Source organism: Hyaena hyaena, unplaced genomic scaffold (genome assembly GCF_003009895.1).
Source record: "Hyaena hyaena isolate Hyena2069 unplaced genomic scaffold, ASM300989v1 scaffold_988, whole genome shotgun sequence".
In the NCBI taxonomy this organism is placed as follows: domain Eukaryota; kingdom Metazoa; phylum Chordata; class Mammalia; order Carnivora; family Hyaenidae; genus Hyaena; species Hyaena hyaena.
Genome location: NW_024081611.1, coordinates 351,456 through 416,899, shown reverse-complemented (window position 1 = coordinate 416,899; position 65,444 = coordinate 351,456). Strand labels below are relative to the sequence as shown.

The 65,444-nt window shown below is 51.0% G+C and overlaps 4 protein-coding genes across 5 annotated transcripts; 2 read left to right on the top strand and 2 right to left on the bottom strand.

Annotated features, from left to right (window-relative positions):
* Window positions 1-6,440: 6,440 nt before the first annotated feature.
* GTF2F1 (general transcription factor IIF subunit 1) lies at window positions 6,441-17,572 on the top strand. Of its 2 annotated transcripts, none has more exons than XM_039221357.1 (12): window positions 6,441-6,845; window positions 6,927-6,973; window positions 7,536-7,608; window positions 12,723-12,916; window positions 13,670-13,840; window positions 15,352-15,536; window positions 16,079-16,232; window positions 16,331-16,509; window positions 16,622-16,695; window positions 16,777-16,915; window positions 17,114-17,231; window positions 17,324-17,572. In XM_039221357.1, exons 1-12 carry the CDS (start codon window positions 6,834-6,836, stop codon window positions 17,526-17,528), a joined length of 1,551 nt encoding a protein of 516 aa, XP_039077288.1. In that variant the 5' UTR covers window positions 6,441-6,833; the 3' UTR covers window positions 17,529-17,572. The 2 variants fall into 2 exon arrangements, with proteins under 2 accessions (XP_039077288.1, XP_039077287.1); XM_039221356.1 differs by having other exon boundaries at window positions 6,443-6,845; window positions 16,328-16,509.
* Window positions 17,573-20,430: 2,858 nt separating this feature from the next.
* PSPN (persephin) lies at window positions 20,431-20,958 on the top strand. Its single transcript, XM_039221333.1, has 2 exons — window positions 20,431-20,563; window positions 20,651-20,958. Exons 1-2 carry the CDS (start codon window positions 20,431-20,433, stop codon window positions 20,956-20,958), a joined length of 441 nt encoding a protein of 146 aa, XP_039077264.1.
* Window positions 20,959-21,227: 269 nt separating this feature from the next.
* ALKBH7 (alkB homolog 7) lies at window positions 21,228-22,889 on the bottom strand. Its single transcript, XM_039221362.1, has 4 exons — window positions 22,686-22,889; window positions 21,872-22,045; window positions 21,659-21,783; window positions 21,228-21,452 (listed from the first exon to the last, which is right to left on the bottom strand). Exons 1-4 carry the CDS (start codon window positions 22,887-22,889, stop codon window positions 21,290-21,292), a joined length of 666 nt encoding a protein of 221 aa, XP_039077293.1. The 3' UTR covers window positions 21,228-21,289.
* Window positions 22,890-25,519: 2,630 nt separating this feature from the next.
* On the bottom strand, window positions 25,520-30,909 carry LOC120223282 (caseinolytic mitochondrial matrix peptidase proteolytic subunit). The gene is made up of 6 exons (XM_039221321.1): window positions 30,680-30,909; window positions 30,520-30,591; window positions 29,904-30,000; window positions 28,935-29,122; window positions 27,964-28,069; window positions 25,520-25,894 (listed from the first exon to the last, which is right to left on the bottom strand). Exons 1-6 carry the CDS (start codon window positions 30,863-30,865, stop codon window positions 25,722-25,724), a joined length of 822 nt encoding a protein of 273 aa, XP_039077252.1. The 5' UTR covers window positions 30,866-30,909; the 3' UTR covers window positions 25,520-25,721.
* Between the last annotated feature and the right edge of the window lie 34,535 nt (window positions 30,910-65,444).

The following is a 65,444-nucleotide window of genomic DNA, read 5'->3' as shown; positions in this document are numbered from 1 at the left end:
CTTCAAAAATTTTTCTTAACGTTTACTTATTTTTGAGAGAGAGTGCACGCAAGCAGGGGAGGGGCAGAGACAGAGCAGAGCACGAGACACAGAATCTGAAGTAGCTCCAGGTTCCAATCTGTCAGCACAGGGAGCCTGACTCCGTGGCTCAAACCCATAAGCTGTGAGATCATGACCCAAGCCGAAGTCAGACGCTTAACCACTGAGCCACCCAGGCGCCCCTTGGAATCCACCTCAACGTGCACAGTTGGCAATCGCAACATTCTGGCATAGACAGAGCAAGCGTGGCGGGCCCTGCATGATGGTTCCATCTGGGGACGTGGAGATCCCTGAGACGGTCAACTGTGTACATGTTTGAAATCTGGCACCACAAAAATACCAAAGATTTCCTTGCTGGCTTTTTCACTGGGGGGCACGCGCACCCACAAATGTCACAAAGACCTCTCCTTCCTGTTGAGGACGGAGCACGAGGCTTCATGGGGTCAACTTTCCCAGACTGACTGGCCTGGGCTTCACTGTCAGCATTGTTATTTGACACTGCATCTCACCAGCTGCCTTTTTCTACTTTCTTTTGGTGTGGGGCAGGGGTGCGGGGGAAGGGCTTTTGTGTGGGGGGTGCAGGGAGAGGTGATGGGTACTTTGGGAAATAGAATATGAGCATCACTTGTCATGGAGGGAACCGTACAATGAAATACATAGCGATGCAAACAGCCCAGCTGTGATACTGGACCCCATCGAATAAGATGTCACCACTTAGGGGGACCTGGGTGAAGGGTACAGGGCAATTTCCCGTGAGCCTATAGTTCATCAACATATTTTTTTAAATGCATAATTATTTTATTTTTTTAAAAATTTTTTAAATGTTTTATTTATTTCCGAGAGAGAAGGAGAGACAGAATGAGCAGGGGAGGGTCAGAGAGAGAGGCAGACACAGAATCTGAAACAGGCTCCAGGCTCCGAGCTGTCCATACAGGGCCCAACGTGGGGCTCGAACTCACAAACCGCGAGATCATGACCTGAGCCAAAGTCGGACGCTCAACTGACTGAGCCACCCAGGCGCCCCCCAAAAAAATGCATAATTATTTTAAAAAGTCTCCTGTGGGGGCGCCTGGGTGGCTTAGTCGGTTAAGCGTCCGACTGTCGCTTAGGTCATGATCTTGCGGTTCGTGGGTTCGAGCCCCACATCGGGCTCTGTGCTGACTGCCAGCTCAGAGCCTGGAGCCTGTTTCAGAGTCTGTGATTCCCTCTCTCTCTGACCCTCCCCTGCTCATGCTGTCTCTCTCTCTTTCTCCTAGAAATAAATAAAACATTAAAAAAATAAAAAATAAATAAAAAAGTCTCCTGTAAACAGGGAACTTCCCTGCAGGTAACACCTTGGGGGGGACATTGACTCAGAGAAATGGACCTCCCGTGCCTGGGTGTTTCAGGGAGATGGTTCACGGGGGCCCCAAGAAAATCCAACCTCAGTATAGCCCGAGCTGCACGTGTGTCAGCTGGGCCTCCTCACCGTCCCTTGTGCAGAGCGTGGCCTTGCAGCAAGTCCCCGTGTGTTCATGCAACACGGGCCACCCGCCACGGGCCTTGGCTCCCTGCAGCTTGGTTCTCAGACGGTGCACAGGTGACTGAAGCAACTTTGGAAACAGACGGGAAACTGTCCCGGGAGGAAGCCTCCCCCACCTGCCCCACATCGAGGAGGTGCTTGTAGCATTTCTGTCCACATTCACAGACGATGGACCCGAGGCCTGGGAAGCTAGGTCTTGTGCGGATTACAGACAGGTGGAGAAAGTGACCAAGTGTGACCATGGCACCAGTCTCCTTGGTCCAAAGCCGGTGTCTGAACTGGGCTGGCCAACCTCCCAAGGGCCGGGAGCCAGCCTCAAACAACCTTCCCTCCATGGGCCTCAATTTCCCTGTGTGTAAAATAGAGGCTTTGATCTCCCTAGAGAATGTCATTCTGCCTTGGCTTCCTGTCACTTTGAGCACCTGGGCCTTGAAAACCCCTTCCAGCGGTGTTTTGAATGTCCACAGAGAGAACAGCAATGGCAAAGAGAAGCATCCTCAGACTTCTGGAGCACTGGCTTCAAGCCAGACCCGCTGCACGGACTTGCACCTGAGATGGCCCTAAAACAGGCACTCAAGCCTGACAGGGTCCGGGTTGAAGGGCCAAGCCAGTTGCCTCCAGGGACGCCTGGACAGACCCAAGGCAGAGGCCTACAGGGTCCTCAAAGGCTAACAGGGGCCCTGCAGCTCACAGAGATCTAGAAAGTTCTCCACAATGAAAATCCACTCTCATACTCCAGCCCTGTTTATTGTATTTCTTCACTTTTGGCAGCTATGTGGGTACAAAAGGAAGGCAGATACTCTGTTCCTCTTAGCACAAAGCCACAACGCAAGCACGGTCCCTAAATTGCAGGTGGCACTTGGCCTCCATGATGGAGAGGCAACCCTCCGTGGGAGTAGGGGCACCACGGGGTGGGGGGAGGGAAGCAGAGAGGGGACCCCTGCTGACACGGTTAAAATCTTGACCTTGAGACCAACTGCTTCCACCACCTCAACTGTGTGACCCCAGGCAAGTTGCCCGATACCTCTGGGAAAAGCAGGATGCTTATGGTGCAAAAAACATTTTTCTGGAATGTTCTGAAAGCTCAGAGCTCATCCATGTAGTGTCAAGAACAGCACTGGGCTCAGTAAAAAGCTCGAGCTGCATTCATGCTGCTGTTGCCATGGGGACGCGCAGGCCCCGCGTTGCCAAGTCAGGTGATTTTCAAGGGAAGCTGAGAGTTTTGATGTGGCATCTCTCGATATTTGAAGGTTGGCCACCACTTTGGAAAAAAGTCTTCAAGATGCTGTAGGGACAGGGCGCCGCGGTGGCTCAGTCGGCTCCGCGCCCAACTCGTAATTTCGGCTCAGGTCATGGCGTCATGGTTCGCGGGTTTGAGCTCCGAGTCAGGCTGTGTGCTTGGCAGTGCAGAGCCTGCTTGAGAGCCTCTCTCCTTCTCTCTCTGGCCCTCCCTGCTTGCTCGCTCTGTCAAAAAAAAACAAACAAACTTAAAACAAAAATTTTTTTAATGCCATAGGGCCCAAACCGCTGGCCCAGGGCTGCTGAGGACGGAGAAGTTCATTAGCTCGGCCTCTACCCCCCGAGGTCACTGCAAGGGGCCCGAGAGAGCTGCTCCCGTGCAGGTGCTAACAAAGGGCAGGCCCCACCTGCCCGCGAGGACAGCTGCCCAGACCCCGGTGGCGACCTCTGATTCCCACCTGCACTTCTCTGAAGGCATTTCAACTGAATGTGGCCTTTTCAGGAGGTCAGCGCTGCCAGCATGCAGAAGTAACCTGAAGACGGAGTCTCACCTGCCAGCACCGGCCGGCCCCTCCTTTCACAGCTCAGTTGTCCCACATCCTCACTTCGAGGAGGCCACCAGGCCACCCAACTCAAACAGCCCACTTGGCGTCCCTCCGGGATGTCATTCTGTCTTCCTCTCTTTGCGGCCTTTACTGCTGCCAGAAACGTCTCTGTTCCGTTCGGCAAGTCACGTACTGGTCACTGCCTGCTGGCAGGGGCTGAGTCTGTCTCACGAACGCCTGAGGACAGGGACTGTGCTCGAACCATTTGGGGACAGGTGGCTGAATAAATAGATGAGCGAATAGCTACACTCCATCTTTATGGCCCAGGGATGATGCTAAACCCACGTGCTGCTCAGAGGACAAATGATCCATGTGCAGGAAGAGATTAGTATGACTTTGTCCCTGCCCTCAGAGACCTCAACAGCTAGCCACCCAGGTTCTAGAAGCTTCCAGCAGTCTCCTGACTGTGCCTCGAACATCTAAAACTCCATTTCCCCCTGGCCATCTCCTCTCCCCAGAGTCTCATCCCTTCTGATCTCTGCCCACACTGGGGAGGGAGGGGTAGGTCCACATCTTACCACGTTCTCACCCCCTGGGGTCACTCACAAGGTGCTCAAACTCCTTGGCCCGCTTCAGCTTCCGAGGGAAGTCGTCAGTGAGAAGCCTGGCTAGGAGAAGGTCCTAGCGCGATAGCATGAGGTCACTGATCATGTCTGTGATGGTGCCCTGGGCAGGAAAGGGGTGGTGGGTTTGGTGCCCCAGGGCCCCCCCCACCTATGTGGCCACTTTGTCAAGTTTTCTCTCTTGGCCTGGACTTCTGGAAAATTCAGAAGAGCACTTGCCCTGGCCAATGCCTGCCCTGGTGCTCCAGGGCCAGTCTCATGCACTGAGTCTGTTTACCAGGGCAGGTGGCTATGGTGTGCCAGGCTTGCGAGGTCTCACTCACTTATTACTACCTTCTTACAGGTAGATACAGGGGTGACCTTCATTCTTCAGGTGAGGGGACAGGTACAGGAGGGGCCAGTGATATCCATGCCCAAGGTCACAAAAGGAATAAATACGAGCTAACTTTACTGAGTGTTAAGTGCCAGGCACTCCGCCAAGCACTTTATAGGAATGACGTCAGCCAACCATCACTACAGACTCCAGCTGGTCTCCCATTTTACAGGTGAGGACACAGAGGCTCAGTGAGCAAAGCAGTGGCCAGGCCGGGAGCCAGAACCTTCTGGGCCTATCTGCTTCCATGGGGTTTCCAGAGAAGCTCACCCCGACGTACCTCCTTCTTCCCTCTGCCCCTGTGCCTGTGAGCTCTCACCGTGGGCACCAGGGGCCCCTGCAACATGACGCCATGGATCTTCCGGCCCCGCTGGGTACTGCGTTGGGCCTCTTGCCGCAGCAACTGGCCCAGTCCAACGTGGCAGAAGCCATGTTTGGTCGCCATGTTCTTACACTGTGTCCCTTTGCACAAGCTGGGCCACTCATCATGAAGATGAGCAGAGGGGACTTGAGGATGTCCGGGGGGCCCAGGGAAGAGGTGGAGAGAGGCTTTGGTGTCTGCAGGGGCCAGCACGCACGGATGTTGACTGTGTCCACAGCTTAGTGTGTGTCCTTGGGTGACACTGGACACAGGTCTCCTTTGCTATGCCCCAGGGTGGCATCTGGGGGTGCACATCCATGCCCAAAGGCATTTTCAGGCCTGGCATCATTAGTGCTGTTACAGGTAGCTGGGAAGATGTGAACTTGAGCAGGCCAGGCCTTCTGCACAGAGCATCTCCTTGAAGAATCTCAATGACTCTACCATCCCATTTTGCATTTGAGGAAACAAGCTCAGAGGGGGACAGGGACTCACCCATCTCCCAGACTCATCCCACACCACCCTCCTCTTCCTTCGCTCGGGTCCAGCCCCAGTGGCCTTTTCTGTCCCTTGAACTTGCCAAACTCATCCTTCCGCTGTCCTCCCCCGCCCCCTCCCCACTGCTACAGTAAGTCCCTGCTCCGCTACCTTCAGGTCACAGCCTGTCAGACTCTAAGAGCCTCCCACCCCATCATTCCATCTCAGAGCCCCATTTCTTCCACAGCAACAGCCATGGTCAGTAACGATTTTGCCTGTTTACTTGTCTCCCCAGCCGGACTCTACTCCATGAGGGCAAGCACTGTTTTTGTCTTGCTGGCCCCAATATTTCTAATAATTGGCACCGTTCCTGATATACAGTGGTGGGCGATGAGTAAATACACGTGCATGGCTACCAGGACGTGCTACTCACTATGGAGTGAGGTAGTTTATAGGCAATTTTGGTGTCCTGCTTCCTTCCCCCTTTGCTTAGTGAATTTCTAGGCATCCCGCGGGGCGGGGCATAAACCTCCCCACTTCCGGGAGCCCTCAGAGCCGGTGCCTCCTTTCCGGTGGCAGCCGTTCCCTCCTGCTTGTAGATCCCATTTTCTGAGACTGCCTCCTTCACTACACTGTAATCTCCAGGAGGCCAGGGAGCTAGTTTGACGCATTCACCGCGGAGTGCGCAGAACCTGGCCGGTGCTCAAGTGGAGAAAAGAATGGCTGCTGATCCGCGAGCATGTGCAGTTGTGTTACTACCACGGGTGGGTGCGGGGCGTGAGCACGCCTGGACTTGGGGTGTGGGGCACCTGTACCTCCCTCATGCCCTTCACAGCCTCCTTACTTCCCCCCAGTGAGCCAGCCACCCGCGCCATGCTACCCTTCTCCTGGGGTCTCAAGGGCCTGGCCTTGTGGGCCAGCTTGGACATGCACAGACCCATCCCGCCAGCGGCCCGTGGAGTGGTCGCGCCCCATCCCCACCCACGCCCTGACTCCTCCCGGCTCGGCTCAGCGTCACAGGGGCCAGATCATTCGGAGAGATGATGAAGTCTCCCAGGGGCAGAAGGAGGAAATGAGCCCAAAGAGGCTCAGGTGGAGCCCTGGCAGCTTGCAGCAAACGAAACCTCGGTCGCTATGGTGACGCGGCCTCCTCGGACTCACTTCCGGAGCGGAGTGGCGCATGCGCGAAGCGCCCGAGAGCTCGCGAGGAAGGCCGGGTTCTCCCTCCCTTCCCAGGATGCCCCGCGGAGTGTGTCGTCACGGGGAGGCGTGGCCACGGCTGATTAAGTCATCTGCGCTGTATAGAGCCGCGAGCGCGGGTGCGAGCGGCAGACGGTGTTTCTTCCAGTCGCGAGTCGGTCGTGGCTCTTCCCTCTGGAGAGAGACGAAAGGGAATACGTGACGCGAAGGAGGTTACCATCGCGACGCGCCCTGAGTTGCTCTTCCAGGTTAGGCGCAGGCGCAGACGCGACCGGAGTGGTCGCTGAGCCGGCCGAGCGAGCCCAGCTTCCCGGGAGTTGCTCCCAGGATCGGTGGCACCTCGGTCTTGGGGTCCTCGATCGGGGGCCAGAGACCCGGCACCTAGAGAGCGGCGTCCCCGCGACTGAGGGACGCGGACCGAACGGGACCGGACCCGAACCACCGAACGTCGTCGCCCATGGCGGCCCTCGTGAGTATGCGTTGGGGTTGGGGGGTCCCGGCGGCGGCCTCCGCAGCCCCGCACTCACCGTCCCGCCTTCTCTGCCCGCAGGGCCCCGGCAGCCAGAACGTCACCGAATATGTCGTTCGCGTTCCCAAGTAAGTCCCTGGCCCCTCTTCCCACTTCCTCGAAAGGGGATCAAAACCTTCCTGGGCTTGTGGATCTGGCCGGCACCGCCTGCGCTTCTCCCTCCTAACGAGCAGCGACCCGATGACGGGGCAGGGGTTCAGCCGAGGCCTCTCGGGGGCATCGCTGTGTTTTGAGCAGAGTGAATGAATGAGTGCATTACTAGGCAGCAGGATGCAGCCTTCTGGCCTAGCTGTCTCTCTGGCTGGAATGCCTTTTCCCTACTTGTGACTGTGGGGTGGATACTTGTGGATTCCTAAAGCCCAGTTCCAGTATCTTCCTACTCCTGGGAAGCGTTCCCTGCCTGCCCTCCCCCATCCCCAGGGCAGAGTTCCTCATTATTCCCGTATCTTGGGTTCCCCCAGATCTTTGTGCCCCATTCTGCTCTTCTGTACGGGGTTGGGAGAGCATGGACCTGTTCCCTGGCCGACTGGGAGCCTCTGGGGTCTTTGGTGGGTCCCCAGCACTGCGGAACCGGAGAGGGTTTGCTAAATGAATGAGTGACTGAGCACAGCCGCCTCTTGCCCGTTCCAGAAACACAACTAAAAAATACAACATCATGGCCTTCAATGCAGCAGATAAAGTCAACTTCGCGACCTGGAATCAGGTAAGTCCCTGTTGGGGAGTGTGAGAACTGGATCCTGCACTTGGTGGTTGTAGCAGTTCACTTAGTGGTAGTAGTAACTAAGGCTTGGTTTCCTCCTGGAGTGGAGATCCAGTGACATACTAAGGGCCAGGCTGAGCTGCTGGGTGTATCCAGGTGAGGAAGATTCCCCCGCCCCAGCCTTGGGAAAGGAGAGGGTTTAGAAGTTGTGCCCACTAACAGGCATTTTTGGCCTCAAGTTATCCGGGCAAGGGAGGGGCTGCATCCTACACATGGAGTTTGGAAGCCGTCTCTGCCCTTGGCGCTGCTTTCACACAACACCATAGCCTGGATGGTGTATAAACCACACAGGTTTATTTCTCACAGTTGCGAAGGCTGGAGAGCCCCAAAGTCAAGGTGCCAGCAGATTTTTGGTCTGGTGAGGGCCTGCCTCCTGGTTCATAGATGGCTGTCTTTTCACTGTGTCCTCACATGGCAGAAGGGATGAGGGAGCTCTCTGGGGCCTCTCTTGTAAGGGCACTGATCTCATTCACAAGGGCTTCACCCTCGTGACCTAACCCCCTCCCTGAGGCCCCACCTCCCCCTGCCATCCCATTGGGAGTTGAGTTTCAACATGTGCCTTTTGGGGTGAAACACAAACATTCAATTGATAGAGAAGCCATTAAAGACTTTTAAAGGGGGGTTCCCCAGGGGCTCAGTTGGTTAAGTGTCTGACTTCGGCTCAGGTCACGATCTCACCCTTCATGGGTTTGAGTCCCGCGTTGGGCTCTGTGCTGACAGCTCAGAGCCTGGAGCCTCTTTCGGATTCTGTGTCTCCCTCTCTGTCTCTCTCTTCCCCTCCCCCGCTCATGCTCTGTCTCTCTCTCAAAACATTAAAAAAAAAAAAGTTTTTTTTTTTTTAAATTTTTTTTAATGTTTTATTTATTTCTAGGAGAGAGAGAGAGAGAGACAGTGTGAGCGAGCAGGGGAGGGTCAGAGAGAGAGGGAGTCACAGACTGAAACAGGCTCCAGGCTCTGAGCTGGCAGTCAGCACAGAGCCCGACGCGGGGCTCGAACCCACGAACTGCGAGACCATGACCTAAGCAAAAGTCGGACACCTAACCGACTAAGCCACCCAGGTGCCCCTAAAAAAAAAAAAGTTTTAAACAGGGGGATTCTAAAGTGATCTGGGCACTGTCAAGACAGACTGTGGGGTCAAGGGCAGACGGAGGGCGTGCAGGTTGGAGGCGTCTGCTGTGGTCCAGGTGCATGGTGGTTGCATGGAGCAAATAGTGGTTATGACAAGTGGGTGGATTCTCGTGTCTTTGGAAGTGGAGCCAGTAGGATTTGAGGGGTGTCAGGGCCAGATGGATGGAGTGTTCAGGAATTCAGTTCTCATCTTACATTAGACGTCCCGGAGGAGACAGTAGGTAGGCGGTTGGACGTCTGAGTTTGGAGACCGGGAGGGCACACCTGGGCATTTGGAGGAGCGTTCAAAGCCCCGGAGACTGGAACAGCCCAGCACAGGACTTGTCCCCACGTCTGACGTTGGCAGGTCAGGCCCTCTTGCAGTGGGCGACTCCCACTGCTCCTCTTGTCAAGCACAAGTCTGTCTTTGGACTATTTTTCTATTAATTTTTTTTTAATGTTTTATTTATTTTTGAGAGAGAGAGAGACAGTGTGAGCAGAAGGACAGAAAGAGAGGGAGACACAGAATCCAAAGACAGGCCCACAAACCACGAGATCATGACCTGAGCCAAAGCCGGACGCTCAACCGACTGAGCCACCTAGGCGCCCCTATTTTTTTTTTATTAATTTTTTAAAAATTTTAAATATTTTAGAGAGGGAGAGAAAGAGAGCCAGCTGGGGAGATGGACAGAGAGAATATATTTTTTTTAATGTTTATTTATTTATTTATTTTTATTATTGTTTTTTAACATTTATTTATTGCTGAGAGATAGAGCATGAGCAGGGGAGGGGCAGAGAGAGAGGGGGAGACACAGACTCTGAAGCAGGCTCCAGGCTCCGAGCTGTCAGCACAGAGCCCGACACGGGGCTCAAACCCACAAAGTGCTAGATCATGACTTGAGCCGAAGTCAGACACTTAACCTACTGAGCTGAGCCCCTCAGGCGCCCCTAGTGTTTATTTATGTTGAGAGAGAGCACAAGCAGAGAGGGGCAGGGAGAGACAGAGACAGAGGATCTGAAGTGGGCTCTGCTCTGACAGTAGCCAGCCCGATGCAGGGATTTTGACTGTTTTTAAACATCACTTCACCTAGTTGAGCAAATGAGACTATGATAGTTGAGAGAGAGATGATAGCAGCCTGCCCCTCTGGACATTCGACGGGTAGATACCTGCTCAGGGCACCCTCTTCCCTCGTAGGGAGCCTGCCTCCCAGCATGGCCAGCTGCACATGTGTTTGTATATAGACTCATGTGTTCCCCCTGCTTCTGGCCTCACCTGAGTTATCCAGAGAGGGTGCCGGGTTTCCAAATCCCTGATCACTCAGTGGGGGGACATTCTTCATCAGTTACCATCCAAGAGAGAGAAGGAACCCATCCTTGGGTACCCTGGCCCCAAACACTGCTTGCAAAGAGGAATAACCTGGTAAATACCTCGGGAACACACCACTCTTGATCCAGCATTAATAAGAGAGCCCCTCTCCCTGCATCCATGAGAACCGAGAGGAGTCTGCCCCTCAGCCACTCGTACCTTTTGAGGGTCCGTGCCCCTCATCACCCACTGCACCTGTGTAGTCAGTCACCTCTTGAGACATGTGATCTCCCAGCCGCTGGTAACTTGGGGTTACATATACCCTATTCCCTGATCGTCATGGGGGGTGCCACTCATCTCACCTTGCTTTTACCACGCGGAGGTCAGATTCCCTAAAACCCTAGTCACAGGGAAATACAGCCCCTTGAATTTTCTTTTAAAAAGATTATTTATTTATTTATTTTTTTAAATTTTTTTAATGTTTTATTTATTTCTAGGAGAGAGAGAGAGACAGCGTGAGCAGGGGAGGGTCATAGAGAGAGGGAGTCACAGACTGAAACAGGCTTCAGGCTCTGAGCTGGCAGTCAGCACAGAGCCCGACGCGGGGCTCGAACCCACGAACCGTGAGATCACGACCTAAGCGAAAGTCGGACGCTTAACCGACTAAGCCACCCAGGCGCCCCTAAAAAGATTATTTTTTTAAATGTTTTATTTATTTCTGAGAGAGAAGCAGCATGAGCAGGGGAGGGTCAGACAGAGAGGGAGACACAGAATCCGAAACAGGCTCCAGGCTCTGAGCTAGCTGTCAGCACAGAGCCCGACACGGGGCTTGAACCCACGAACTGTGAGATCATAACCTGAGCCGAAGTCGGAAGCTTAACCGACTGAGCCGCACAGGCGCCTCAGCCCCATGAATACTCATTGCCTAAGCGGCACACTCCTTAAAAAACTAAGAGGGGGAGGGGCGCCTGGGTGGCTTAGTCGGTTGAGCGTCCGACTTTCGCTTAGGTCATGATCTCGCAGTTTGTGGGTTCGAGCCCCGCGTCGGGCTCTGTGCTGACTGCCAGCTCGGAGCCTGGAGCCTGTTGCAGTCTGTGACTCCCTCTCTCTCTGACCCTCCCCTGCTCACGCTGTCTCTCTCTCTCTCTCTCCTAGAAATAAATAAAACATTAAAAAAAAAAAACTAAGAGGGGGATTACATTTCCCTGGAGAAAACTAATCTGCTGGGTTGACACCCCTCTGTCACTAATCACCCAAGGGAAGGGGCAGGTAGAGCCATCCAAGCACTTAAAACCACAGGGGACATCCCCCTCCTCCGTTTCTCACCCAGGGGCAATGTGTGGGCAGAAACCCCATCCAAGTGCATTCTTTCCGCAGCTTTCCCAGGAGACCCTCCCCTGGGCTAACGGTGAACATGCCAGGCAGGGGCCCCGCCCTCTGCGGTGACCCATGTTCACAGAGTCAGACCTGTGTACCTTCCTTTTGGAGTGAGGCACACCGGGGCTGGCTCTGTGACATGGTGTGGGGCGCACACCGATTCCCTCGCACCCCTGGGAGTGTCCAGATTCCTCCAGCCTCAGGCTGGGTAGTGTGACTGGGTATCCAAAGCTAGCCTGGTGAACAAAACCCTCGAGGGGTTTGTTCCCTTGTTCTCTGGCTTCTGGTGTCGGCTGTGGAGAGCTTCTGCCACTCTCTCTTGTGCTTTATATCAGGGGTCAGCAGGCTTTTTCTTAAAGGACCAGCTAATTATGTCGTACTTAGTCGGTGGGTGTCTGTGCAGCAGCCCCTAACTCTGCGCGTGCGCAGTAAAGGCACACATTACATCGAGTGGGCGAGGGCGCAATGCCAGTAAGACTTTGATTCTACAAACGTGGCTGGCTGGGGACTTTCCCCTCTTTCTGGGAGCTGGTAGGATCTTTCTGTTCCCAGCCGTCTCAAATCTCTTGTCAGTAGGAAGCAGTGTGGACCGTCTTGTCTCTTTCAGTCACTGCGCCTGGAGACTTATTCCCTACAGTCACCTCCCTTTTCTTTTCCCGCCGCTCTGCCTCCCATTGTGTGGGGGAGGCCGGGTGTGTTACGCGGCGCCCCGCTGACTGCCTGCCAGCCTTCCACCGCAGTGGCCGAGGCGTGTGTCCTTTCCCCTCCGATGTCTGGAGGAGGCACCTCTAGGGTGAGCGGTGCGTGCATTTTAAAGTTTATCTGCTGCTCAACTGCCTGGAGATCAAAATTTGGAAAACAGCCTTTAATGGCGCCTGAATGCAGAGAGCCAGCCGGTTCCACGCAGCCTGTTTTCCTTGTTTGTTGTTTTTGTCCTATCACCAACATGATTTCACTGTTTGTTTATTTAACTGTTGACTTAGAAGTAATATCAAACTCTCAAAAGCTGCCAAGTAGAGCTGATATGAGGTTGGCCCACATCCCTTCACCCCGATGCACCACTGAAGGCCAGCATTCTGTCCCTTTTTTGTTTTGCTAAGCGGAAGGTCGGCTTTGCAAGTCTGCAGCTCAGCCTGGGAGGTGGGGTGAAGAGGGCGTTGGGGTGTTCGCGCCGGGTAGTGAGGTGGCGGGCCCAGCTGGAGCAGAGGCGGGCAGCCTGATGAAAGGTTTGTTTCTTGTCCGCCCCCTCCATGCTCTGTCGCCTCAGGCCCGGCTGGAGCGAGACCTGAGCAACAAGAAGATTTACCAAGAGGAAGAGATGCCCGAGTCGGGTGCGGGCAGCGAGTTCAACCGCAAGCTTCGGGAAGAGGCGCGGAGGAAGAAGTACGGCATCGTCCTCAAGGAGTTCCGGCCCGAGGACCAGCCCTGGCTGCTTCGCGTCAATGGCAAATCGGGCAGAAAGTAAGTGGCGGCGGCGAGTGCCTCCCGCGACCCCCTCACAGCCTCCTAACCTGTCTGGGCTCCTCCCTGAACTCCTGTGTCCTCATGGAGTTTTCTTTCTGAAGATAAACCAGGCTGGTGCTGGTTCCGGAGCTCCAAGGGCCAGGGAGCCGGAGAGCCCACCCTGATCACGTGCAGCAGGTGGCTGCCTGGAGACTGGGGGGCGTGAGGACTGGGAGGTCAGGTGGGTGGAGGGCGCTCCAGGAAGGATGGCACGCACAAAAGCAGGGCATGGCCTACAGAGCCCTAGGGCGTGACAGTGACAGAGGACGGGTGCATAGCGCAGGACAGTGGATGCCAGGATGCAGCTGGAGCAGCGGTGGGCTGGGGCCCAGGGGATCCTTGAAGGTTGTGGGCAGGGAAAGGCACTTGGTAAGATTTCCTGGACTTTTGGGGCAGAGAAGGGTGAGGGCAGAGGCCAGGAGGAGGAGCAACCTGGAGGCAAATCCAGGGGTGTGACTGCAGGGCCCCTGCTTCACAGCTAATCTAACACGGTCCTTCCAGAAAGGACCATGATGTGTACAGCGAGGAGCGCCCTGAGCTCGCTCCAGAGGTGGGGAGTGCCGCCTGGTTTTCCAGGCGCAGAAATCGAGGCTCGCACAGTTGAAGGGTGGGCTCAGGATCTCTCAGTCTTGGGTTTTGCTCAGTGAACCCAGGTGGTTCTGGAGAAGCACCTGGTTGTGAGGGCCAGGCTGTGACCTTGACTCCCTGCAGGTTCAAGGGCATCAAGAAGGGAGGTGTGACCGAGAACACGTCCTACTACATCTTTACCCAGTGTCCCGACGGGGCCTTTGAGGCCTTCCCCGTGCACAACTGGTATAACTTCACGCCGCTGGCCCGGCATCGCACGCTCACTGCTGAGGAGGCTGAGGAGGAGTGGGAAAGGTGAGTGAGCCAGCTGGGACTGGAGGGAGGCAGGATGCAGGCATTGCCCTGTCCCCAGCTTCCCCAGGAGGGGCTAAAACACTTGGAAATGGAGCGTGTCACTGTAACTTTCTGCCTGGCCGGGGACTGACCAGGTCAGACTCCACCAAGCCCTTGGAGCTCCCAGTTCAGTAGGGGAGACGGACATGAAAGCTTCAGGGATGCACAGGGCCCAAGAAGGCTGGGGAGGTAGTAGCTGCTGAGCTAAGTCCTGGAGCAGGAATCGGCAGTGCAGGGGGAGGTCTCCGGGGTCCACCTGGCCTCCCCCCCAGACAGGAGGGCTATGGCTGGATCAACTGCAGCTGAATCCACATAATGTAAAGTTTATCCTTTAACTGTTTCTAAGTATCCAGGTTAGTGGCAGTAAGCACATTCACATTATTATTCAACTGTCACTGCCATCCATCTCCAGAACTTTCTTGTCTTCCCTAACTGAAAAACTCGTCTCCATTAAACAATAACTCTTTCTTCCTCTCCCCCAGCCCCTGGCTCCCACCATTCCACTTTCTGTCTCTTGAGTTTGACCCCTCTAGGAATCTCCTAGGAGTGGAATCATGCAGTATTTGTCCTTTTGTGTCTGGCTTATTTCAGTCACAGCGTAATGTTCTCCAGGTTCATTCATGTTGTAGCATCTACCAGTGCTTTGTTCCTTTTTTAGTTTTTTAGATTAATATTTATTTTTTAATGTTTATTTTTTTGAGAGAGAGAGAGCATGTGCACACAAGGCAGGGAGGGGCAGAGGATCTGAAGTGGGTTCTGTGCTGACATCAGCACAGAGCCCAACATGGGGCTCGAACTCAGGAATGGCAAGATCATGACCTGAACCAAAGTTGGATGCTTAACCGACTGAGCCTCCCAGGCGTCCCCCCATCATTAATTTCAGTTAGAAATGCTTTTACTTGTAAAAAACTTGAAATTTACATCTTAACCATTTTTAAGTGTACCTTTCAGTAGTGTTAAGTACACTCACATTCTTGTGCAGGAGCTTCACTCCTTTTCACAGCACTGATGAACTTTGCTTGTGCTGTTAGATATAATCCTAAGGGCTCTCCTTAGATGCAGTCATATTTTTTAAAACTTTTGTCACCAAAGTGAATGAAAACAACAATATTGCTTTTAATAAACACAAAGGCATCCATAAACTGCCGTAAAAACAGATGGACGTGAATATGTTGTGTCCAGATTCTGTTGCCTGAGAAAGGCCCTGAGCTGGAGAGAGATGCTAGGACACCCAACCCCACACTGAAACCTTCTCCTTGAGGGACATGGGGCAGACAAGGGATCAAAGCAGGGCCAGCTCTCCCCATGTGATTTCAGGGTGTTCCATACCATGGGTGTGGGTCCTCTCATTTCGCCAAAGTCATGTCTGTCTTTCCCCTTTGGGAAGTGCCTGGTGGAGACTCAGGGAAAAGGCCCAATTTCTGGAGCCAGGCCCCTTGTCAGCCCCCACTGCACCCTTCCCCTGCCCGCAGGAGAAACAAAGTCCTGAACCACTTCAGCATCATGCAGCAGCGGCGGCTTAAGGATCAGGACCAGGATGAGGAAGACGAGGAGAAGGAGAAACGCAGCCGCAAGAAGGCCAGTGAGCTGCGCATCCACGACCTGGAGGATGACCTGGAGATGTCGTCTGACGACAGCGAGGCCAGCGGCGAGGAGGGTGAGGCTGGTGGAGCCTCCCTGGGTGGCTGTGCGGACCAGCCTGGGTTGTGCTCTGTCAAGGTGCTTGAGTGATGACTCAGGAAGGTTGATGCCACTGAGGGAAAGCTGAGTCAATCACAGCCCCTTGAGAATGGGGACAGGGCACGGCGGGCTGCACACACCCCTGGGGAAGCACGGGAGTTGGTAGGAGGCAGAGAGAGTGACCGGAAGGTCCCAGCCACAGCATTTACAGGGGTGTCTGTGGGATGGGCAGCGCAGGACAGGGTGAAGGCTTTGGACCAGCCAGTTTGAATGATGCTGGAGGCCCCTAGGCTACAGGGGTGGATTCTAGTGGTCCGATACACAGTCCTGGGGGGTGCAGGGATGGAGACGGTGGCCCTGAGTGTGAGTCAGAGAAAGGAAGTTGAGTGTAGACTTAGACCGGTCAGTTTGCGTGTGAGAGGCGAGTCCGGGGCGTCTCTCCCTGCTCAGTGAGGCCCCCAAGACGTACAGACGTCCTCAGAATGAGTGCCCAGCCTGAGTCCTGCTCTGCTTCCCTAGGTGGCAGAGCCCCCAAGGCCAAGAAGAAGGCACCGCCCGCCAAGGGAGGCAGGAAGAAGAAGAAGAAGAAGGGGTCCGACGATGAGGCCTTCGAAGACAGCGACGACGGGGACTTCGAGGGCCAGGAAGTGGACTACATGTCCGACGGCTCAAGGTGAGGCAGGCGGGAGGCGGGAGTGCGGCGGGTGCGAGGCCTGCGCCAGCCTGGCCCGGGCGCTCCCTCACCCCTGGCTGGTTCTGGTCTTCCAGCAGCTCCCAGGATGAGCTGGAGGGCAAGCCCAAGGTCACCCAGCAGGAGGAGGGCCCCAAGGGCGTAGATGAGCAGAGTGAGAGCAGCGAGGAGAGTGAGGAGGAGAAGCCGCCCGAGGAGGAGAAGGAGGAGGAGGAAGAGAAGAAGGCGCCCACGCCTCAGGAGAAGAAGCGCAGGAAAGGTGGGTCCCCTCCCCGTGGCCCGGGCGCCCCGTTCCCCCCCCCCCCAGCCCCTCATCTGGGGTGGAGCCAGGGTGGGCGTCCTGGTGCTGACACTCCTCTGGCCCCACACAGACAGCAGCGACGAGTCGGACAGCTCAGAGGAGAGCGACATCGACAGCGAGGCGTCCTCGGCCCTCTTCATGGCGGTAAGGCCTGGCCCCCGGGCGGCGGCGGGCAGGTGGGCGGGTGTCTGTCTCTAGACTCACGTCCCAACCCCATCTCCGCAGAAGAAGAAGACGCCCCCCAAGAGGGAGCGGAGGCCGTCGGGGGGCAGCTCCCGGGGCAACAGCCGGCCGGGCACGCCCAGCACGGAGAGCGGCAGCACCTCTTCGACCCTGCGGGCCGCCGCCAGCAAGCTGGAGCAGGGTGAGCAGGGCCCGCCCCCACCCCTCGCCGCCACCTCTTGCCCGCCACCCTCAGCCTCTCCTTCTGCCTCAGGATCAGAGGCCAGAGTTGGGGCAGAGGCCCGGGCCCCCTGGGCACGGGATCCCGGCACCACTCTACCTGGGCTCCTGGGGGTCCAGTCTCCAGGCCTGGGACTCAGGCCCTCCCCTGCTCCCCCAGGCAAGCGGACGAATGAGACGCCGGTGGCCAAGCGCTTGCGGCTGGACGCCGGGCCGCAGAGCCTGTCAGGGAAGTCGACCCCTCAGCCCCAGTCCGGGAAGTCGACCCCCAGCAGTGGGTAAGTTGGTGAGGGTGCTGGGGGGCAGGCAGGGGGCGTGGGGAGGCCTCCTGCTGATGCCCGCCCGCCCTGCCCCCTGCTCTGCTCCTCAGCGATGTGCAGGTGACGGAGGACGCCGTGCGCCGCTATCTGACTCGGAAGCCCATGACCACCAAGGACCTGCTGAAGAAATTCCAGACCAAGAAGACGGGGCTGAGCAGCGAGCAGACGGTGAACGTGCTCGCCCAGATTCTCAAGCGGCTCAACCCGGAGCGCAAGATGATCAGCGACAAGATGCACTTCTCCCTCAAGGAGTGACAGCTGGCGCCGCCCTGCCCCCCAATAAACAAGCTGTCTCAGAACGTCTGTGCTCCTTGCGTTGTCTGTCGCCTGCTCCCTGGACCCTGGGCCCCGTGTTGCCGATTCCAGAACAGCCCTGGCCGTTTTCTTAGCTTAGGTCTCTCCCCCTCTCTGTCCCTCCTTCTGGAACGTTCTGCTGCCCCTTAGAGCTTGCTCCTCTTTGCCCTCGGCTTGTTGTGCCCGTTGAGCATGTGCTGCCGCAGGCTGGCCATCTCTCCATCTCTGGCTTCTGGTTCTTTCTTCAGCAATAGTTCATCCCCCCGTTAGCCCGTGAAGTGCTTGGCTTCTGTGACTCACTTTTCCAGTCCTCGAATTATCTTTGCTTCCTTTTCAGATCAGCTGGTCTGTTTTGGCCCCAATGGCTTTGATCCCTTCATCCCACGTTTGTGTTTTAAGCTTCCGGTCTTACTGTGGCCTCTGTCAGGGAGCCGGTACCTGCAGCTGATGGCCATCCTGTTATCCCCTGACTCCTCTCCACAATGGATTCTTGTGTTTTTTAACTGTGGTTGGGGACTCAGGGCCAGCCCAGGCGCTCTGCCTGGGCCTCCTGGGCAGCTGGTTTTGCAGGCAAATCCCACAGGTGCTTTTAGCCTTTGCTCGCCCACGAGGTGTCCTGGGAGCCCTGGACTGAGCCCGTGTTAAGTGCCTCTGGGCTGGCGGGCTCTGTCCCAACGTGGCCACAAAACCCCAAACTCTTGCTGACATTGGCACTTGGGCCCTGTTTTCCAGCTTCCCAGCGATGTGTCTAGAGCTTCCCTTATTTCCTAACGAGTTAGTTCTGCATTTATTTTATCTAGCATTGCTAATGTTGTGCCGTGGGAGGGCTTTTTGGCTTTGTGGACAGTTTCATTGCTGGAAACGGAATTTGGCAGCTGGCGCTACCTTAGAACCCCGTCCCGAGTCCCGCTGGGGGCAGGATGTGGGGCTTCCGTCTTGCCCCAGTCTGGAGACTAGGTGGAACGCTTCCCCGCCCAGTTCCATGGGCCCTTGGCCGCCGAGCAGGGATGCCGGAGATGTCAGGCTAATTCCTAGGAATGTCCCAGGTCTGTCCAAGGAGGCCCCTCCCCATCCTTCCGCCAGGCCTTTTGGGGCAGCAGGAAAGCAGTGTTGACCCCTGGCCCCTGCGTTCCCAACTCCTGCTCTCCCTGGCCCAGGACTGAGGCCAAGGCCTCTCCCCACCAGGCCAGCCCACGCTCCCTAGTGGTTAGGAGCAAGGGCCTGGTGTTCTGCAGGGTCTGGCTTCAGATCCTGGCTGTGTTGAATTCTGGGTGACTTTGGAGCAGTGACTCTTCTTGTCCAAAGGTGGTCTCAACAAGCACTGAGGGAACCAGCACCCACCACAGCAGAGCGAGGGAAGGAGTGTGAAGCAGGTGGGAGTTCGGGTTGGTTCAGTCCTCGCTTACGCGAAAAGCCAGCGGCCACTCCTGAGCTCATGCTTGCGCCCAATGCAGGCTTTCTTTTTTTTTTTTTAATTTTTTTTTAAATGTTTTATTTACTTCTAGGAGAGAGAGAGACAGCGCGAGCAGGGGAAGGTCAGAGAGAGAGGGAGACACAGACTCTGAAACAGGCTCCAGGCTCTGAGCTGGCTGTCAGCACAGAGCCCGACGCGGGGCTCGAACCCACGAACCATGAGATCATGACCTAAGCGAAAGTCGGATGCTTAACCGACTAAGCCACCCAGGCGCCCCCAATGCAGGCTTTCTGGGGCTCGGGAACGTGACTTGCAGTTTCAGTAGCGAACACTCGATGGCCCCCCGGTTTGCGCCCCTCCCCACAGCCTGGGCACCCCTGTGTCGCACACCCCTGCCTACAGCCATGTGTGCTCATGGCACGCTTTCTGGGTTTTGCCCACTTGGGCTGCAGGGTCTCGTCCGAGGTTTTGCATGGCCTTAACCTGTGTGTGACCCAGCACCTCTTTAAACCTCCCTAAGCTGTTTGTGCTTCTTTGCCTCGAAAGCTCTTGCAAGCTCCTGTCAGATGGCATATTACACTACATGCTCCATCTCTCTGTCCTCAGAACCTCATGTGGGAAAGACGGATTAGCCCCCTTTCATAGGTAAGGGATGGCCTCACATCCCTGATGTTACAGGGGCCAAGCATGGAAGTCACTGGAAACTGCTGCTGGGCTTCTCTGACCCAGCGGGCTGAACCTCCCCTCCCGCCCCGATGCCAGGGCAGGGCTGACGTTCCAGGGCCCGGGGGCCTCCGGGTGGCCTTCCAGAGACAGGAGTCGCTGAAGGGTGAGCTTCTGACCCCTGTGATCCAGTTCTTGGCCGTCCCCCGGCCTCTCCCTTTTCCGGTTTTGGCGCTGGCCCAGCCAGGCCCGGAGATGGGCATGATGTCTTAATCTTCCAGGTGGCAGCCATGATGGATTCCCCATGGGCTTGGCCACCTGCTGACCTGTCTCTTCCCGAACACCTATCTGCCCCACCCGGTGCACGACATGGGTACTCCTGAGCCCTGGCACCCTGCCTGAGTGCGGAGGGGCCACACTGGTGGGCCCACAATGTCCCCCAACTCTTTCCAGAAAGCAGGTGGGGTGGGGAACCCGGCTGCCCGCCCTGGGCTCGGCTCTGGCGGCCACAAGGGTAGTAAATCAGGGGCGGAGGGGGTGTCGGAAATGGGTCTGCGGAATGTCTGGATGGGGCGGGGAGGGGGTGAGAGCTTAACTCTTAGAAGCAGTGGGTGTGAGGCAGAGGGATCGGCTTGCCGGGCCCTGAGGATGCGGGAGAGCCGCTGGTATGGGACGTAGGGTCTTCATGCCGTTAGCAGCGGCAGCGAAGAGGTTATTTCTCCAGCCCAGGCAGGGAGATAAATTGAAGGTGCGAGGCGTCCCCGCCCTCAGGATCTGCCCATCACAATGGCCCCAGGAAAGGTCCTACTCTGCTCTCTGCTGCTCCTGTTGCCGGAGCAGGGCCTCAGCAGGGGCTCTCGCGCTTGGGGGGCTCCGGTGGTGGAGGAAGAGCCACAAGGGACCCTGAGGCCACAGCTGGGTAAGGACACTCTTGGACCCTGCATGACTCCCCAACTCCTTCCTGCTCAGACCCCACTGGCTGTCAGCCGCCCCTTGTCCCCGGCAGGTGCCCGCCTGCGCCGAGCTCTGGCCGGTCCCTGCCAGCTGTGGAGCCTGCCCCTACCTGTGGCCGAGCTGGGACTGGGCTACGCTTCCGAGGAGACGGTCATCTTCCGCTACTGCGCAGGCAGCTGCCCCCGCGGCGCCCGCACCCAGCACGGCCTGACGCTGGCCCGGCTGCGGGGCCAGGGCAGAGCCCATGGCGGGCCCTGTTGCCGGCCCACTCGCTACGCCGACGTGGCCTTCCTCGATGACCGCCACCGCTGGCAGCGGGTGCCCCAGCTCTCGGCAGCTGCCTGCAGCTGTGGCAGCTAAGGACGCCTGGCCTGGGGCCCTGCAGCCGCTCGAGAAGCTCTGCTGACCTATTTATTGGAGACTTGGATGCCGATGAGATCAGAGAGGCGGTGGGCTGGGGGCCACCTGCAAGGTGCATAATAAAGGAAACTGCTGCCGCATGACTGTGTTCAGCCAGGGTACGCCTTGACCCTGTCACCTGCATTCCCAGCGCGTGGACAGGGAGGGTCCTAGGCTTCCCCTGCACCTCTCGGCGCCTGCAAGCAGCCAGCGCAAGGAAGGCCAGTCTGTCCATTTTCCAACTTTATTCACAAACATGGTGTCTCTGGGGGCGGGGGGAAGGGCCTGGGGTTCAGCAGGCTGGGGGGGACTGCCCAGGCTCACCTGGTCCCATCCCCTCAGGGAGGGAGCGGCAGATCACAGAGATGCGTCGGCCCCGGGGAACCCGACGCCCCCCAAAAAAGGACTCTTCATCCCGAAGAATCTCATGGGAGAAGTCATAACGGGCCGCGCCCCTGCAAGAGAAAAGAGGCTTGGGCTGGGTGGGGTGAGGGCAGCCCCTGCGCGGGGCAAGCTGCCTGGTAGTGGTGGTGGGGGGGGTTGGTGCGGGGGTAATGACAGTGTCTGCTGGGAGGGCTCAGTAAGACAAGGCACTCAACGAGCAGATGGGTGAGCATCTGATGAGTTATGGGGGGAAGGGGGCTCCCCGGCTGCGCAGTACCTAAGGATGTAGAGGGAGCCCGGCTCCAGCAAGAGTTCCAGCCATTCCCCGGGCTCCTGGGTGTGCACCAGCCGCATGACGCTGGGAGATAGCAGGGATAGGCCAGCGATGGTGGCTCCACAGAACTGGAAGACAGCGCATGGGGGCCACTCAGTCTCTGGCCTGGCCGGTCCACCCCTAGCTGGGAGCTCCAGGGCTCTGGCTGCTGCCCACCTTGATGCTGTCCACATGTGGCTTGATGTAGCCCCGAGGTTCCAGGTCCAGCACATGCACCGAGGACAGCAGGGTCTGGCCGGGGCTAAAGGCGGCCGCTTGCACGCGCTGCAGGATGGCCCGGCTTGCCTCTGACCAGCGTGACTTCTCTGTCTCTCGGAAGCCGTGGATGGCCTGCACAGAGAATTTGGGTCAGGCCAGGAAGCTCTCAGAGGGAACAGGGAAACTGAGGCACAGTGGTGGTGGGGGCAGAGTGCAGACCAAAGGACTGGTTTTCCCAGCATGACCCTTGACCCCACCCTCAACTCACCACCTTGGTCCTATCGACCCCATGATCCTGAGCGTCAAACCCCAACCCAACCCCTACCCCACCTAGGTCTAGCCCTACTCCTCTGTACCCGCCCTTAGGCTCCAATTCAGTCCCAGATCCTGTCCCCAACGCTGGCCCCACCGCAATATCCAATTCTGTCTCCGCCCACAACTTGATCCCACTCCAGTCCTCTGTCTCCGCACCCAACTGGTGACCCTCCTCATCTCGCTCCACACCTGTCTCCGCCCCTAACCTGGGTCCTGTCCCGCAAACACCCCACAGTTTCAGACTGGCCTCCAGTTACGGCCCTGCCCTCATCGCCGAAGTGCTTTCCCTTCCAGCAAAACACCCCGGCATCAAACTCCGCCCCATGCCGCCGGCCCCGCCCCCGGCCGTCGCTCCCAGCGACCCGGCGCTCCACCCCTATCTCCACCTCTAACGTCACTGGCCGCGCCTCCGCCGTAGCCCCGCCCGAGGCCCCGCCCCCATCGCCGCCGGCCTCACCGCGTCCCAGTGATCGTACTCGTAGCGGCGGCGGCGCAGCTCGGGTTCCAGCTCGCGGCTCAGCGTCTCCTCCTCGGCCGCGCTCAAGAAGCCGGGCCGCACCACGGCCGCCTCCCGAAGGCGGCTTAGTATGGCTGGGCCCGAACCCCGCACCCAGCTGGACCGGGGAACGGCCCCCAGCGCCAGCCGGCCACCCGCGGCCATAGCCCCGGGAGCCGGGGTTTGGAAGCTGCCGGAGTCCGGGCAGCGCCCCCGCCCCGGAGCCATTGGCTGGGGCTTCACCGAGCCCTTTCAGTGATTGGCCTTCTTCGGGGTCCCGCCTCCCCCTGCCCCGCCAAGACTACTGGTTGCTGCTCAGCTCGCGCTCTCAAGCTATTGGCTCCCCGTAGAGCCCGCCTCCTTTCGTGCGCTATTGGACGCCGTCCACGGTGGAGGCCGGGGGTCGGGGCTCGACGGCAAGATAGGGCCTCGGTTTCGAGTTCAGGAGTTACGGGAGGATTTAGGGCAACGCCCAGGTTGTAGAGCAGGCCAGGACTAGAGATTAAAGACAAGGTACAGTCAGGCTGAGATGAAGGGGTCAAGGGCACAGAGGTCAGGGGGTGGGGCCAACTTAGAGGTTGGGGTCAAAGGTTAAAACCAAGCGTCACCCATTTCCCGTCTGGACTGGGTCATTCCCACCCGTGTACAAACAGGCTGGCTCCCACCTTATAAATAAAAAAATAGGGACGCCTGGGTGGCTCAGTCCGCTGATGTCGGCTCAGGTCATGATCCTAGAATGGTGGGATCGTGTCTTTATACCTCAAGTCACCGGAAATATCAGGGACAGATGTCACAACCTGTCCTGACCAATCATCAAAATTCAGAGGAAAGTCCACAGGACAAAGGACCTTGTTTCTCCAACAAGGGAATTTCAAAGGATGACAAGAAAAAGAGGGAGAGATTGAGACAGAGATTAAGGGGAAAACCCACAGTTAAAAGACTGCGATATCTCCACCAGTTGCAAGGTATGCACCTGACTTGAACAAATTAAAAAAATAGAGACAACTGGAGATATTTGGACACTGGTTGACTATTTGACCATAGTAAGTACTGTTACTTTTTTAGGTTTCAAAATGGCATTGTGGTTGTCTTTTAAAAGATGTATCTTTTTAGAAATACCTGTGGAAATAGAGACTCCCTGGCGCCTCCAGTGACAGCCCCGTGTTCTCTGCTCTCCTTATACAACAAAGTTCTTTGAAAACCTTGTCCAGCTCCCCTGTCTCGGTGCACTCCAGTCTGGCTCTGGCCCCCACAACACCGGAAGTGCTCCTACTTGAGGCTGTCAGTGACTTCCACTGTGCCAGATCTAGCAGCCAGTTCTTAGCTTGACTGCTTGACAAACATTTTGATTTTATTTTACGTTTTTATCCCCAACACTGACCCCAGATTCATCATCCTCTGAGGCACATCAAACACCAGAAGTAACATGGCCAAAGTCAACTCCTGATTCCCGGCCTCCCAACCTGTTCCTCCCCACAGCCTTTCTGCCCGTTAGTCCTGCCTTTAAAGCCTGGCTGGAGGGGCGCCTGGGTGGATCAGTCGGTTATGTGCCCGGCCTCGGCTCAGGTCATGATCCCACGTTTGTGAGTTTGAGCCCCGCGTTGGGCCCTGTACGGACAGCTCGGAGCTTGGAACCTGGAACCTGCTTCAAATTCTGTGTGTCTCTCTCTGCCCCTCCCCTGCTCGTGTGCACTCGCTCTCTCAAAAATAAACACTAGGGGCAGCTGAGTGGCTCAGCTGGTTAAGCATCTGACTTCAGCTCAGGTCATTACCTCACAGTTGGTGGGTTTGAGCCCTGTGTTGGGCTCTGTGCTGACAGCTGGGAGCCTGGAGCCAGATTCGGATTCAATGTCTCCTTCTCTGCCCCTCCCCCATTCATGCTCTGTCTCTCAAAACTGAATAAATGTTGAAAAAAAATTTTTTTAAATAAACAGCAACAACAAAAAACCTGGCTGGAAAATCTGACCCCTCTGACCACCCAGCTGGGACTGCCAGCCTTCTTCTGATTATTCTGAGTCTCCTAACGGGTCTCCAGGCTTCCATGCTGGCTGCGCTTTGCCCACCACTGCCTGGAAGCCACAGTCTTGCTTTTCGTTCTTCTCAGAACCTCCATGTCTCATATCCCTCCCTGCCCAGATCTACCTCCATGTCTCGTCTCCCTCCCTGCCCAGCTCTACCTCCATGTCTCGTCTCCCTCCCTGCCCAGATCTACCTCCATGTCTCGTCTCCCTCCCTGCCCAGATCTACCTCCATGTCTTGTCTCCCTCCCTGCCCAGATCCACCAGGCCTTAAGATCTGTCCTTCCTTTCTGCTCTCAAATCTCCACTGCCCCCTGCCACTCCACTTCAGCCACCGGAGCCTCCTTGTGGCCCCTCCCACAGTGGTAGCCACAGTCCTGCCACAGGGCCTTTGCACTTGCTGTGCCCACTGCCTGGACTGCTCTATCCCTCCCTCACCTCACATCTCTTGGTTCAAGCCTCACCTTCTCAGCAAGGCCTTCCCTGGCCACCCCATCTAAAACTGTCACACACTCACACTGCATACCTCTTTCCTTGCTTTTTAAAACTTCTACCCCCACAAGAATAAGCTCTTTTGAGGACAGGAATTGTTGTTTTCTTCGCCATACGCTGTGGCCTCTAGAACAGTGACTGAAGTGTCGTGTTTGCTGAGTAGACTTTGCTGAAGTTAGGGAACTGAAGGTCAGAGTCTCAGGGTCAGGGCGAAAGCAGACGGGGCCTCCTGAAGGGCACCTGGGTGTGTGCCATGGTGGAGGGGGAGGGAACGTGACACAGATGGGGACCAAAGACTACAAAGATTTAATTGCAAATCACAGTGTCTCATTCAAGGTATCTGCCCTTAGCAGCACCCCCAAATCCATCCAGAGTTCCTCCTGGCGCCCTTCAGGCTCAGCAGCGAGGGGTGGGCAGGGCGACAGCTCCTGCGGCTGACTGGCGCCCAGTCCCCCCAGCTTCCCCTCTGGAGGGTGAGGGCCAGGTCTCAGACGCCCGCCGGGGCAGGTTCTGGCGCTGTCGTGGCCGCCACAGGCTCCTTCTGCACCAGTTCAGGCTCGTCCTCACCGTCCTGGGGAGGGTGGACCAGAACCTTGTCTAAGATGCCGAACTCCTGGGCCTCCATGGGGCTCATGTAACGGTCCCTCTCCATGGCCGACTCTGCCGGGGAAGCAAGAGGCAGGACATGTGTGGTTAAGGGCGGGCACCCAGGGCCAGGCTTGAGTCCCCGTTCTGCTGCTGCTTTGCTGCGTGGCCTTGGCCTTCCCTGCTTGGTGCTTCAGGTTCCCCATCGGTAAAACACCCGTTTCCATGCTGCCTTTTTTCACTTGTTACTGATGTAGAATGTACATCCAGCAAAGGGCACAGCTGGGAAGTGGACAGTGTGAACTTCAGCCTGAACTTACCCACAAGGCCAGCACCCAGATCAAGAAATGGGATGTCGGGATGCCTGGGTGGTTCAGTCGGTTAAGCGTCTGACTTTGGCTCAGGTCATGATCTCACGGTTTTTGGGTTTGAGCCCCGCATCGGGCTCTGTGCTGACAGCTAGCTCAGAGCCTGGAGCCTGTTTCAGATTCTGTGTCTCCCTCTCGCTCTGACCCTCCCCTGTTCACGCTGTCTATCTCTCTCAGAAATTTAAAAAAAAAAAAAAAAAAAGAAACGGGACATCACCAGACCTTTGACTGCTGCAGCCCTGCTGAAGCCTACTTTGGGTCGCTGACTCCTCTGGCCCAAGAGGAATGACTATATGCTAACAGCATAGATATTAAGTCTGCTGCTTTTTGGTTTGGAAATGCACGGAATCAGAGAGTGTTTACTCCCTTTGGCTGCTCAGCAGCAAGATCTCAAGGTTCAGCCAGGCTGCAGTGCGTCACTGTGGACGGGGCTTCTTGTTGCCCTGTGGCAATTCCACAGCATAAACAGAGCCCTGATGCACTCAGGTGCTGCTAGCCATGTGGGTGCTTTCCTGGGGGGGCTCAAACACACAGCACCGCCGTCAGCATCCTGACTGCATCTTTGGGGAACATAAGCACTCCCTTCTTTTGTTACATGCTGAGCGGGGTGCGGGGAAAACCATGGCATTTAGGGCATTTTTAGCCCGAGCTGGTAGTGCCAGACAGCTTTCTCCTGTATCGGTACTGTTTTCACTGCCGCTGGCAGCGGGTAAGCGTTCCGGCTGCTCCACAGGCATCTGGTGCCATGTTTTCTATTTTAGTGGTTCCAGTGGATTGAGATGCTATCTCGCTGTGGCCTTAATTTGCCTTTCCCTAAAAATGAGTGATGTTATTATTATTTTTTTTTCAATATATGGGCTAGGGGCGCCCGGGAACCTCAGTCGGTTGAGTGTCCAACTTCAGCTCAGGTTGTGATCTCGCGGTTCGTGAGTTCGAGCCCCACCTTGGGCTTTGCGTTGGAGCCTCTGCTTTGGATGCTCTGCCCCCTCTTCCATGCCCAACATGGGGCTTGAACTCCCGACCCTGAGATCAAGAGTGGCGTGCTCTATCGACTGAGCCACGCAGGCACCCCTCATGATGTTATTTTTATTTTTATTTTTCAATTTTTTAAAAAATTTTTTTTTTTCCCTAGGGGAGAGAGAGAGAGAGAGAGACAGCATGAGCAGGGGAGGGTCAGAGAGAGAGGGAGTCACAGACTGAAACAGGCTCCAGGCTCTGAGCTGGCAGTCAGCACAGAGCCCGACGCGGGACTCGAACCCACGAACCGCGAGATCATGACCTAAGCGAAAGTCGGATGCTCAACCGACTAAGCCACCCAGGCGCCCCTAATGATGTTATTTTTAAACATCATCACGAAAGATGATGACCATCTTTTATTATATTTCTTGGCCGCTTGGAATATTCTTTGTTGAAGACCCTGTGCAAACCTTGGACCTATTTCAGTGATGTTTTTGTGAAGATTCTGCAAGTGGGTCTTTCTGAAGTGCTTAGAACTAGGGTTTTCAAGTGGCAGTGATTTTGGCCTCCGGGGGACACTGGGTGATATGTGGAGGCAGTTTTGACTGTCACCAGTGGAAAGTGCTACTGGCATCTAGGGGCCCCGGCCAGGGATGCTGCTGCATGCCCTGAATGGCCAGGGTGGCCCCCGCAACAGAGGACAATCCAGCCCAGAGTGTTAGCAGTGCCAAGGTCGAGGGACCGTGGCTAAGCACAATGCCTGTCACGTGTGTGCGTGTCGGGCACAACAGAAGAGAGTGGCGGGGGGTCTGCACTCACCGATCACCTGCAGGCTCTGTTTGGTGTGCTTGGCATAGATGCTATAGAGCTGCTTCTTGAGTTTCATGATCTCCTCTGCCTGGATGGCGATGTCTGTGGCTTGGCCCTGGGGGGCGGGGCGGGTGGTGCGTCCCAACGGGGTTAAGAGGGAGAAGGTTAGAATGAGAGTTACCCAGGAACGGGGAGGCTGGAGAGGGTGTTCAGACAGGTGGGACAGGGCTTCTCGAGTCCTTCCACATCCTGCGGCATCTTCACCACCCCCAGGAAGGCCTCCTGCGTGAACTGCGTTTTAAGTCCTGCACATGCAGCCTCACCCCTCCCAGGGCAAGCGGATTCCTGGAGACAGCCAACAGCTGGCCCAGGAGCGTTCACGTGCAAACCAGCCGCTCCCGGGTGCACAGCCTCACCACCTCCTCCCTGGGGCTCTCACGCTCAGGGCCACCATCCCCCTGCCCCATCACGGCGGGGCCCAGTGCCAGAGACCTAGGCCAGACCCATAAACCCTGGAGTCCCCTGACATTATTCAAACTAGCCAGTCCGGAGCCTGTGTTGAGGGAGACACAGGAAGATGCTTACAGGGAGAGACAGGAAGACACAGGCCGCCATGGGAGGGCCACTGTCCATGGGACCTAGACCAATACCATGGAGCCTCACGGTTCCTTCCTGCAGAACCCACAGTAAAGGCCTTGTCCACTGCCCCTCCCCCTGCCTGCCCGGCTCCTGACGGACCCTGGTGCTCCCCGTGTGGCCCTGCCTGGCCTGGTGTGCCCCCACCCCCGCCTGCCCCCTGGGAACTGTGAGTTACAAGCTGTCTTTCCGGTGGTGGCCCTTTCCTGATCTGCCGACCCCGCCAAACGTGCATCAAAATAAAACCTACATTTTAAAACACTGACACTCCCACACGACTTCCACCCAGTAGCTCCTTCTGTCCAGACGCCACCCCCCATCCCGAAACAGGGCCTGGCACTCACCCGGGCGCCCCCAGACGGCTGGTGGATCATGATGCGGGAGTTGGGAAGCGAGTGGCGCATGCCCGGGGTGCCGGCGGCCAGAAGCAGGGAGCCCATGCTGGCGGCCTGGCCCACGCACCACGTGCAGATGGGGTTCAGGATGTACTGCATCGTGTCGTAGATGGCCAAGCCCGAGGTCACCATGCCACCTGCCGGGGGTGGAGGTGGGGGGGGGTGGTAATGAGGGGCTGTGCTGGCTCCTGGCCCACAGCTTTCTCAGCTGCGCCCTGGCCTTGGGGAGAGCCTGGGTAGAGGCAGCCCTTTGAAGCAGGCGTCGCAAATGCAAATACTTCCAAGGGTAGAGAAGTGAGGAAATGGACCACGCGAAGTAGGCGGGGGCAAAAGGCGAGCACTTGGTCCGGGGTACCAGACCTGTCAGTGTTTCAGGAGAAGCTGGAAACCTGGGTGGTGTGTGTGTGTGTGTGTGTGTGTGTGTGTGTGTGTGTGTGATCGCCTAGAGGGAGGCTCTGGAGCAGGCCTGCGGGAGGGCAGTTTCTCCTGTGTGGCCCCTGCCTCTCAGAGCCACAGGGTCTCCTGGCCGACTGGGGACAACTAAACAGTCCCTACCACAGGAGGCCGCTACTGGCACAAGATGATTAAATGCCCGTAAAGTACTTGTGAGGGGTGGGGGGCAGTGAGCGTTCGATCAAGGTGGCGGCAGCAATGTGAAAACGCTGATCGCAGGCCAGGTTAGTAAAATGCTACGTGTGGGATCAATGAGGCAGGTTCCGCTGCCGGTTTGTGAGCCCAGACGTGAAAGTAGGAACAGGCAACTTTTGGAGGTTTGGAGGCAGTTTTGGGATTCTGAAGGAAGCTCAGCACCCTTTCTTCCTCTGCAGGGGGAGCGTTCCTGATTGGGGCTCTCTGTCCCCTGAGTCGCCTCGTGTGTCCCCGGAGGTGCCCCTGCTGCCCAGGGAAGGCTCCGTGCACCTGGACTGTTGATGTACATGTGGATGGGCTTCTTGTTGCTCTCGGACTGCAGGAAGAGCAGCTGCGCGATCACCAGGCTGGCCACACTGTCGTCGATCTGCAAGTAAGCAGGCAGGGTGGGGGGACCCAGCAACTATGAGGGGGCTGGGGACAAGTCAGGGGAACTAGGATGGGTGTCAGAGTCCAAGTGAGACGGTGGGGGAGAATTCAGGACCAAGGAGGGGAGGTGGTGAAGGGTGGTAAGGACCCCTGGACCCAGGGAGCTGGGGCCCTGGGGGGCAGGGAGTCATGGGCTCAGGGCCAGGAAGCGAAGGGGTCACGTGGGTTGGGGAGAAAGATGAGATCCAGGAATGAGGGAGGAGGATCCCTAGTGAGGGAGGGAGTCAGAGATCAAGAGGAGAAAAGCAGAGGGTTTGAGGAAGGGGTGGGTGGGGGATTAAGGGCCAGAAGAGGGGGCTGAAGGCCCATGAGCCCAGGAAGTGGAGTGTCAGACTGGTACCAGGGCACAACCAAGGTAGGAAAGTCAAGGGAGGGGGCAGGAGGTCAAGGGGGTTCGAGGAGGAGGGGCGCGTGGGGTCTGGGCAGGCGCAGCGGAGGATCCCTGCGGGGCACTCACCGGACCCATGACACACACAATGCGCTCCCGCAGCAGCCGCGAGTAGATGTCATAGGCGCGCTCGCCGCGACCCTGGGGGAAAGAGATAGAAAGACAGAAAGAACCTCCAGCCCCGAGACCCCGACTCCCTCCCTAGGCCAAGTTCCCGCGGCCGCTGTACCGTCTGCTCCACCACGATGGGTATGAGCGGGATAGCCCGGGCCGCCGTCGCGTGCAGGCTCCGCTTAAGGGCCAGGCCTGTCTTGGGCGTCCGATGCGAGGGGAAGCGGCAGGCGAGGCGAGGCCCCAGGGCGGGGTAACTACCTGCCGCCACCCGGGCCCCCCCAACCAATATTCCCAGCCACATCCCGCTGCAGTCCTTCTCGGCTTCCGTCCGATGGCGGAACTACAACTCCCGGCGTGCTTTGCGCCCACGGCGCATGCTTACCAGGTCGCTCACATCCTGGGATCTGGGAGGCATGTTGGGGGGCGGAGCCCGAGGGGGGCGGAGCCGGAGAACTTCTGAAGCGGCTAGTTCTAGTCACCTTGCGTGACGAATTTGTCCTTCCTTAATTAATTAATTTTTTTCAAGTTTAAGTTATGTTTGCTCCTGTCGTTCCTTAATTTAAATATCAGCGGGGCGCCTGGGTGGCTCAGTCGGTTGGGCGTCTGACTTTGGCTCGGGTCATGATCTCGCGGTTCGTGGGTTCGAGCCCCGCGTCGCGCTCTGTGCTGACAGCTGGCTCGGAGCCTGGAGCCTGCTTCGGATTCTGTGTCTTCCTCTCTCTCTGACCCTCCCCTGCTCACACTGTCTCTCTCTCTCTCTCTCAGAAATAAATAAAATATTTAAAAAAAAATCAGCTCCTGGGGCGCCTGGCTGGCTCAGTCGGTGGAGCATCCCACACGATATCCAGGTCGTGAATTAAGTCCCCATATTGGGCGTAAAGCTTAATTTAAAAAACAAATAAATAAAAATCAGCTCCATTGTGCCCACTGAGCCCTGGCTTAGCCGAGTTTCCGGTTCAGTGGAGCTGACTCCACCGAGACCTTTCCTTTCATCTATGGACCCCAGGCTGTGGGAGCCCGTGGAAGGGTGTTGCAGACTCTGTCTGGGAGATCCGTGTGCAAAGGTTTCCTAGGAGTGAGTATTGGAGCTGGGTTTTGAAGGGTGGATAGGAGTTCGTTAGATGGGAAAAGACATTTCTGGCCGAGGGAGGAGAATGGGCAAAGAGATGGAAGTAGGAAGGTTCCTGCTGACGTTTGAGACCTCTCTTTTCCTGCAAATCGTCTCAAGGTGAATTCTTTTTCATCTTTCGGCTCAAATGCCACCTTCTTAGAGTTGTCCCCAGAGCCTAGAATGGTGCCTAGCACACAGTAGGTGCTTATTAACTACACTTTGAAGCAAGAGGTGATAAGGGAGGAAGGTCAAGAGCTGAGGGCTTTAAGAGGCAGCTGCCCCAGCTGCGGAGCTGGCCTAACCTATGACTTGCTGTGTGATCTTAGGTCATTGCTTAACACCCCTGGGCCTGAAGTTTCTCATCTGGAAGATGGCAGTGATCAAACCAATCTCAGGGAAGGGCTTTCCTGTTGGTGAGGAGCCTGCTTTGGATCCTCTGTCTGCCCGTCTCTGCCCCTCCCTTTCAAAAATAAATGTACATTAAAAAAACAAAACAAAAAACCAGATACCTTCTGCTGAAGCAGCATATTGAAGTCACCTGAGTCCAGATCTTGGCTTCATTACTTCTTAGCTGTGTGTCCCTGAGCCTCAGTTTTCCATCTGTAAATAGGGATAATGATAATAACATATATGCTAAAGCTGCTGTAAGGTCCTCAGAATGGGTATTCACTATTTAAAAAAAAATTTTTTTTTTAACATTTATTCATTTTTGAGAGACAGAGAGTGAGCTTGGGAGGGGCAGAAAGAAAGAGGGAGACACAGAATCTGAAGCAGGCTCCAGGCTCTGAGCTGTCAGCACAGAGCCTGACACGGGGCTTGAACCCATGAACCATGTGATCATGACCTGAGCCGAAGTTGGACGCTTAATTGACTGAGCCACCCAGGCGCCCCTGTATTCATTATTGATGGGTATTAATTATTGACCTGTTAGCCAGGAGCCACAGGGGTCCAAGAAGGTCTCCCTTACAAGGAGCCTTTTGAGGTGGGTTTTGACAGATAGATAGGAGTTCATCAGGCAGACAGCGCCTAAATGTGGCCCCTTAAATTGATGCTGGGTGCTGTAGACAAGGGTACACTCTGTGTTCACAGCAAATCCTGGTCTCACGGGGAGAGAGAACAGGACAGGGACACTCGCACCTTATGAAATCAGAGCAGGACAGAGAGAAGGACACGGGAAGGGAGACGAGCTTGGAGGAGGCCTTGGAGGCACCCCTGAAAGAAGGCTTAGATCTAGGCTTTGCTGACTGGGGTTGGGGGCCGGGGGTCGGGGCAGCCGGTGTTCAGGCACTGGGAGTGCCATTCCCCAGTGGGGACTGTGGAGGTAGGGGGACGGCATGGGCTGTCCCAGTTTCTGCTGTGAGTCAGGTGGGTGGCTCTGCCCAAGCTCCCACCCTGCCCTGGGGAGAAGGGTGAGCCATCAGGTGCTGCCACCCCTGCAGTCCCTCCCACAAAACTCTCCCCCCCACCCCCCCGCCCTCACTGCCTCCCTTTGCTTCACTGGCTCTACCCGTCCAGAGATCAACTACTTTTTTTTTTTTTTTGTAATTTTTTATGTCTTTATTTTGAGAGACAGAGAGCGAGCAGGGGAGGGTCAGAGAGAGAGGGAGACACAGAATCCCAAGCAGGCTCCAGGCTCTGAGCTGGCTGTCAGCACAGAGCCCGACGCGGGGCTCGAACCCACCTACAGTGAGACCATGACCTGAGCTGAAGTCGGATGCTTAACCGACTGAGCCACCCAGGCACCCCCAGAGATCAAGTACTTTTCACCTCCTCGTTACTACCCTCTGTAACGTGCATTTCAGCCTAACCCAGTGTCCTGCGGTTACGTCTTCATTCAGCACCCAGGGAAGGCTCACCGAACCATATGCCTCTCTTGTCTAAAACCTTCCCCTTGGCTCCCTGACACCCTCGCTGACCTTTTCCTTCACTCGCCTCCACTCTCCTGACCCACTTGGCTCCAGCTATGACGCTGGCCAGCTTTCTGTTCCTCAAACACGCCCAGCCCCATCCAGTCACCTGGGCTTTGCTGGCATCCTCTTCCTGGATCCAGCTCCTTCCCAACACAAATCTCCCCCTAGACATCACCTCCTTAGGGAAGCCTTCCCTGATTCCCCTTGCTAATATCCCAGGCACTCTCTGAGACCTTTGCCTTGTTTAAATGGCTATCCAAAAACAATTACATCAGTTCTCTTGCTTTCTTGTTTATCATCCGTGGGATAAACAAGTTCCTTTGAAGCCAAAGGTCTTTTTCAGCTCTATGGACCTTGGGACAGTATTTATCAAACCTTTTTTATTAGGACTCACAAGGAGAGACGCATCTTATGTAGCATCTGAGGCCACAAAAATACAAAACTTTCATGAAATGATATTTATCCTTATTTTGAGCAGTCACCTTCTGATACTTTCTATTTTTTCCTGTTCTAGTCCATTTCATTTACACTGGAGTTTCTCAGCCTTTAGACTGGTGACGTTCTGGGTTGGACAAGTCTTTGAGGAAGGCCATCCTGTGTATTGCAGGGTGCTGAGCACCCTCGGTGGCATCGCCCACTCGATGCCTGTAGTGCTCTCTCCTCCCCCGTCATAACAATGAAAAATGCCTGAGACATTCCCAGGTGTCCTCCTGGAAGGAAGGAAGAATGGCTCACTGTCGAAAATCACTGATTGTATTTTATTTATTTTATTTTATTTATTTTGGGAGAGGGGGAGGAGCAGAGAGAGGAAGAGAGAGAATCCCAAGCAGGGTGCACACTGTGATCGCGGAGCCGATGTGGGGCTCTAACTCATGAACCCTGAGATCGTGACTTGAGTGGAAACCAAGAGTTGGATGCTTAACCGACTGAGCCTCCTGAAAATCACTGATTTAAATTAAAATGGAGAGTGACCTGCAATGTTGAAATGAAAAAAAAAGCAACTTTTGAACACTTCCTGACACATTGTAGGCACTCAGATAGTTCCTGTGTGACTTACTCCTCCTAACTTTGTGAAATATGTCCTCAGTGAATGAGTGCATGTAAGTGGGGAGGAAGGGGGTGGGAGAGGGAGGAAGGGAGGGAGGAGTATTTTGGCTCTTGGCTGTAAACTCAGTCCATGCCACTGGTTTTAGGTTATCACTCTGTGGTCAAAGGAAAGCTCTGATCACTCTTATCTGTTCTTGTATGCAAAACAAGCCTATTGAAATGGATAGAAATTGAAAATTAAGAAAAGAAACAAAACAAAGGGCTGAAGAGGCCATGGGTAAATGGATATTCCCATAAACAGCTCACAGACATTGCTACACTTCTCTGGAAACGAAGTTGATACCACAGCTCAGATTCCCATAGTCCACTTCTAGTTACTCACTTGTAGGAAATGACCAAAGGTGAGCACCAAGATTTGGCCATAAAATTGTTTATGGCCAAACTGTTTATACAGTTAGGACTAACTGTTGTTTCAGTTAGCTAGTGCTGTGTAACAAATCATCCCATACACCTAGGGGTTTCGAACAGCCACAGCTTATTACTTCTCACAGTTTGAGAATCTGGATTGGGCTCCTCTGATTGTTCTCTACAAAGGGTTTGCTGAGACTGGAATATCCACAGTGAATATTCTGTAGTCACAAATCTGGGGCCATACCCCTGCTGGCTGGGCATCTCTCTCTCTCTCCCTGTGGCTGCTTGGGTGTCCTCACGGTATAGTGGTCTTTAGTTCTCACCTGGCAACTGGCTCCCCAGATAGAGGAAGTAGAAGCTACCTGTCTTCTTCTTAAAAAAAAAAAAAAGGAAGAAGAAGTCTATTTATTTATTTATTTTTGAGAGGGTAGGGGGAAGGGCAGGGAGAGGGAGACAGAGAATCTCAAGCAAGCTCCGCATTGTCAGCACAGAGCCTGATGCAGGGCTCAGGCTCACCAACCTGAGATCGTGACCTGAGCTGAGATCAAGAGTCAGATGCTTAACCTACTGAACCACCCAGGTGCCCCAGAAGCTACCTGTCTTCTTAAAAGCCTGGCCCACAAATCACACAGCAGCTCTTTTGCCACATTCTGTCCATCCGAGGAAGCCACACGGCCAAGCCAATATTCGAGGAGACGGAAAGGGGAAACTGACTCTTGGGGTGAGATGTGGCAGGGGCGCATGGGATGGAGAGGATTGCTGGTGGCCATCTCCTGAGGCAGTCTACCACACTGGAAATAAGCGTCCAGAAAGAGGGGACTGATTAAACCAGGTAAATTTTAAATTAAAACAATTATCAGATCCTGTAGAATATAACTGGTATTTACTGATTGCCTGCTCTGGTCCAAGGTTCATCAGTTAGGTGTGACTGTGAGTGCCAGTGACTTAGACAAGATAGAAATGTCTTCCTCTCTGAGTAACAGGCTGGAGGTTGGCCCCCAGGGTGGACAGGTGGCTCTGGACCACAGACGCCTTCTCCTCAGCCATTTCTAGGGCGGGGCCCTCCTTGTCTTCGAAATCCAACATGGGGCAACATTCCAAGAAGCTGGATGGAAGTAGAGAGGAAAGAACAGGCAAAAGACGCATGTCAGCCAGTCTTTTTTTTTTTAATACAATTTATTGTCAAATTGCCCAACATGCCATATGTGAAGTGTGCTCTTGGTTCTTGGGGTAGATTCCCATGGTTCATAGCTTCCATACAACACCCAGTGCTCATCCCAACGAGTGCCCTCCTCCATGCCCACCACCCCCCTTCCCCTCTCCTCCCCTCCTCCATCCACCCTCAGTTTGTTCTCTGTATTTAAGAATCTCTTATGGGTTTGCCTCCCTCCCTCTCTGTTTGTAACTTTTTTCCCCTTCCCTTCCCCCATGGTCTTCTGTTAAGTTTCACAAGATCCACATATGAGTGAAAACGTATGATATCTGTCCTTCTCTGCCTGACTTATTTCACTCAGCATAATACCTTCCAGTTCCATCTACGTTGTGCATGTCAGCCAGTCTTGAAGGAAGGCTTCCACCCACCCCTCCACTTTTTTTGGCTACAGAGCATTCCATGATTCCATTATGTGTGTGTGTGTGTGTGTGTGTGTGTATACATATATGTACATACAATATATATAAATATGTGTATATATATGCATACGTGTAAATATATGAGTATAGGGGCCCCTGAGTGGCTCAGTCAGTTAAGTGTCCGACTCTTGATCTCGGCTCAGGTCATGATCTCAGCTCAGGTCGTGATCTCACAGTTCATGAGTTTGAGCCCCGCATCAGGCTCTGTGTTTACAGCATGGAGCCTGCTTGGGATTCTGTGTCTTCTTCTTTCTGCCCCTCCCCTGCTTGTGTGTTCTCTCTCTCTCAAAGTAAATAAATATTTAAAAATTTAAAAATATGTAAGTATATATATTATTACATATTATTCATGTATAATTAATCATTAATTATATTTAAGTTTATTATATTACTTTATAAGTATGTTATATTATAGAAATATATAATTATATATGATACAATTAATTATACAATTAATATATCAATCATATGATTAATTATACAATTAACATATACTAATCATATAATATATGCTAATCATATAACACATTATATGATTACTTATATATTTAATCAGTTCTTTGTTTTGTTGATGGATATCTTCACTGTGATGAAATATATTTTTCTCTTATCAGATTTGTCTTGTTTTTTTCTTAATGTTTATTTATTTATTTATTTCTGAGGGAGGGAGACAGCGTGAGCAGGGGAGGGTCAGAGAGAGAGGGAGACACAGAATCTGAAGCAGGCTCCAGGCTCCGAGCTGTCAGCACAGAGCCCGACGCGGGGCTCAAACCCACGAACCGTGAGATCATGACCTGAGCTGAAGGTGGAAGCTTAACCGACTGAGCCACCCAGGTGTCCCTTAAGTGTTTATTTATTTATTTTTGAGAGAGAGACAGAGCGTGAGAGGGGGAGGGGCAGAGAGAGAGAGAGAGGAGAGAGAGGGAAACACAGAATCCGAAGCAGCTCCAGGCTCCGGGCTGTCAGCACAGAGCCTGATGAGGGCCTCGAACCCACAAACTGTAAGATCATGACCTGAGCCAAAGTTGGTTGCTTACCCAACAGAGCCCCCAGGTGCCCCCAGATTTATCTTTTAAAGAGACTCCCTGCCTTGGAGAACCCTTGGCCTCAGTCCCTCTCCCGGTTTATCCATCTCCCTCAGGAGGCTCCTTGGGGCTCTTGGCTTTAAATAGCCATGTATCTGATGCTTCCTAGGTTTGTCTCTCACACCCAGATGCCTCCCAAGCTGCAGACCTCCCTCCCTCTCATCTCCCCTTGGATGTCTACTTAGGCACCAAAATGAACATGTCTGAGAGGAATTACTGATCTTATCTCCCACAGCAAGGGCTGCTCCTTCCCCCCGTCTGCGCTTGGAGTCATCCGTCATTTCTCTCTCTTCTCGGCACCAGAAGCTGTTGGCTAACCCAGCGGCCTCAGCCCTGCCAGGCTACCCAGGGCTCGGCATCCTCCCCTCGGGGGTCGAGCTGCCCTCACCTCGGCCGGACAGTTGCAGACATTACCTCCTTCTATTGATCCCAGCCCCCCATTCCTGCTCCCTTGTAAACTGTGCTCCCTGCAGTGGCCAGAGGAATCCTTTTGTTTTTTATGTTTATTTTATTTTTTAAGGTTTATTTATTTATTTTGGGAGACAGAGAGCATGAGCAGGGAAGGCGCAGAGAGAGAGGGAGACACAGAATCTGAAACAGGCTCCAGGCTCTGAGCTGTCAGCACAGAGCCCGATGTGGGGCTTGAACCCACGAACCATGAGATCATGACCTGAGCTGAAGCCGGATGCTTAACCTACTGAGCCACCCAGGTGCCCCTCAGTTGGCAATTTTTGATCTAAGGGTTGTGAGTTTGAGCCACATGTTAAGTGTAGTGCTTACTTAAAAATAAAACTTAAAAAATGCAGACTCTTAGGGTCCACCCCAAACCCCTTGACTAGGAACTTGCATTTTCACAAGGTCCCCAGGTGACCCATATGCACACTGAAGTTTGGGGAAGCTCCCATGTGATACATTTACTGCTTGTTTTGTTTACAGCCTGTCTCCCCCGGTACAATGTAAGCCCTCTGGAGCAAGGGGTTTTCTCTGCTTTTTTTTCACTGCTATACCTCATCACCCAGAACAGTTGTTTGGCACATGGTAGATACTCAGTACACATTTATTGAATCAATGAAGGAACGGCTAATGGGTGGAGAATGGGTTGAATGAGACAATGGTCCAGACAGACGTGCCAGTCAGCGTTGCTGGTTGAAAGCAACAGAAATTATCTTAAGCAGAAAGAGAATCCTGTAGATACTAGAGGTTTTCCAGCATGGGTGGCAGTCTGGAATACCCACTTGGAAAAAATAGGCAGAAGGTTCCAGGGATTGCGTGTTAGGGACAGTTTGCCGAGGAGGTCACAGCCACCTCTGGATGAGAATGAAGTTCCCACTCCCAAAAGAAATACTTGGATGTTAGAAAGCAAGACAAACAAACAAACAAACAAACAAACAAAAATACTAATAAGACAAAAGAGATGATGAACATCTTCTATGAAGGGAGACCCGTGCGGGGATAGGTGTAACCGTTCAGAAGAGAAATGTGGTGGCAGCTTGTGTGAGATAGAATCTAGAGGATGAAGTGTTTAGGAGGTGGAACAGACAGAGCTTGCAGATTGTGGGAGAAACTGTTTTCTAAAAGTCATGCTTCTCTTTTGTAACAGTTATCTATTGCTGCGTAACAAATTAACCCAGAATTTAGTAGCTTAAAACAATAACAATAGCATTAAACATTATCAATAACTTGGGGCGTCTGGTTGGCTCTCTTGGTAAAGCGTGAGACTCGTAATCTCGGGGTTGTGAGTTCAAGCCCCACATTGGGTGTAGAGATTACTTAAAATAAGATCTTATAAAAACATTATCAATAACAATAAACATTATCTCACATAATTTCTGCAGGTCAGGAATCTAGGAGCAGCTTGACTAGGTGTTGTGACCTGGGGTCTTTCATAAAGGTGGCGTCAAAATATCAGCCAGAGCTGTAGTCATATCCAAAGGCTTAACTAGAGTTGAAGGATCCTGTTCTAAGATTGTTCATGCACATGACTCACTCACAAGTTGGATGCTGGACAAATTGGATGTTTAACTATTATCAGGAAGCTTAAGTTCTTCCTTACATGGACTTATTTTTTTTTAACTTTTAATGTTTATTTATTTTTGAGAGAGGAACAGACAGACAAGTGGGGGACGGCTATAGAGAGAGAAGGAGACACAGAATCCTGAGCAGGCTCCAGGCTCTGAGCCATGAGCACAGAGCCCAATGCATGGCTTGAACTCACGAACTGCGAGATCATGACCTGAGCTCAAGTCAGACGCCTAACCAACTGAGCCAGCCAGGTGCCCCTCACATGGACTTCTTGATTAATTGAATGTCCTCACAATATGGTGACTGGCTTCCCTCTGGCGCAAATGATCCAAGAGAGCAAAGCGGAAGCTATAATATCTTATCCAACCTACCTAGCCATTCGCACATTGTCACTTTTGAGGTATTCTAACGGTCACACATGGTTCAGTATAGAGCAGAGGACATGGCAAGGGGATAATACCAATAGGTGAGCATCATTTGAAGGCCGTCTTGGAGGGTGGTTACCATACCCTTCTACCCTGAGACTACATTTCCCAGTATCCCTTGCATCTGAGGGGCCATAAGATGAGTTCACATTAATGGACCCTGCAAGGAAATGATGTGACACTTCTACGCCAGGGAGCTGTGGAAGCGGCTGTGACTTCTTCACTCTTATTCTCCTCCCACTGGCTCTTGCAGCTGAATGCAGTGGCCTGGTAAAGAGGTTTGAACCACTGAAGGAGCCCAGGAAGGGAGCCACCTGCCAGTTAGGAACACTCCTTTGGGATTTGGTTGAGTGAGCAATAAATCTGAGTCATTAAACATTCTAAGGTTTGTTCATTGCAGCAGCTAGTTATTACCTAACTAATTCAGGAATGGATTGAATTTGAATGACTGAATTCATTTTTATGGGTAAATAAGGTTCACACGTTTCTGGCTAGAGCTGTTGGGTGCATGAAAGTGCCTTTTACTGAGATGGAGACATAGCTTTGGGGGAGGATAATGAGCTTGTTTAGGGCAGGGTTTCTCTACTATGCACTATTGACATTTGGGTTTGGTAGTTCTGTGTCGTGTGGGGTCATCCTGTGCAATGTAGCGTAGTAGTCCACTAGCATCTCTAGTCTCTATCCACTAGATGCCAGTAGTGTCCCCCAATAATGCCAACCAGGAATGTCCCTGGACATTGCCCAGTGTCCCCATTTGAGAGCCATTGGGTTAGGATCTGGAAAGTTTGTGCAGCCCCTGAATATCCACGTGGAGATTTCCAGGAAGCTGATGATTCTGTAATTCTGGCACTCAGGGAGTATGGAGCAGGTGAGATCTTCCCTCCCCTCCCCTGTCCCAAGAATGGGTTGAAGTGAAAGAAGACCAAGGAGGGCTGGCCAGTCAGAGAAGTAGGAGGGGACCTGTGGTGGTGGTGGTGGGGGGACAGCCACAGGTCCAAGGAAGATCAAGTAAAAGAGAAGTCTGGCAGGGGCATAGGCTGTTGAGATTTGCCATCAGTTTCAGAAACATCAAATGCTTTGGGGAGTGATTTTAGTGGGGGAGGGTCATTTTAAATGGGGTGTCAGTAATAAAAATGATATTGTGCATTTTTGTTGACATGAAAAGAGCCCCATGGTGTAATTTTTAAAAATTATTGGAGCATAACATGTGTTCAGTAAGTGCATACATCTTAACTGTATAGCTCAATGAATTGTTTTTTACATGATGTACATCTGTGTAACCGTTACCATGTCCAAGATCTAGAAAGTTCCTTCATGTCCCTTCTCAGTCAGTATAGCCTGGACCATCCAAGATACCACCGTTTTTATTCCCTTGATGTAAAATCTAAGGGGAAACACAAGGAGGTAATTAGATAACATGGACTCCGTAATCCAAACACCACAGTTCTGTACACTTCTGTTTTTCTCCCCTCTCCTTCCCTGTCCATCTTGTTTTAAAGTCAACTCTATTGAAGTATAATGTTTGTATAATAAAATATATCCATTTTAAGTGCACAGTTTCATGAGTTTTGATAAAACTGTGTAATGACTACCACAGTCAAGACAGAACATTTCCATGACCTCCAAAATATCTCTTGGGTCCCTTGGCAATCAACCCCCCTTTCCATCTCATCCACAATCATCAGTCCAATTTTCTGTCACTCTAGGTTAGGTTTTCCTTAACTAGAATTTCATATAAACGGACTCATATAGTATATAGTCTTTGGTGACTGGCTTCTTTCATTCAGCATCATGTTTTGAAATTCACTGTGCTATTGTATATACGCATGGATTCATTCCCATTCATCACCAAGTGATATTCCATTGTATGGATGCACTAGAGTTTATCCATTTGCCAGTTGATGAACGTTTGGGTTGTTTCCAGTTTGAGGCTGTTACAAATAAAGTTTCACTGAATATTTGTGTGCAAGGCTTTGTGTAAGCATACACTTTTATTTCTCTTGGGTAAACACCCAAGTGGAATGGCTGGATCATATAAGGATTTAACTTTTGAGAAAACTGCCAATCATCTTCCAAAGTGGTTCCACCATTTTACACACCCACCAGCAATGTGTGAGAGTTCCATTTGCTCCACACCCTCAACATGGCTTTGCATGGACAGGTTGTTGTTTTAAAATTTTAGGTCTTCCTATGGGTGTGTAATGATATGTATTGCTGTGGTTTTAATGCTCACTTCCCTGGTGAATAATGATTTTAGGCGTCTTTTCATGTGCCTTTTGGCCATCTCTGTATCTTCTTTTGTGAAGTCTCTGTTCTGAACCCTTTATCATTTTGTCTACTTATTATTAAGTTGTAAAAGTTCTTTATGCATTCTGGCAATACACCCTTTGTGAGATATAAGTATTCCAAATATCTTCTTCCAGTTAATGGCATGTGTTTTGTTTTCTTTCTTTTTTTCAAAGTAGGCTTCATGCCCAGTGCATATCCCAACATGGGGCTGAAACTCACAACCTTGAGATCAAGACCTGAGCTGAGAGTAAGAGTCGGGCAGTTACTTGACTGAGCCACCCAGGCATCCATACCTTTTCATTTTTTTAATGGTTCTCCTCAAATCTTGAAATGATTCAATTGGGCCCTCAGGAAATCACAATCCTTCCTAAGCAAAATTCTCTATATTCTCAACCTCTTGACAGAACGTTCTCTTTAACTTCTCCCCCCAGTAGAAGTTTGGCTCTTTCTCCAGGACCATGAGCCTTTAGGTCATGGCTATTTTCTCTCCCAGCTCCTCATACTCTTTGCCCCTTGGGGTGAGGTAGATGCCTTTGTTCCATCATGGCTTCTAACTCTTCTCTAAAACTACAGCTTTGAATCTCAGGTCATCAAAACAATACTCTCAGTTACCTATTCTTCCCTGCTTTATCTATCAGCCTCAGGTCATACTGTTTCATCCCTTCACTGTTTTATGACCTGGCTTATTTTCCTTTCTTGAAAACTTTTCTGTGGGCCTAATTCTTAGTGACTTCAATATCCACATGGACCTGGGTTCCCATTCTCAGAACTATTGACATTTGGGGCCATACCATTCTTGGTCTTAGGGTCTGTACTGTGCATGGTAGGAGTTGAGTAGCATCTCTGGCCTCCACCCACTTGATGCTGGTAGAACCACTCCCCAACACCACCGTCAAGTTGTGACAACCAAAAATGTCTCCAGGCATGGCCAAGTGTCCATGGAAGGCAGAAGAGTTTTTGGTTGAGAACCACTGGCCTTAATGATCCTTCTGGGTGTGCGACTTCCAATTCCTTCCACTGTTCTCTCCCTGTGACCTTGTCCTTCACTCTACCTCAGGCCCCAACTTTCATGGTCTTATTTTAGACCTTGTCACTTCTAAAAACATCACATTCCATGTTCTCAAACACCCTATCCACCAACCCACACTTCTTTACTTTCTAGCTCACTGGATTTGGTATTCTTATCCTAACAATCCTTTAACTATGCCAGAATCTATAATCCACGGACCCTTCCCTCCTTGTCACTCAGTTTAGAGCCATGGTCTTCCATTACAATCATTTCTTGACATATGTCCTCAACTCCCTCACCTGCCTCTTCCTTTGTCACATTTATGTGGTCAGACTTGGCCTGATTAAAGCCAGCCCTGCACATACTCCTCACCTGCACCTGAAAGCCTCATACACAGCCATGCCAACTGGTCTCTCTTGAGATTTTTGACCACCAATTTGCTGCCCAGCAGTCCTACTACGTGCCCTGGTCTGTTCACTTATCCACTCTTTCAGATGCTAACATCTCACCTTTCCTTCTCCCCTCAAGTCTTTCCCTTCCTCCTGGCTCAATTCTTGACCTTGCCTCCTATCTTCTGCAAAAACAAAGCCACAGAAGGGGACTTCCACAGCACTTACGCTGCCAACATTGTCTTCTTTCTTGTTACGATGACTCCCAGGCTCGCAGCCAAGGCCAACTCCCCCTGCCTACATATGGGATTCCATTCCACCCAAGGTCATCACTCTTATTCGGTGTCTACTTTCTCTTACTACATCAGATGTTTCCTCTCTTCTTGATTATTCTCATTAGCCTATAAACATGTAGTAATAGCTCCCATCTTTAAAGAGGTTGACGCATGATCCCACATTGTACTCCAGTTATTACCCATTTCTTTATTCTCCTTTACAGAGAAAAAAAAGCCTTTAAGAGTTGGATCTCCTCTTTGTTTCTACTCCTTCTCTTTGAATCCACTCTAATTGGGCTTTCCCCTCATGAGTCCACTGAGATACCAGCTGTCAAGGTCACACAAAGGAAAATATAAAATGCTTTGAGATGAATGGAAACAAAGACGCAACATTAAAACATATGGGATGCAACTAAAGCAGTGCTTAGAGGGAATTTTATAGCTGTAAATGCCTATATTAAAAAAGAATAAATATCGGGGTGCCTGAGTGGCTCAGCCCGTTAAGCATCCGAGTTTGGCTCAGGTCATGATTCTGCAGTTTGTGTCTTCGAGCCCCACATGAGGCTCTGTGCTGACAGCTCAGACCCTGAAGCCTGCTTTGGATTCTGTGTCTCCCTCTCTCTCTGCCCCTCTCCTGCTCATACTCTGTCTGTCTGTCTGTCTCTCAAAAATAAATAATAAAAACATTTTAAAACTTTTTAAATAAGTTTTTTAAATTTTTTTTAAAAATATTTTTATTTATTTCTAGGAGAGAGAGAGACAGCGTGAGCAGGGGAGGGTCAGAGAGAGAGGGAGACACAGAATCTGAAGCAGCTCCAGGCTCTGAGCTGTCAGCACAGAGCCCGACACGGGGCTCGAACCCATGAATTGTGAGATCATGACCTGAGCCGAAGTCAGACGCTCAACCAACTGAGCCCCCCAGGCACCCCTTAAAAACTTTTTTAAAAAGAAGAAAGATCTGAAACCAAGGACCTAACGTTACAACAAATTCAACCATCGTTTTCTCGTGTTGTTAGTCCTGTTAGCAGCTTTTGACACAGTTTATCACTTCCTCTTTTATCAACTTGCAGTAAAACATATATAACATGAAAGTTACCACTTTAACCATTTAAAAATTTTTTTTAACTTTTTAAAAAATGTATTATTTATTTCTGAGAGAGAGAGAGAGAGAGAGCAGGGAGGGTCAGAGAGAGAGGGAGATACAGAATCTGAAACAGGCTCCAGGCTCTGAGCTAGCTGTCAGCACAGAGCCCGACGTGGGGCTCGAACCTACGACTGTGAGATCATGACCTGAGCCGAAGTTGGATGCTTAACCGACTGAGCCACCCAGGCACCCCTAACCATTTAAAATTTTTTAATATTTATTTTTTATATTAGCGAGAGAGGTGAGGAGGAGGGAAGGGCTGAGAGACAGAGACAGAATCTGAAACAGTCCCAGGCTCTGAGTTGTGAGCCATCAGCACAGAGCCTGATGTGGGGCTCCAACTCACTGAGCAGGAGACCATGACCTGAACTGAATTCGGATGCTTAACCCACTGAGCCACCCATGCACCCCTCATTTTAGCCATTTAAAAAAATTTTTTTTAATTTTTTAAAATCTTTTTTTAATTTATTTTTGAGAGAGAGATAGAGACAGTGTGAGCAGGGGAGGGTCAGAGAGAGAGGGAGACACAGAATCCGAAACAGCCTCCAGGCTCTGAGCTGGCTGTCAGCACAGAGCCTGATGCGGGTCTTGAACCCATGAACTGTGAGATCATGACCTGAGCCGAAGTCGGACACTTAACTGACTGAGCCACCCAGGCGCCCCTAAAAATTTTTTTTAAAAACATTAAAAAATAAATGTTTATTTGTTTTTGAGAGAGAGAGTACTAGGGTGAGTGGGGGAGGGCAAAGAAAGAGAGAGACACAGATCTGAAGCTGTCAGCACAGAGCCCGATGCGGGGCTTGAACTCGTGAATGGCAAGATCATGACCTGAGCTGAAGTTGGACGTTCAACCGACTGAGCCACCCAGGTGCCCCAGCCATTCTTAAGTGTACAGTCTGTGGCATTAAGTACATTGACATCATTGTGCAGCCATCCCCACCATATTTCGTTTATTCATCTGTTGATGGACACTGGGGTTGCTCCCGTCTTTTGGGTATTGTGAATCATGCTGCTGTGAACACGGGTGTGCAAATGTCTTTGAGACCCTGCTTTCAGTTCTTTTGGACAAGTACCTAGGAGCGAAATTGATCTGCATCATGGAAGAATTCTATTTTTAGCTTTCTGAGGAACTGCTATAATGTTTCCCCTGCCCCAGTCTTTGAATCTTATGGTTTTATTTTTGTTGTTGTTGTTTTTTAGGGAAATTAGCTAGCGTCAGTGAGGTGCTGAAAGACATGTATCACCAAACTGAGCCTTTCTCCTAAACATAAGCAGAAGAATCAAACAATTGAAAAAAAAGAATAACTTTTATCTCACAAAGGCGATTGTGATCAAGGTTATTTGAAGCTGTGTCCTCAAATCATCAAATCATTTTGGGCATCAGGATCAGCAACTCTCCCAGCTTACCTGGGACTTTTCTCAACACATGGGACCTTCACTGTCAAACCTGGAAAAGCCCTGAGCAAACGAGGGTGACTCAGGCAACATCTTGTCCTGCTCTGTGCTCTGACCAGCACTATCTCAACCCACCAACTCAGTTTCAAGATGGAAAACCAAAGTCTTCATGAGTTTGCTGGAGCTGCCAAGGCGCCACAGACCTGGGGGCTCACACAACAGAACTGTATGGTCTCACAGTTCTGGAGGCTGGAAGGCTGCGATCAGAGTGTAAGCAGGGCTGTGCTCCCTCTGGAACCTGGAGGGGAGCTTTCTTCCTTGCATGTCCCGGCAGCTGGTGGTTTTTCGGCTATCTGTGGTCTTGCTTGGCTTGTAGACCCATCCTGTCCCCACATGGCATGTTCCCTGTGTCCTTTCATGGTCTCTTCCCCCTCTGTGTGTTTCTGTCCAAACTTCCTCTTTCTCTAAGGATGCCATATGGATTATGACCCATCCTAATGACTTCATCCTAACTTCATCACCTCTGTAAAGACCTCGTCTCCAAATAAGGTCGCATTCCGAAGTCCTGGGGAGTTGCAACGTCAACATACCTTTTCTGTGGGGTGGGGGAGAGACACAATTCAGTCCCTAACTTAGCCTTTGATGGGGGGCTCTCCTCCCTCCTTTTAAAAGGGAAGGCACAGGTCTCTCTTTGGACCACAGTGATCTTGACTGTGATGTTGGAGAGAGACGTTGAATTTCAGGGCTAGATTTGCAAGCATAAACCCTTTGAACCTTAAAATCTGGCAGAAATCCCAGTTGGCAATATAGTCTGGAGTAAAGCAAACGGTTAGCCTCCGAATAACCATTGAGGGTTATTGGATCTCAGAAGTGGAGGCGGTGAATGATACATTTTATGAAACTCTCTTCTTGGAGGGAAATATAGGGTAGGGGTTTGGTTAAGGAAAAGCTTCCAGAATGGAGTTGTCTGACTGACCAAATAAAAATACAGGAGGCCCATTTAAATTTGAATTTCAGATGCACGAGGAGACTTTTTCAGCGATTCAGTCAATCCCACGCAATATTTAGGACACACTTATGCTAAAAATTATTCACGGTTTATCTTATCTGAAATTCAAATTTAACTGGATGTCCTGCATTTTATCTGACAATGCTTCTGCAAATAAGTAACCGAGTTAAGCCACATTAGAAGGCAATGGTGATGGTGATGGATTTCTTGAAACTTTGAGGCCACTTGGGGATGTGGTTGAAGTAGAAGCAGTTCACACGGCCCTGAGGATGGCTTCTAATGGGGTTTAATGATATCTTCCCTTTGTCGCCCTAGACTATTGGGAAGTAAACAGGGAGGAGGTGCACTGACCCCAGTGAGGTAGAGGCTAAAGTCTGGGATGGTGATGCCTCCCGTTTTGGTTTTCTTCTTCAATATTACTTTGGCTATTTGGGGTCTTTTGTGGCTCCATACAAATTTTAAGATAGTTTGTTCTAGTTTTGAGAAGAATGCTGGTACAATTTTGATTGGGATTGCATTGAATGTGTAGATTGCTTTGGGTAGTAATGACATTTTAACAATATTTATTCTTCCAACCCATGAACATGGAATGTTTTTCCATTTCTTTATGTCTTTTCCAATTTCCTTTGTAAGTTTTCTATAGTTTTCATCACACAGATCTCCTGTATCTTTGGTTAGGTTTATTCCTAGGTATTTTATGGTTTTTTTTGTGCAACTGTGAATGGGATCAGTTCCTTGATTTCTCTTTCTGTTGCTTCATTATTGGTGTATAAAAACCAACTGATTTCTGTACATTGATTTTGTACCCTGTGACTTTGCTGAATTCATGGATCAGTTCTAGTAGGCTTCTGGTGGAGTCTGTCAGGTTTTCTATATAGAGTATCATGTCGTCTGCAAAAAGTGAGAGTTTGACTTCTTCTTTGCCAATTCTGATGCCTTTTATTTCCTTTTGTTGTCTGATGGCTGATGCTAGGACTTCCAGCACTATGTTAAACAACACACTGACCCCACTGAAAACCCCCATGGGACTCTCACTAGGTACATCATCTCCGCCCTTCTGGATTTGGTATTCACCATTCCTTTGCTTTTGTCTTTTTAAGGCATTTTAAAAAACCACATACACATGTCTCCCTAAACCTAAGGCGATATTAAAAATAGCTACTGGACCTTGACCCATTAGCTGCTGCGTCGTGAAGAAGTCTGTAGGGTCATAGATACAAAGTCAGGGTGGTCAGGGATCCACTGCAATGAGGGAGGCTTGAAGCAGCAGGTAGGCACTAACCAATATTGCAATATTTTAACAACAGATACATTCATACACATGTGTGAGGCTAGCAGCCTCTACCCAAAATATTATTTATTTAATGCAGCCCGATTTTTTGTCATTCTATAAATAGATGTACTGTTTTGTGACATTTTTTTTTCTCCAGCATTTGTCCCTGCTGTTCATTTATGTGCATTCCACCGAATGAAAATACCATCGTTTATCTATCGAGTCTGCCATTCATGAGTATTCAGAGTAATTCCAGGGTTTCAAGCAGCTCTGAATAATCTTGTGCATGACTCCTGAGTCCGTGTGCGAGAGTTTCTCCGAAGAATGTAAATCCAGGAGGGAAATTCCCAATTACAGGAAATGTTCATTTGTGGCTTTGTTGAATGTGGCAGAGGCAGCCTCCTCTGTCACAAAGATTCAGGCTCCCTTTCTGTAGGGTAGAGTCTTAACAGAGGAGCCACTGCATTGCCAGAGACTACATTTCCCAGCTCCCCTTGCATCTGGTTGAGGTCACACGGACTCATTTTGGCCAATAGGAAATATGATAAGGTGAGGGGCCTCTTCCTGGACAGAGGGGGTTTAGAATCCAATGTGTCTTCCACAGGCTCTTTTTTCCTACTGGGGCCATCCTGAAAACTTCGTGCTAGGGATGGAAGCCACATGGTGGGGGTGGAAACTTCACGAGATGGAAGGAGCCTGGGCCACCTGACAGACAGATAGCTTCCCAGGGCAGAAACACACACTCAATGGACTTTGTCTAGGTGAGAAATAACTCTTAAGACATTGAGATTTGATGTGTTATCTTACTCTAGCAATTGACCTCTCTTGCTCAGTAACACACTAGACAATATCAAATCGTTTTCCAAAACGGTTGACCATCTCAAGTTTCCACCAGTCAGGGATGAGAGGATGGGAAGCATCCAACATATCTTTTTTTCCCCTTTACTTTTGAAATATTTCTGTTGCAACAGAAAAATTGCAAGAATACAGTGAGCCATGTACCTTTTACCCAAATGCCCCAATCACTTACATTTTGCCATATTCTCTCCCTTCCACCTGCCCTCTCTCAACCCCCCCCCTCCATTTTTGCTATTTCAGGGCAAGTTGTGAACATCATATCACTTCACCCACCCCTAAATATTGAAGGACATATCTCCTGACCACTAGGACACTCTCTTACATAACCACAACTCACTTATCAAATTCAAAAATCTTACTCTGATACAATACTATTTCAATATGCAGTCCCTCCTATTCAAATTTCACCAATCGCTCAATCACCTCCTTCACAACCCTGGGAATTTTCGCATTTTAAACTTTGTCCAATTGTATCTGTAGCCATTATTTACTTAAACATTGTTTTCAAACAAACTCATTTTTCAAAACTGTTAATACACACATTTATTCCCAAAGACAGTTTTACAGTGCTACCCTAAATGGAGAGCTAGAAAAGTAGATAAACTAGAAACCAGTAAACAGAAAGCAAGGTAAACACACAGATAAATAGAAAGCAATAATATAGGTCGGTTCATTACCTGGATTTTGGTGGTGGTTTCAAAGGTGTGTGCATATGTCAAGATGTATTGAATGATATACTTTAAACATGTGAAGTTTATTGTATGTCAATTACACCTCAAGAAAGCTGTCTAAAAATCAGTACAGAGAAACCAAAAGGTGAAATTCTAGCCCAGGAGGGGAGACTAGGAATTGATAGAGAGGCTCTGAAGGTAGTGCCCAATGGAGGCTTTCTCACTGACCAAAAAACAGCCAGAAAGAGAAATCAAGAGGCTGACTTTCTCACAATAGGACCCAACACCATTTAAGACCATAAAGAGGTTCCCATGTGTCCCCTCCTTGTGTGTGACTCTGGGGGAGATCATCTCTCTCTCTCTGTCAGAAATAAATAAAACATAAAAAAAAAACATTTTTTTTTAAATTTCTGAGAGAGAGAGACAGCATGAGCAGGGGAGGGTCAGAGAGAGAGGGAGACACAGAATCCGAAACAGGCTCCAGGCTCTGAGCTAGCTGTCAGCACAGAGCCTGACGCAGGGCTCAAACCCACGAACGCGAGATCATGACCTGAGTTGAAGTCGGACGCTTAATTGACTGAGCCACCCAGGCGCCCCAATAAACATTTTTAAAAAGGAAAAAAGAAAGAAAATGAGAAAATGATGGGGAAGCACCCATTGTGATGATTCATTTTATGTGTCAATTTGACAGACGTCCAGGTAGCTGGTAAAACACTTCGGGGCGCGTCTGTGAGTGTTTCTAGAAGACACTAGCATTTGAATCAGTGGGCTCCGTAAGGAGGATGCCTTCACCAGTTTGATGGGCATCATCCCAGCCTTGGAGGCCCCAATAGAAGAAAAGAGTGAAGGAAGGGGACTTTGCTTTCTGCCTGAGAGAGATACTTTTCCTGCCCTTGGACATGGGTGTTCTGGTTCCTTTGCCTTCAGACTCAGACTGGAACTCAGAGAAGGTCCCTAGAGGAGTGACATCCACAGAGGCAGAGTCGATGGTGGGAGCTGGGGATGGGGGAGGGGTGGGGAGTCAGTATTTCTTGGGAACAGAGTCTCAGTTTTGGAATATGGAAAGTTCTAGAGACGGATGGTGAGGGTGGTAGCACAACAATGTGAGTGTGCTTGATGCCCCTGAGCTGTACACTTAAAAATGGTTCAGATGGTGAGGCGCCTGGGTGGCCCAGTCAGTTAAGCTTCAGACTCTTGATTTTGGCTCAGGTCATGATCTCACGGTTCGTGGGTTCCAGCCCCACATCAGGCTCTGAGCTGACAGTACGGAGCCTGCTAGGGATTTTCGCTCTCACCCTCTCTCTCTGCCCCGCACCCACTCAAGTGCATGCTCCCTCTCAAAATAAATAAATAAAAACATTTAAAAAGACAAAAATGAGGTGCCTGGGTGGCTTGGTTGGTTGAACGTTGGACTCTTGATTTCGGTTCAGGTCATGATCTCACAGTTCATGGGTTCAAGCCCTGCCTCGGCTCCACCCTGACAGCGTGGAGCCTGCTTGGGATTCTCTCTCCCTTTCTCTCTCTGCCCCTTCCCCACTCTCTATAAATAAATAAATAAAACTTTAAAAGCAGATAAAAATGATTAAGATGGTAAGTTTTATGTTATATGTGTTTTTCTGTATGCTTTGAAATGTGGAAGGATATTAATGACATTTTAGGTGAAAAAATTAGGTAACACACATACAATATACCCAAGTTATATAAATGATTTTTTAAACTGAAAATATCTCAAATTTACAGCACATACAACGTCCAGACTGTAAGATGATCAGGGAGGTTCGTTTTCTCTTTGCGACTTGTGCTTTCTGTGATGCGCACCTATTATTTGGTGCTTATGAAAACACAGATAAAGACGAAAATCAGTCCCTTTCCCATTGAGGCTCATGGCGGAGGTGAGAGGAATTAACAGTAGCCTTGCAACTGAGCAGGATGGCGGGGCTGGGATGCCCACCCTGGCAGTGGGCAGAGACCAAGGACAGACCCCAGGTTCAAACCTGGGGAGGGCATTGAAGGCAGGGAGAAGAACAGAGGAAAGAACCCCCACCCCACCCCGCCCCCCAAGAAGAGCATGTGAGATCTTTGCCCGGGTTTCTGGAGTGGTAGAAGGGTCAGGGCACATTGACCGCTTCCTGGCCACACCCATTGGTGTCTGCCTCCCCTGTACAAGCCCCTGGGAGCTCCTCCTGGGTACTGACCCCGGGTGGGATGCCCTTGTCCACCAGAGACAGAGTCCACCCCCACCCGCGTGCCCACACTGGACCCCCATCCCCAGCTCCCCGATCTCCACCTCTGCCATAAACCCCGTCTTCAGTCCGGCTCCTGACCCCTGTCCCAACCCCAACCCCGTCTCCAGCCCCTTCCCAAACCCATCTTCACCCCATTTCCCTGTCCATTCCCAGCCCCATATCCGTCCTCATCCCCGATTCTATCTGCATGTCCGTCTCAGCCCGAGTTTATTTCATCCCTGTTCCTGCCCCCAACGCCGCCACCCCCAGACCCCCCTCCTTCCCCCTGTGGTGACTAGATTAACGTTTCCCCCCAAATACCCACATCCTTGTTACTGAAACTTGGGAATGTGTTACCTGCAGAGAGACTTTGCAGGCTTGTCCTGGTGGCCCCTGTGTCATCCCAGGGTCCTGGGAAGAGGGTCACAATCAGGGAGAGGGAGGTATGAGGATGGAGTCCACAGGGGGGCAGCATGCGTTGAAATACAGGAAGGGGCCCTGAGCCAAAGAATGCAAGAAGCTTCTAGAAGCTGGAAAAGGCAAGGAATGGTTTCTCCCCTAGAGCCTCCAGGAAGACCCAGCCCAGTGGACACCTCAATTTTATCCCCAGAAGACTCATTTCAAACTCCAGATCTCTAGAACTGTAGGATAATATATGTCTCTTGTTTTAAGCCACTGTCCTAATTTGCAAGCAGCCCCTGGAACTCATACACCCCTCCTCCCAGGCTCTGGCCCTTTGCACACGCTCCCTGGCCTCCTTCTCTCTCCGTAGCAGAGAGAGAAGTCACACGCTGGTCTGGCCGCTGGTCTGGCGTCCTGTTTTCCTAGCCGGCTCTGTGCAGGGTGATGTCCCAGACTCTCCAGGCTGGGCTGCATGTGGGCACCTGTCACCACCTTGCTTCCTGCTGCTGAGCCCTTCACTGAAGTCCCTGACAGCCAGATCCCAGCAGTTGTACCTGCCCTGGGTTTGAGCAGGGAGGGACCTCGGAGGCCGTGTGCTCCACCCCTGTGGGGACTCAGGCTCCCTGCGTTTGGCTGGGCTGGGAGAAGTGGAGTTCGTGTCCGTTTGCTCTCCTGGTCCCCCCTGGGGAGGGGATCTGGGGGCCAGGGCTATGGCTACACGGTGGGCTTCCAGCTGCTCTGGGGGAGTAGAGAGGCACTCAGGCAGCACTTTGAATTCAGGCTCTGGGAACTTATCTCATCTCCAGACCTAGCATTTTCCCCATCTTCCCAGAGGGTCTCGAAGGCAGCTCTCTGGGCACCCTGCAATGGGTGAACGTAGAAGTTCCAACAGCAGCCTTATTAGGCTCTGGGCTGAGCCCCGAGCGCACACCTCAGTAGCCCCCAAATTTCTGACTTTCACAGACCACCCTCAAGATTTTCACATTATCCGCCTGCTGCCTGAACTCTTATTTATTTCTATTTTATCAGCCAAAACCCCCTTTAGAAACCTAAACCATTTACTTTTGAAAAACTGTGGTAAAATATACATAACATGAAATTGACCACCTTAACCATTTTTAAATGGTTTGAATGGCCAAGCTGTGGCATAAAGGACGTTCACATAATGGTACAGCCGTCCCCACCATCCATCTCCAGCTTTCCCATCTTCCCAAATGAGACTCTGTCCCCATGAAACACTGACTCCCCAGCCCCTGCCCCACCCCCAGCTCCCACCATCTACTCTGTCTCTGCGGACCTAGGGACCCCCTGGGAGTGGAATCAGACAGTGTTTGTTGTTTTGTGTCTGGTCTATTTCATTGAGCACACTGTCCTCAAAGTTCATTCAGTTGTAGCCACCATCAGGATTTCCTTCCTTTATAAGGCAGTATCATATTCCATTGTATTGATATACCCCATTCTGTTGATCCATTCAGCCACCAGTTAAAAACCTAAACCAGCTACTTAAAAAGAAACACAACTCTTTATTTTGGAGTAATTATACACTCACAAGAAGTTGGAAATATTGCACAGAGATCTCCTGTACCCTTTATTCAGTTTTCTCCAATGGTATGTCTTATATAGCTATACAGTTGCAAAATCAGGACATTGACATTGATGTAATCTACAGATCTTACTCAGATTTCAACACCTGCTATATTCATTCCTCTGTGTATGTGTGCGCACATACACAGTTTCTTCACACGTATAGATTTATGTAACCACCCCCAGAATTATAAAGCTTAAATCAATTTATTTCTCTGCCATGAATGAGATGTGGATATCACCAGCAATAAGGCAAGTTTATTTAGACATAAATATACTGTAAACAATGCCGTTCTATCCTGGCTGGATACTGTTGCCTGCTTAAGGACTTTTTTTTTTTTAATCAAACAAAGGGATTAAGTGTTGAGAGGCAGAAACGTGTATTAGCACCAACTGAGCCCCAGTCCTTAAACTATTGAGAATTGAAAAGGGAGTGGATTACTTGCCACGCAGTTCAGTGATTCTCAAATATGGCTCCATGCAAACCAAAACTTGTCTTCCTAGAGAAAATCTGTATCAGCTCATTAAATCTGCACAGCAGCTGTAAGAGATACTATTATTATTCCCATCGTACAGATGAGGAAAGTGTGGCTCAGAGAGGCAAAGTAGCTTGCTCTAGTCTCTCACTCTTCAGCTGTGTGATCTTGAGTAAATTGCTTCACTTCTCTGGGCTTCGGTTTCTTTCTTTGCTAGTGACATGGAGATAATGAGTCTCTCTTAGAGGTATCAAGAACATTAAATGAAATAATACTGAATGCTGAGCACTTAGGAAAGAGGCTGGCACCAGCAAGTAGTCAGTAAAATGTGCCACTATTATTATTGTTGTTGTCGTTGCTGTTTTTATTCCCGCAGGTTGCCTTAAAGTTCAAGGTCAGCTACAATAAGAAAACCCATTGCCATTTATCTTGGGCCTGCTTTGGGCCAGGCTGTGAGCTAAGCTCTTGACTTGCTTTATCTCTGTGTGCCTTTGTAACAGTGGGATCTATCTCCATCCTCCCCATGTTACAGATGAGCAAACTGAGGCTCAGAGAGGTGGGTTCACTTGCCCAGGGTCACACAATTTAGGAAGGGGAGGAACTCAGAATTCAAACTCAGGCCTTGCTGACTCTAAAACCAGAGCTTTCCACAGCCCTTGGAAGCCAGGGCCAGGGACCCCCAGACTTGGAACTCTGCAGATCTCTCCCTTCATGGGGGCTTTCAAGGTGGCCCCCGGTAGAAGCTGGGACACTCTGGGCATATTTTTGACCATCCGAGAGACGTGGCTTCCATCCAGCCCCACCTCCCATAGCACAAACTGGAAGACCTAGCCCCCCAGAGGAGAAAGGATAGGACAAGATTACAGAGCCGAAGACTGCAAGGGAGCTGAGCCAAGCCCCCCGGGGGTGGGCGTGCCGCTCTCGCCTCTGGTGTGGGTGTGGGAGTAGCAGCTCGGAGCTTTGATGGTGTGGAGGTCTCACCCACCTAATGGGTGAGAGCCTGGAGTCTGGACTCGGCTGCCTGTTTTCGAGTTGTGACATTATCACCTTGGATGCCCTCAGCAAGTGGCTTTGCTCTCTCTGCCTCGTCCGCTCATCTGTAAGGTGGGGGTAGCCAGGGTACTCATCTCCAGAGGCTCATTATTATTTTAAATCACTGTTCCAGTATCAGTGCCCGTAACTCCCACTCCTAGTGGGTAGGGGTGGGAGGCCCACTCCCTGACCACCCCCTGCCCTGCCTGGATGGTGCCAGCCCTTCGGCTTATGCCCAGGGCCACCGCCGCCACAGCACCACCAGGGTGTCCTGGTGCAACCAGGGGAGCGGTTCGGCAGGTTTTTCCTCCCGGCCTGCCTGCCTGCCTGCTGTGGGGCAACAGCTGTCCTCTGCCCGTCTCACCTGGGCCCGGCCCTTCTGGGCTCTCATGCTGCTCTCTGCCAGACGCAGCCAGTGGGCAGCAGGCGCCACGTCAAGATGCCCAGCATCTTCGCCTACCAGAGCTCGGAGGTGGACTGGTGTGAGAGTAACTTTCAGCACTCGGAGCTGGTGGCCGAGTTCTACAACACGGTGAGAGGGCTGGGGGTGGGGTGGCAATCTCCCCAGACTGGGGTTCAAACCCCGGCTTCTCCACATTGCCGCCAGAGGCTCCCACTGGAGGCTTCACCTCTCTGAACTCTGTTCCTCTGCCCGGCGAGGAGTGCTGGCCTTTGTTCATTCACTTGTCTTTGTTTGGCATCCGGCTTGGGGGAGGTTTTGGAAATGCAGCAGTGACCAGGAAAATAGTGTCTCCCCGTTCCCCTGGAGCGGAGGACACGCTTGGGACTCCAGGAATTCACAAGCCAGGGTGATGGTGCTGTAGCCGGAAGTCCAGGGCCAGCCTTGGGGAGGGGGGAGGACAGAGGTGATCCACAAGCCAGTGAGGGGAGGGGTGGATCAGGAAGGGCTTCCTGGAGGAGGTGACCGTGTCTGTTTTGTTCTCAGCTGTACCCTCAGCTTAGGTTGAGCACCTCATTCCACTTTGCTGGGGACTCTCCTGGTTTCAGCATCGAAAGTCCCATGTCCCAGGGACCCCTCAATTCCAGGCACAGCGAGTCATCGTTCCCCCAGTCCTTGGTATGAGGCCATATCAGAAAGCTCAAGATGCCTGAATGGCAATGGCATTTCAGCAAAGCTTAGAATATACAAGCAGCCAAAGATGCATGTGGCTGTGCTACCCCCGCTGGGTGCTGGGGAGACTGCTCCATGTTCCTGGAGCTTCTGGGACGGTTGGTGGGTGGTGCAGCCTATGCACTTTGCTCTGTGCCCTGCACTTAGTGAGGGCACTCAGTCAATGAGAGCAAGTCAAGCCTACTTTTATTGAGTGCTTACTGTGTGGTACATGTCGTAGTAAACATTTTACATGAGCAATCTCACTCAGTCTTCTAAGTGGCATTGCGAGTTAGGCACAATGTATATTACATAGAGTTAATCCCATTTTCCAGGTGACAAAATGGCCTTCAGGGAGGCTGAAAGCTATGCCAGGGTCACTCTGGCACTTAGAGCTAGGACTTGAACTTGGGTTCCAGACATGTTTTGGGAGCTTGGGGGATTGGGTGGGTCCCAGATGCCTTCCTTGCTCTTGCCCTGTTGCTTTGACCTCACTGCTCTCCACATGAAAAAGAAAAATTTTAAAAGAAAAGAAAGGGGTCTGGCAAAACAGGCCAGAGATGGACACAGACTCAGGGCTTCTCTGTGGTCTCCTTGGTTCTTGCTCCTCCTGGTCAGAGATACTGAGTCCGGTCCTCAGTGCCCTCACCTGAAAACTGAGAGGGGGCTGAACATGCTGATCTCTGAGGTGGAGAAAAGGTTTGGGGTTCAGGAGCCTTCTCTCTGGAGTTCCCGGCAGTCTGCCCTGAGGTGGGGGCCCCCACACAAGGCACCGAGAAAGGGCTGACGTAGGGCTGGGCTGAGACCCCAGTCTAGCTGTGGATGCCTATGCGAACCGCTCCTCTGTTCGGGGAGCCTCCCTTCAGCCTGTCTCTAAATGCAGTAAGTTGAGCTCCTGGCAGATACTCTTCGAGGGTGCAGGAGACATGGCCATGACACACAGTAGATTTCTACATCATCATCACCCAGTACCTGCGTTCCAGACACTTATCAAACAGAAACTAGTTTCACAAAACAGTCGTTACCTTTCCCTGGTGTGAACACACTTGGATTATTTCTCTTCTATCGAAAATGCTCTGGCAGGGGCGCCTGGGTGGCTCAATCAGTTAATTGTCTGGCTTTGGCTCAGGTCGTTATCTCAGGGTTCATGGGTGTGAGCCCCGCAGGGGGCTCTGTGCTGACAGATCAGAGCCTGGAGCCTGCTTCGAATTCTGTGTCTCCCTCTCTCTCTGCCCTTCCCCTGCTTGCTCTCCGTCTCTCTCTGTCTCTCAAAAATAAATAAACATTAAAAAAATTAAAAAGAAAAGAAAAGGATCTGGCAAAACAGGCCAGAACATGAGGAACTGAATACAGATTAGGTTATAAAGGGTCTCCTCTAAAATGCTTCTGAGTATCCCAAGCCCATCACCAGAGCTAATCAATCATATAGGTCAGGGGTTGGCCAACATTTGCTGTAAATACCAGATATTAAATATGTTTGGCTCTTGGGGCCATACGATCTCTATGGAAATGACTGCTCTACCACTGTACCTTGAAAGCATCCACAGACCGTATGTAAACAAGTGAGGGTGGCCGTGTGCCAATAAAACTTTATTTATGGACACTGAAATGTGTATTTCATGTAACTTTCACATGTCACAAGATACTATTCTTCTTTTAATTTTTTTAACCACTTAAAAGCACAAATGTTGTTCTTAGCTCGTAAGCCATGCAAAAGAAGACATTGGGTAGAATTGGTACAGGGTCATGATTTGCCAGCTTCTGATAGAGTTATATACAATATATAATATATATTATAATTATATTATGTAATTACATAATTCTATTACATATAATTGTTACATATTACATGTTTTGTAATATATGTGACATATATTACAGAATTACATTATATAATTACATGATATATTATATATTACATATAACTGTTCTATACATACAACTGTGTTATATATATGAAGTATTATATTATATCATATAAATATAATATAGAAGATATTGCATATATTCTATATAAATATAATATATTTATATATAATATAAACTTATCTATATAAATTGTATATTTGTCTATAGAAATATAATTTACTTATTATATAAATATAATATATAATGTATTGTTTATCTAATCTTTATATTATATAATAACAATTGTTATATATATATATATACATAATAAGCAACCAACTAGAAAACAATAAGATCTTTTCTTTTTGGCTTCTCAGATCAGTAATTAAAAATGAGTTCATGTTGTGGTGAATGCGGGCACACTCATAATTTGCAGCTTTGTGTGTCCATTGTGTCAAGTTGCATGAGACATGGATTTACACATAGTACCTTCACTGCCCCCACTCAGCCACTGAACCTCCAGGGACTTGCATCACAGAGATAATCCCAATAGAAAACAAAACTTATGTATAAAGTCCTGAGTCATTTGTTTTTTGTGCAATTGTGAATGGGATCAGTTTCTTGATTTCTCTTTCTGTTGCTTCATTATTGGTGTATTAAAAATGCAACCGATTTCTGTACGTTGATTTTGTACCCTGCAACTTGGCTGAATTCTTGGATCAGTTCTAGTAGGCTTCTGGTGGAGTCTGTCGGGTTTTCTATGTAGAGTATCATGTCATCTGCGAAGAGTGAAAGTTTGACTTCCTCTTTGCCAATTCTGATGCCTTTGATTTCCTTTTGTTGTCTGATGGCTGATGCTAGGACTTCCAGCACTATGTTAAACAACAGTGGTGAGAGTGGACATCCCTGTCGTGTTCCTGATCTCAGGGGGAAAGCTCTCAGTTTTTCCCCGTTGAGGATGATGTTAGCTGAAGGCTTCTCATAGATGGCTTTGATGATGTTTAAGTAGGTTCCTTCTATCCCAACTTTCTCGAGAGTCTTTATTAAGAAGGGATGCTGTATTTTGTCAAATGCTTTTTCTGCATCTATTGACAGGATCATATGGTTTTTATCTTTTCTTTTATTGATATGATGGATCACATTGATTGATTTGCGAATGTTGAACCAGCCCTGTAACCCAGGAATGAATCCCACTTGATCTTGGTGGATGATTCTTTTGATATGCTGCTGGATTCGATTTGCAAGGATCTTGTTGAGAATTTTTGCATCCGTATTCATCAAGGATATTGGCCTATAGTTCTCTTTTTTTGTTGGATCTCTGTCTGGCTTGGGAATCAGAGTGATGCTGGCTTCATAAAATGAGTCCGGGAGTTTTCCTTCGACTTCTATTTTTTGGAATAGCTTGAGAAGAATTGGGATTAATTCTGTTTTAAATGTCTGGTAGAATTCCCCAGGGAAACCATCAGGTCCAGGGCTCTTATTTGTTGGGAGATTTTTGATCACTGATTCGATTTCTTCACTCGTTATGGGTCTGTTCAGGTTTTCTATTTCTTCCCGTGTGAATTTTGGTAGTGAGTGTGTGTTTAGGAATTTGTCCATTTCTTCTAAGTTGTCCAATTTGTTGGCATATAATTTTTCATAGTATTCCCTGATAATTGCTTGTATTTCTGAGGGGTTGGTTGTAATAAGTCCATTTTCATTCATAATTTTGTCTATTTGGGTGCTCTCTCTTTTCTTTTTGAGAAGCCTGGCTAGAGGTTTGTCAATTTTGTTTACTTTTTCAAAAAACCAACTCTTGGTTTCATTTATCTGTTCAATTGTTTCTTTGGTCTCTATGTTGTTTATTTCTGCTCTAATTTTTACTATTTCTCTTCTTCTACTGGGTTTAGGGAGTTCTTGTTGCTCTGCCTCTAGCTCCTTTAGGTGAGCTGTTAGATTTTGGACTTGTGCTTTTTCTAATCTCTTGAAATAGGCCTGGAGAGCAATGTACTTTCCTCTTAGGACTGCCTTGGCCGCGTCCTGAGTCATTTGTAATTGCAACAAATAAGTGAATAAATAAAAAGGAAGCCGTAACATTTTCACCAACCTGTGAGGGCTCAGAACCTTCTGGTGAAATATTACAAAGCTCTTTAAAACATGTTTTTGATCGAGGTATATAAATGAAGACAAAATATGTAGCAAGAGGCGTTTTTTTTTGTTATTATTTTTTTTTAGTCTCAAGTTAGCTAACGTACAGTGTAGTCTTGGCTTCAGGAAATAGAACCTAATGGTTCACTGCTTACATAAAACATCCAGGGCTCATCCCAACAAGTGCCCTCCTTCATGCCCATCACCCATTTCCCCCTCTCCCCCACCCCCCACCAACCCCCAGTCTTTTCTCTGTATTTAAGAGTCTCTTGTGGTTTGCCTCCCTCTGTTTTTATCTTATTTTTCTTCCCTTCCTTCATGATCATCTGTTAAGTTTCTCAAATTTCACATAGGAGTGAAATCATATGATATTTGTCTTTCTCTGACTTATTTCCCTTTGCATAATACCCTCCAGTTCCATCCACGTTTTTGCAAATGGCAAGATTTCATTCTTTTTCATCACCAAGTAGTAGTCCATTGTTTATATAAACCATATCTTCTTTATCCATTTATCAGTTGGTGGACGTTTGGGCTCTTTCCATAATTTGGCTATTGTTGATAGTGCTGCTATAAATATTGGGGTGCATTACCCCTTTGAAACAGCATTTTTTTGTATCCTTTGGCTGAATTCTTAGTAGTGCAATTGCTGTGTCATAGGATAGTCCTATCTTTAATCTTTTGAGGGACCTCCACACTGTTTTCCAGAGTGGCTGCACAAGTTTGCTTTCCCACTAACAGTAGCAAGAATTTTTTAAAAGTTTACTTATTTTGAGAGGGTTGGGGGAGGGACAAAGAGAGAGAGAAAGTCCCAAGCGTATTCCACACTCTCAGCACGGAGCCCAATGCAGGGCTTGATCTCCCAAAGTGTGAGATCACGACCAGAGCCAAAATCAAGAGTTGGGCGCTTGACTGACTGAGCCACTCAGGTGCCTCTGAAGGATGTTTTACTTTCTCAATGTGCTGCTCACAGGGTTTACTGCATCTGGGGTGGGGGTTGGGGAGGCAAAACCCAGTGCTACATGATCAGATAATAGAAGGAGGAAGCACTCAAGGACTCATCCCACGTGTTGGCAAGTTTCATAGAGGAAGATGCCTGGGAATTGGCTTTGAAAGATGAATAGGAGCTTGCCAAGTAGGGGAGGAGTCAAGGAAAAGGGAGGAGAAGAGAGAAGGATCTACTGAGTCCTAGACGTAAAAGAGGGGCTTCACAGTTTGGGAAGGGGATGTGTGTGTTCGTGGCTAGAATATGAGAAGCGATGAAGATGACCAAGTGTTGAGTGCTGAGTCGGAGTGTTTGAAATATATCCCATTTTTGCCGATGGACTCATTGGACTCATTCCTTCATTCAACAAGAACGCTATAAACCAATGCATGCCGATTGATCCTGGGGTCCCAGAGATGCTATGTGCTCCCAGGCTAAGGAAATGAGATGTCCAGAATCAGATCTGACCCGCCTGATGGTTAGCTCGTGGCAGAGGGAGGGCAAAGGGGCCAGAATGGGCAGTGGGGAGCCATGGGGATGACAGAGGAGGCCTGTGCTTGCTGAATGTGGAGGGCATCTCAATGCTTAGAGAATAGGAGTAAATGCTCTCTAAGGCCTACAGACTGAATGGACCAGCAGAAGCGGAGGTCTTGAGGTGAGAGAGAAGAGCATGTCAAGGAATCGTTGGTGGTTTGAAGCCAGAGCCCCAGCTGCCTGTGAGGGAGGGACCGAGGGCTGAGTGAAGAGTGGATGAGGTTTCCAGGGGCCACCTGAGGGATGCCAGGCAGAGGAGTGCGGGCTCCTTGGTGAGGGCACTGGGGAGCCATGGATGACTTTTGAACAGCTACGTGTCAGTGATGTGGGGAGCAGCTAGGGAACCTGATTGCCTACCACAGATGGGCCCTGAGAGGCAGAATGGCAGATCCAACAGGAATAGAGGTCAGGGGTGTGGGAGAGCCTGGACTGGGTGGGGCAGGGGAGAAGTCAAGGTGTGTGCTGCTCCAGATTGCTTCTGCTGGCATTCGCCTGCTGGCCTCCAGGTGTGGCCTCCTTCTGGGCTGCTGACAACTTAGGAGAGTTTCAAGTGGTGGGGGAGGAAGTTTCAAGGCCCCCTCCCCCTCCCCCAGCTCTGAGAAGCAGCTGTACTGCTGAATTTCTTTCCTGGGGTCCTGCCAAAGCCCAGAAGCTCTGTGTCTCATCCTCTCCAGAAAGCTCCTTCTCAGATGCCTGGATACAGAACAAAGGGAGCGGATGGCTGGACCCGGGGATCAGATAGGCAAGGGTGCAGGGGTGAGAGTGAATGGGAAGGGTGCGGGGAACGGGTACAAAAGAGGGCACAGAGAGATCCGAGTGGGAGTTTGTGCAGGGCGGCAGAGGCTGCAACGCCCACACCTCCTACAGCCTCCTTTCCTCTTTTTGCATCTGAGGGTTCCCACTGCTGGTCTCTGCAGGGTGAGGATTTCAGGCCCTCCCTCCTCCAAATGCTGTGTGGTGCAAGGAGAGACCTGCCCCTCTCTGAGCCCCTGGCTGTGAGTAGCAGGTCCCATGAGTTTTATTTTATTATTTTATTTAAAAATTTTTAAAAAGATTTATTTTTGAAGGAGAGAGAGACAGCATGAGCAGGAAAGGGGCAGAGAGAGAGGGAGACACAGAATCCGAAGCAGGCTCCAGGCTCTGAGCTGTCAGCACAGAGCCTGACGCAGGTCCTGAATTCAGGAAGCATGAGATGATGACCTGAGCCAAAGTCAGATGCTTAATTGACTGAGCCACCTAGACGCCCCTATTTTATTTTTTTTAGTGTTTATTTATTTATTTTAAGAGAGAGAACATGCAAACAGAGGAAGGAGCAGAGAGGGGGCGTAGAGAGAGAATCCCAAGGAGGCTCTGCGTCATCAGCATGGAGGCAAGTGAGGGATTTGAACTTACCAACCTTGAGATCGTGACCTGAGCTGAAATCAGGAGTCAGATGCTTTAACTGACTGTGACACCCAAGTGCCCCCCATGAGTTTTAAACCATACCTCCCTCTTCTGAATTCCTTCTCATCAAATTCACAGCAAAAGCATTTGTGCCAGGCCCGCCCCCCCTCCCCTCCCCCCTCCCCCCGCTCCTGGAAAACGAGGAGGGCATGGTTTCTGTTCTCAGGGAGGGCAGACGCTATTAATTGAATAATTTCACACAATGGTGATCATGCCCACGACACATCCTGGCCCAGACTCGATAGGCCCCTCTGGATCTCTCTTCTGCTTCAGGAAAAGCCTTCTGGGGGGTGGCAGAGGGGTCCAACGCAAAGAGATGATGGCCCCTCCATTTTGCTCAAGAATTGGGCCAGGCACTGTTCCAGGCTCTGAGGGCACAGAGATGACCAAAGCAAACCAAAATGCCCCCCCTTATGGGGCTGGTGTCCTGGGGTATGGAGGAGACAGATAATCAACAGAAGTCCAGAGTACAGCATGCTAGGTGGTGTCGGGAAGAAAGAAAGACTCCTTTCCTCCGTCCCTCCCTCCCTTTCTTCTTTTTTCCTTCTTTCCTCCCTCCCTCCCTTCCTTCCTTCTTTCCTTCCTTCCTTCCCTCTTTCCTTCCTTCCTATTTATTCAGTAAATATTCGCTGAGTACCTCTTCAGAAAGGGAGCAGCTGTGGGGTACTAATAGTAATTAACTCACAGGACCATGGAGAGGACGAAACAACTGCGCATCCCAAATGCTCCTCATGGATGAGTGGATAAACACACCGTGTTTCACCCACACAGCAGATGGACTACTCCTCAGCCATAAACAGGAGGGAGGTGCTGATGCCACAACATGCGTGAACCCTGGAAACATGATGTTCAGTGAGAGAAGCCAGTCACAAAAGGCCACGTATTGTAGGATTCCATCCAGAGGAGATGCCCAGAAGAGTCAAATCTGCAGAGATAAGAAGCAAATTCATGGTTGTTGGGGGGAGGGGAGGGGGCGCTCATGGATACAGGGTTTCTTTCTGGGGGCGGTGAGAATGTTCTAGAATTAGATAGTGGTGGATGGTAGAATTAGACAGTGCATGATGGATGCACAACCTCATGAATAGTAGATTGAAACCACAGACTTGCACACTTTATATATTTATTTTTAAAGTTTATTTTTGAAAGAGAGAGAGCGTGCAT

What these genes read in the sequence shown, in the direction of transcription:
- LOC120223282 (XM_039221321.1), bottom strand. Translation starts at nt 30,865, where the DNA reads ATGTGGCTGGGAATATTGGTTGGGGGGGCCCGGGTGGCGGCAGGTAGT. An exon ending in CCATCGTGGTGGAGCAGACG is followed by an intron (nt 30,592 to 30,679) that starts GTACAGCGGCCG and finishes TCTTTCCCCCAG; the next exon opens with GGTCGCGGCGAGCGCGCCTA. An exon ending in ACAGAGCCTGCAGGTGATCG is followed by an intron (nt 25,895 to 27,963) that starts GTGAGTGCAGAC and finishes CTTCCCCGGCAG; the next exon opens with AGTCGGCCATGGAGAGGGAC.
- ALKBH7 (XM_039221362.1), bottom strand. Translation starts at nt 22,889, where the DNA reads ATGGCCGCGGGTGGCCGGCTGGCGCTGGGGGCCGTTCCCCGGTCCAGC. An exon ending in CACATGTGGACAGCATCAAG is followed by an intron (nt 21,784 to 21,871) that starts GTGGGCAGCAGC and finishes GCTGTCTTCCAG; the next exon opens with TTCTGTGGAGCCACCATCGC. An exon ending in GGCTCCCTCTACATCCTTAG is followed by an intron (nt 21,453 to 21,658) that starts GTACTGCGCAGC and finishes TTTCTCTTGCAG; the next exon opens with GGGCGCGGCCCGTTATGACT.
- GTF2F1 (XM_039221356.1), top strand. An exon ending in TACATGTCCGACGGCTCAAG is followed by an intron (nt 16,233 to 16,327) that starts GTGAGGCAGGCG and finishes CTGGTCTTCCAG; the next exon opens with CAGCTCCCAGGATGAGCTGG. An exon ending in GGAGAAGAAGCGCAGGAAAG is followed by an intron (nt 16,510 to 16,621) that starts GTGGGTCCCCTC and finishes GGCCCCACACAG; the next exon opens with ACAGCAGCGACGAGTCGGAC.
- PSPN (XM_039221333.1), top strand. Translation starts at nt 20,431, where the DNA reads ATGGCCCCAGGAAAGGTCCTACTCTGCTCTCTGCTGCTCCTGTTGCCG. An exon ending in GACCCTGAGGCCACAGCTGG is followed by an intron (nt 20,564 to 20,650) that starts GTAAGGACACTC and finishes TGTCCCCGGCAG; the next exon opens with GTGCCCGCCTGCGCCGAGCT.